The sequence below is a fragment of the Neomonachus schauinslandi genome, chromosome 11 (assembly GCF_002201575.2).
Source record: "Neomonachus schauinslandi chromosome 11, ASM220157v2, whole genome shotgun sequence".
NCBI lineage: Eukaryota > Metazoa > Chordata > Mammalia > Carnivora > Phocidae > Neomonachus > Neomonachus schauinslandi.
The window spans coordinates 81,987,423-82,057,496 of NC_058413.1; the positions used below are offsets into that span (position 1 = coordinate 81,987,423).

The 70,074-nt window shown below is 51.9% G+C and overlaps 1 protein-coding gene across 1 annotated transcript; it reads left to right on the top strand.

The window, feature by feature from the left end:
- The first annotated feature begins 21,706 nt into the window (after positions 1-21,706).
- On the top strand, positions 21,707-59,798 carry IGSF9B (immunoglobulin superfamily member 9B). Its single transcript, XM_021696236.1, has 22 exons — positions 21,707-21,711; positions 21,793-21,845; positions 23,283-23,342; positions 24,560-24,757; positions 26,501-26,647; positions 31,566-31,717; positions 31,990-32,107; positions 33,412-33,553; positions 33,873-34,018; positions 36,575-36,717; positions 37,035-37,175; positions 37,259-37,375; positions 37,656-37,806; positions 38,911-39,022; positions 41,397-41,572; positions 42,837-43,063; positions 43,872-43,956; positions 46,104-46,265; positions 46,639-46,684; positions 47,124-48,773; positions 56,536-56,657; positions 59,590-59,798. Exons 1-22 carry the CDS (start codon positions 21,707-21,709, stop codon positions 59,796-59,798), a joined length of 4,362 nt encoding a protein of 1,453 aa, XP_021551911.1.
- The last annotated feature ends 10,276 nt before the right edge of the window (positions 59,799-70,074 follow it).

Sequence of the window (70,074 nt, forward strand, 5' to 3'; positions counted from 1 at the left end):
TTATTTGGTTGGAAGGCCTGGCGCCAGAGTGTGTGAAAAGTAATTAGAGGGAGAGGAACTGATGCCAAGGGCTGGGCCCACTGCCCTTGACAGAGCTGCTGGCCTAGGAGCAGACTGGGGCCCTAGTTGGTAGATCATGGTGGAGAGGAGACTTGCTTAAGGGGATGCATGGCATTCTTCCTTGCACCCATGATGCCAACTCAGCCTTCCTCTTTCTACCGGGCTCAGGACAAGCTCTGAGAAAATCGCCTATGGAGTGGTGGAGACTGGAGGACAAACTTGTTTTTCTGCCCTTGCTGATCTGCAGCATGGGAACAGGATCTCTTGACAAATACTATATCTTTCACTCCCATGCATCTCTTACATAATAATAAAACATATGTCATTTATTCAAGTCTTCTAGCTTTTCAGCAAGCTTTCACTTTTCTTTTCTCATCTGAACCTTACAACATAATTATGAGGTGAAAACACAAGTATCACACTCCATTTTTTGACAGGCACATGTGCAAAGTGACTTGCCTAAGCTCCCATAGGGAGTTAGGTATAGAGGTGGGATCACAGTCCAGACCCAGCTGTGGGCTGTAATAGGGGTTCTTCTATGCCAATGATTCTCAAATAAGGCACAGACATGCATGTGTATGACCTTAACTCATCTGGGGTGAAGGTTGATGAGAAAATAAGTAACCCAGATGGCTTTGGAGGATGGTTCTTGCTACATTAAGGCAGTAGTTCCTCAAACTGTAGCATGTCTGAGCCACAGGAAACATTGTAGGGTGCAGGTTCTCAGTCTCTACCCCCAGAGGTTCGGATTCAGTAGGTCTGAGGTGGAGCTGAGATGGGGCCCAGAATCTGAGGCTTTTTAATCACATGCTCTAGGTGATCCTACTGCAGGTGGTCCAGGAGCCATGTTTGGAGAAACACAGCTCTAGGGAGTGGAAGGAGGAGGGTGGATGACAGGAAGCAGCTAGTTCCAGCTCAGGTCAAGGAAGAGCTAAGAGGAAATATAAATGGTGGGGCATCTTGTCTGCCTGTGGCAGTTGGAAGAAGGAAGGGAAGCTGCTAGAGAGAGTGGGATCTCTAAACCATGAATAATGAGGGAAGGGTGCAATAACAATTCTTTAAAACTCAGGCTATTCTGAGGTTCAGTGGGACTTCCTCACAGTGTTTCCAGCTGAACTTAGAGGAGAAGCTATAGCAGCCTTCTCAGGTAGTAGTGGGGGGCAGTCCAGATTAAGTTGTGTGGAAACATGTTAGGAAATGGAAAAGGAGCAAGAACCAAATAGAGAGCCAGGAGTCCTTGTGTGCCCTCACTGCACTGCTAATGGCGTCAGGCTCACAGCCATTCCTGTTAAACACCTGGATTCACTTTGCCAGCTTGAGGGGCACAAGGAAAGAACTCTATAATGGATTCATCAGCCAGGAGAAGAAGGGAGGGAGAACTAGGTTAGGGGAGATTCTGGGAAGAACAGGAGGATTGGGAAAAAGTAAGAGATGGGATAATATAAGGATTTTGAAGGATCCTCCTTCCCTGGACAGTGACTATTCTATCTTATATGGTAGTCATCCAAGGATCAGGGAAATGGGACTTCTAAAAAGATGTACATGAGATTTCCTCATTGTACATGGGATGATTCTTTTCTGAGAACTAGAAGATCTTCTTCAGAAAGCAGTAGGTCATATCAGGATGAGTCAGGTAAGGAATCAAAGAGAGTGTCCAGAGGTCTCTTTTTTCAGAAGTAAGTTGCAAACACAGTTCCTGGTCTCCATATCCTACTCTTGGAGACAACAGAGGGATCTGCTCTGATCCATAGGGGGCCATTTGACTTGATTGCACTACCCTAGGATCCTCTGGGCAATAACAACAGTTCTTCCATAACCATGATCCTCAAATACATCATGGAGTAGGTGACATGTTTTACACTAGGGACTGTGGTTGAGGAGTGGTAATAAAAGGTGCAGAGGGGGAAAGGAGCTGGTGAGACCATGGTTAGAATTAAGAGGAACATTTCAGGGTGACTTGAAAATGATCTTCTTGATGTTCTACAAAGTAATTTCACCTCCAAGCTAGTAATCGGTTAAGAGTGAAAAGCCATGCAAGGATGCTCATGGCTGCTTGTCACTTTTGGCCTATCCTCTACCCGTTTCTCTCTTCTTGGTGTGATGTGCCAGTCCCAGATGGCACCTATCCCCATCCTGTTTCCTGTATTCATCTTGCTTCTCACTCCTTGTGCAATTACTCATAGCCTGAGCTGGGCTGAGATGCATAACAATATACCTTTACTTTTGTATAATGCTTTGCCATCTTCAAACTACTTTTATACCCATGATGTCATTTGATGCACACAACTCACCATGAAGGAGGCAGTGCAGTGTCATGGTTAGGAACACGGATTCTGGAGGCAGGCTATCTGTGTTCCAATCCTATCTCTGCTCCTACTATTGGTGTGATGTTAGGCAAGCACTTTCATTTCTTCTTCTATAAAATGAGGATAATAACCAATTTTTAATGTCATTAGAATTCAATGATTTAATCTTTGTAAGGTATTTATAACAAGGACTAGAGTGTGAAGCACAATTAGTATTACCATCATTATTGTTATTATTCCAGGTTAACGAAAGAATAAACTATGATTTAGATAGGGTAAGTGATCTGCCTAAGTTTTAGAGCTAAAATTTGGCAAGGTTTGAACCCAGATCAGTCGCCTCATTGTCCCACAACACAGCAATGCCGTATTACCAAGCCAATCAATATTCTCTGCACAGACTGTTCACCTTCTGGGCTGGAAGTTCCTGAGGGATGGAACCCAGAACAGGTGTGATTTCTGAAGTTTCCTCGGGTGCATACCAGGCACGGTTCTGGGAGTGTAATGGTCTTCAAGTCATTTGATCCTCACAAGAGCCTGGAGAGGCATGGATTTTATCTCCTGATTATAAGATTTCAAAGTCAAAGGAGTTGGGACTTCAATGTATCTGACTTCACTTGCCCTTCTGGATGCAGATAAGGGAGTTCCAGGTTCCAGGGATGCAGGACCCTGCTAGCTGAGGCGCTGTCCACAGTGCTGAGGGATCTCAGCAGGACCCGTGGGCCAGGGAGTTACCGCTGCTGCTCAGGACTCCAGCAGAGGGTGTGTAGAGTGGTTGTTCCGTGTGTTCCCACAATCCTCAGACAAGGGAGTTCTCAGATTTCACCCATCTCTCTTTAATTCCTAGAGGCTCAGAAATTAGGGTGCTGTACAGGCTCAGAGAGTTATCCTTAACCTCCCTCTCCTTTTCCTGTGAGTGGGGTGGAGCACTGAGGATTTGGAGGTACAGCACAGAACGTGCAAGCGGCATACATGTGCATGTGCATGCAGAGCCAGTGTGTGCCTGGGTGTCTCTGTGCGTGTTGGCTGCATCTATATGTATCCCTGTGGTTCTGCATATGGCCTGTATATATGTGTGAAAGTGTGTGGGTGGGCAGGTCTGTACGTGGCGGCATAGCACCTGTCTGTGTGGGTGGTGTGAGTGTGTGTGTGTGTCCCTGGAGTGTGTGTGTGTGTGGAAAGTGTGTGGGAGGGGGCTAACAACTGTGGTGCATGTGGTGCTGGTGGCACTGTAGTTGTGAGGAGTCTGGTCTGCTCAGCTTCATCTTTATCCCTCCCTGAGCCACACCACACACAGCAGCACCCACAGATGCACACACACACACACCTGCACGCTCAAGCCTATTCATACCTACTTCTTCCATATTCACTGACACACAAGTAACCCATCAGCGTTATAATAGCGCACTCAAATATGCATGAAAACACTAACACATGTGCACACAAACAGGAGAACACATGTCCAAACCTCTGACAGAGCACAGAAATGCTCTCTGCTTCCCCCTTCCTCCTTACTAGCCCTGATCTTCAATTTCCCATCCTCCCTGTAACTCTGCATCTTTTGTCTTCTTCCTCCCCTTCCTTGGGAGTGGCTTTCCTTGGCCTGGTGCTTTTAGTAGATCCATTTACTGGACTCAGCCCTGGATGTAGTAAGGAAGGTTACACACTGGCATGACCACTTTTTTCTCCCAGAAATGTGGATTTGTTCTCATTAATGTAAATCTTGGTTACATGAGGTTCCTGCTGGTGCCACCTGCTGGTAGCTGCTACCCAGTGTCTGTAACAGGTTGGGGGTGGGAGCTGGGTACCCTGGAGACAAAAATTAGACTGAAGCCTAGGGCAACCTGGACACTGGGCCCACAACGAGTTTGAGGAAGGTGGATTTCATGTGGACAAGTCTCCTTGGGACCTGGTTTGGCCAGAAGGAAGAGAAGAACGTTCTAGGGACATCCATGCTGGGAGTTCTGGTATGGGAAGGCAGGAGACCTATATACATATAAACTATGGATCAGTGTGTGTCTTGTGATGCATGAGGATATGGCATGGCATCCACTTGCTCATATGAGCAGCTTAAGAGGATGTGGACTTTGAAAATATGTACAGATGTAGATATGACATATATGTGGTTATATGAAGAGATTCTGCCTGGAATATATGCACAAGAGCATCCTGCATTTATGTGTGTGATTTTGCATATGTGTGTGTGAGTCCTGACAGCAGGTGTGAGTGCAATGTGTTGTGCATGTGTGTGTGTGTGTACACATGGATTTTAGTTGTACTAACCTACCATATGGCAAAAGCCTTGGCATTTTATGCCAAATCTTTCAATCTGGACACAGGGCCCTGAGCTTGGGAAGTGTCAACATCTCCTACTCTGTGAACTCCTGATCCCCCTTCCGTCTAGGGGTACTGCTTAGTTTTCAGTTAACACTTTCTCTCTTTCTGCCCTTCTCTAAATACCTATAGTTCATGGGGCACAGTTAGATTCTGGAATTCCATGCATAGAAATTTCTCAGCTACCATCATCCCAGGGTCCAAAGGCAGCTGAACTAGTCTCTGACCCCTTCTTGTCTGCCAGGAGTACACCATTTGCCTGGATGATGAATGGTAAAGCACCCACTCTGCCCCCACCCCATGTGTTTTTGCAGGGCTCATGCCTCAAAGAACCTCCACAAAGGAACAGCAGCCTAGGACAGAGAAAGGCCCCTTCTCCCCACAGCAAATGCTCTTTTCAGACCAGCCTCTCTCTTGTTGGAATGTCGCAGAGGCTTCTTGGTGCCCCTCCATTAACCTTGGGAAGTTGCCAGGAGAGCAGCCTTCATGGCAGCCTGCCCCTTCATCCCCCTTCTCTCCACATTCCTCCTTCTATCAGCTCATTGTCCGGGATTCCCTATGAGACTTTCTTTTCAGTGCCTCAACTGGCCTTCTCCCACAAAACCCTCCTGCCCTGGGCTTCCCTGGCAGCTGTGACTACCCCCAAGTCCATGAGCTTTTCCAAGTTAGTTTCCTAGAAAGGGAGTGGGGAGGGAGCTTAGCTTCTAAACCCTCAGAAGTCAGGGTTCTGGATGAATTCTTCTCCTTTCCCAAATATCTATTTATATTTGCATAAATACATCACTATTTATTTATTTCTCCCATCCTACACCCAGGAATACACGCTTCTCAAGCATATCCACCAGAATCTCCCACATATCTGGGCCTTCCCAGGTTGGACAGTCCTGTCTCCCATGTAGATAAATCTTCACTATCTTATGTTGTTCCCTAGTTTCCAACTACCTAGAAACAGACACTGGGCTGCAAACAAGGTTAGAGGTTCAGCACCATCTTGTAATTTTAAATAAGTGTTGTAGCAGCTGCTACATGTATATAGCAGCTCATAACTGGGGGCTATGGGGCCAGACCACTCTCCTCACTGGGCTTCTGAAACACCTCCTGTGTACAGTGCCTCTTCAACACCTACTGTGGGCTGGCCACCGTGTTAACCCTTTAGCTCATTCTATTCTTCTGAACAACCCTCTTGGCTATTAACTGCAAGTTCTGTGAAGGGAAGAACCATGTCTGCATTGCTCATCCTGCACCTAGTACAGTGCTTGGCTCACAATAGGTACTCAATACCTACTTGTGAATGACAGCTGCTGCTTAAATGGTTGGACATCTGTGGAATTCCCAGTGAGGCTTAGGGAAGTTACACAAGTTGCTTAAGGATACACTGTTGGTGAGATAAGGCACACATGGAACTCTGGTATTCTGACTCTGAGTCCAGTAATTGCTCCTTTATAGCATATTTACCTTGTGTCCAAGCACCATGGAAACTTGTTGCTGTGGTACCCTCTGCCATGGATGTTTTTTCCAAGAATAAATCCAGTTCTGTCTCTAGGCTCTCCACACCACTCTGAAGCCCAACAAGGGGAGGAACAGGGAGAAAGAGGAGAGAGGGTTGAGAAGTGAGGTCTTGTGATAAAGGGGGCAGTGAAGGAAGGATGGGGATAGGGACAAAGGGAGGGGGTGAGATGGGGGTGCGGCTGATGGGGAGTCAGAGAGGAGCCAGCAGAGAGTAAAGGGGACTGGAGACAGGGAAGTCAGGGCTGACATTTCCATCTGACCTCTGGCTCACGTCTGGTCCCCAGCCCCTCTCTTCCTGTTTCCTGCACCTGGCAGAGCAATGCTTGAGCCAAGGCTCTGGGAAAGGGGTGGAGGGGGAGGCAAGGGAATAAAGATGCATTTGGCATCTCTTAGCACTCCTACACAAGGCCCTTTTGTGTGGGGGTTGAGAACTAAGTGTGGAGGGGTCCAAGAATGAGAGGTCTGGGGGTAGAATGTGTGCCAGAAATAGACCCCCTAAAGCCCTCCAGCTGTGGCTCCAGAGCCTGTTCTCCTCCCCCATCCCCAGTCCATCCATCTGTGGGTCCAAGGCAGAAGCACAGGCCTTCCCACACCATTGCCTGGGATCCTTGTCACTCCCCATCCCCCACCTCTTTGCCCCTTTGTTTTATTTGAGCGAAGAGAGATGCTTTCTCCTCAGCTTTTTCTTGGGCCCAGACTTGTTTCTCACTGCCTCCCTCCTTACCTCTCTAATTAACCCCACACTCACTTGTGTTACTCCTATTTGCCTACTCCTCCTCTCACCTTTCTTAGCTGACCTATTTCCTCATTTCCCCTAAAATAGTCTCTGCTCTAAACATGGAAGCTTTTTTTTGGAGGAGGGGACATGCCAGCCATGTCACTTTATTATCATTTCTCTACGTTCATTTCCCACAAATCTCTATTGAACTCCCACTACGTGGCAGATGCTAGGGATACTAGACAGCAGTAAACTAGATAGACCAGCTCTTTTCTCTCAGGGGGTTAAAGACCAGCAGTTTCCCTTGACTGCAGGGCCTTGTTTCATCCATTCTGTCTCTCGTTGTCCTTCATCTGAGATTTGGCTCACACCTCACTTCCTCCACTCAGCTCTTATTTCTACTGTCTCCACCTTCTTGAGGTTCTACGGCAATTCCAGCCTGGGCCACCATCTCTCTCCAGGTTCCATGTTGACAGAGTTTATTAAGTGTTGCTCAGGTGGTCATCTTTATCTTTCTAACCAGATACTAAGGTCCTGAGTGATAGGGATCCTGGTCTGTCACTGTTGCGTCCTCCTCAATACCTAGCACAGTGCTGACTGTGAATTGGTGTTCAGTGGCCACTTGTTAATTGGAGAATTCCTTCTTCTAGTGTTTCTTGAGCCTAGGCCCTTGATCTCTCCATTCATTTCTTGGCTGATTTCCCGTATCTTCCTGATCTTCTGCTCACATCAATCTTTTGCCAATTTCAATGATACCAGCTGCTCTAATCCATGATTCCCTGTACCTCTGTGGAAGCTCCTATACTGTACTAGAATCCCTGACCATTCAAGAGTCTTGGGGGTAAAGTCAGGTCTAATTTTCCTCCTATATAATATAACAGAGTCATGGAATTGGGCTATGGCTTGAGACTATTAGAGACCAAGACAGAGCAACAACACGTAAAAGCCTTTAGATCCCTCTTCTGCAGAACTTCATTCCTATTTCTGATCTACTGTCCTTTCTGTAGATGGAGAAACTATAACTCAGACAAAAGAATGACCCAGACCCCCCCAACTTGCTAGAGCCAGAGCTGGGATGGTTCATCAGAGTCCTGATTACTAGCTGTCTTTTAGACTCCTGAATGCCAGAGTGTGTAAGTGGGGACCACTGCTGCCTATCTGCTCTAGCACCTCACTGCTGGGCCTTTGGCTTTGTGTAGGCAAGAGCATACTCAGGTGGGCCAGAGTTGCCTAGGAGTCCTACAAATCACATTTTCTATGATGCAGACCTTGACAAGGTGAGGGGTTGGTGAAGATTAATGGTAGCATATTCTTGTGGGGCACTTCATAAGGAGGGCTATCATTAGGGTACTGAATTCTGTGGACAAATTGGATGCAAAACAGAGAGCCTCCTTTCTTCATTCTTAAATTAAGGCACAGAATCATAAAACATGCCTTATTTGAGATTGTTCAGAGCTGTTCTGGAAAGCAAAGAATAAAGAGGAAAGGAGTTGGTATGGCTAAGGGGGCTATCTATCTGGTTTTCAGATAAACTTATCTTAAATTGTGGACCTACTTTCTTCCTTGGGCAAGAACTTGTTCCCTTGTCAGCCAGACAAGAAATGAATATAGTGTGGCTAAAATTCCAGGAACTGGTAACTGTGCACACATATATGACAGGGTCGTGGGAGAGTGTCATCTCCTACCCTCACTGGTGTGTTGTATCTACCATATGCACATGATGGCCAGGGCACAGTTAAGGAACGTCATACTGCACCTCTGTAATGGGTGGGGTTCTGATAGCCTCTCTTCCCCGTGCTTGGGGATTCATCTGGATGAAATATCATAAGGTAATCCTATGGTGATCAGAACAAGTCTGTTAAGCCAGAAAGGACTAGATGTGTCTATGGGCCGGTCACCGCCCCCTAACCAAGATATGGCCCTTAGGGGAAATTGGAACAGAATAGGGAAAGTCTGGATCCTCTGAAGATTTTGAATCACAATTCAGTTTGAGTTTTATTAAGATAAAGTCTTCAGGAATTTATTTTTGGAGAGGGCAAAGTAGATTGTTAGAATAGCTACTTGTGTCTGGAAAAACAATTTATGACCAGAGGTCACCTGCCCAAGAGACAAGCAGGGATCTGGGAGAGAAGTAAGCCAAGCAAGGTGCCTGTAAAATTCTGTGAGCATTTTGAGCCTAGATGGAAAATTCTTAGGATAAGAAGGTTTGAGAATCCTGTAAATCTTTTCTCCACTTTTCCTGTTTCAGATCTTAAGATTAGATATTTATATTTTGGAAATCCAATTTCCTTTGTTTATTTTCTTCTCTCCTTCCAAGTTCTTTTAAAACATGCTGACTGGCCCCTGGTGTATTAACAGAAAACGAGGTGAGAGGATTTGCTTCACACATGGGCTAGAATTTTATAAGGGTCAAGCTTATATCCCTTTGTGCCTGGGACTGGTGGCAGCAGCTTGAATTGAAGTGAAAAAATTCTAAGATCTAGATAATGTTTGCAAACGCTTTCTTTTTAGGGATTTTCTCTAAAGTTCATTTTTGTCTTAATTTTGGAGATTGTTTTTATGGTAGAGTGTATCATCCCCAATTGGCTGCAATATTACCTCCCATCCCATGAGCTCTCCTTACAATGGGATGTGGACACTGCTGCTGTAGGGACCTACATTCTCTGCCTTGAAATTGGGGCAGAGTCTTGACTCTTGCAGAAGTGATGCTATGCATCTTCTAAAGCTAGGACATAAGGGTAATACATCTTCCGCTTGGTTCTATTGGGATGCCAGCTCTTGGAACCCCGCCTCCATGCTGTGAGGAAGCCCAAGCAGCCTGTGGAGAAGCCTGTATGGAAAAGAACTACAGCTTTGCCTACAGCTTTGGCTAACAACGAGCATCAACTTGCTAGCCATGTGAGTGAGCCATCTTGAAATATAATCTCCATCTCCTAGTTGGTCAGATACCATATGAAGTAAACAAGAGATGCCCCCACCAAGCTCTGTCCAAATTGCAGATTTTTAGCAAATAAATGACTCTTGTTGTTTTAAGTCTCTACATTTTGGTATGATTTTTTATATGGCAAGATAACTGATACAGTTCCTTAATTATATAAACACTAAACATGGTTTCTGGTGCTTATTTTGGGTAAATTATTTTGATTTAGAGCTGCCTCTCTTCCTCACAAGCAGCTGTCCCAACAACTGTTCTAACCTAGATTCTACAGAGATGTCTAGAACTGCTGAAGAAGCTAAGTGGTGACAGATGAGTGGACTACTGTTTTTGAGTCCTACTTGCTCAGTGGATATGAGGAGGGAGTAAGGATGTCCTCTTCTCCTAGGTTTGAAGCTTCTGTCAGCTCCAAGGGCCTATGGAGATGTGCAGGTAGGTAGCCAGATGTGGTTTTTCATGGAGTAACTGATAAGACTAGCATTTTGTATTTCCAAAAAGAAGAAGGGATGCCATCTACTCCCATACATGATATACATACACTGCGTTTATTAGTGTCATTGATGATTAATCAGGTACACTCCCATGAGAAGCTCCTATTCTTCCCTAATGTCCCTCTTGGACAGCTGGGGTCCATGCTCATCTTGAATATTCCACTGGATGTGTCCATGCCAGGGAGGGTCTTCTATCCTTCCTGGATACAGAAATTAGCCATATGCCATGAGGGGAAGGTTTAATCGGATCTATTCTTCACTGTGACCTGAAACAGTATAGCTCTTTTGAGCTCATGTGAAACCAAACTAAGACATGTCTGATGATGATGATGATGATGCTAACTTTTCCCTTTTGTATCTCAATTTTCTTCCCTTTTCTCTCTGCCTTCACTTTCTTGTTCCACTTCATCTCCAGTAGTCTTATTGAAAAGAAATTTAGTCTTGGGCTGTCTGGGTGGCTCAGTTGGTTGAGCATCTGACTCCTGGTTTCAGCTCAGGTCATGATACCGCGGTTGTGGGAGGGAGTCCCACATCCGCCTCTGCGCTCAGTGTGGAGTCTGCTTCAGATTCTTTCTCCCTCTCCTCTGCCCCTCCCTGTTTGTATTCTCTCTCTCTCTCTCTCTCAAATGAATAAATAAAATCTTTAAAAAATAAAAAAAAAGAAATGTAGTCTATTTTTTAGATAGTTCCTTTGTACGCCTTCCCAACCCAGCTCATGCTTTTAAGCTCTTTATGTGTGTGTGTGTGTTTTTTTTTCCTGCTGCCAACCTGACAGTTTTAATTCCCTAGCAGAAACCACCACACTGAGTAGGACAAAGTAGATGACCAAGCAGATACAATCAAGATGGATGTAGAGAGTGGCTCCATCTTTTTCCTTAACTCTGCAAGTCATTGGAAGAATGTTTCCCTGAACACAGACGCCTTCCTACTCCTCTGCCTTCTTTATGGAACTGGGACCAGCCCTTGAGAATCCAGCATTTCTCTCTACTCCAGTTAGTTGCTTAGAGGTTTTGGAAGGGAAAGAATTCTGTTATCACTACTTTTGCAAATGGATCCCCATAAAGCGTTACAGCCCTGAATCCCTGGGAAAGTATGTGTATGTCTGTTTATGCATATGTTGGAGTGAAGTTGTCATTCTTGGGCATGCTAGCTGGAAATTAGCACATCAGTGGGGGCTCAGAGCTTCTAATCCACTTCATATTCCCAAGAAAGGCATTGAAGCAGACAAAGAGAGACAAAGCAAAGGCTCATGGAGAGATGTCCTCAGTGTTATGCTCTTGAGTGTGCTTGCATGACTGGAGGGGGTGGGTGGGTAGGATGTTCTGGTTCCCCAGGTTATATGCAGGTGCTAAAACTTTACCAGTGGGTCTGCTACTCTGCTGGGGGTCCCAATTTTCCATCTCCTCGCTGGCTGTGAGCTGAAAAGACTCAGGTTTCAGGGAAGGGTGTTCCTCCAGCAATCAAGGCCAGTTTTGATGCATGTTGTGTGTGGATGTGTTTTCCCAGAAGCAAGTCTCCTTCTTGTTCTTTTAGGAGCTTCATGTCCTAGAGCCAGTGCTTTGTGGCCAGTGAGTGCTTTGAGAAGGTGAAATTCCTGAACTCTCCTTTGCTGCCCCTATGTCTTCCTTCCTTGGCTCATAGCCCATCCTAGGGAACTGTGCCTCTCTCACATTGCTTTCACTCCTTGAAAGAACAAACATCTTCACTGCAGCCTCAGAATACTGGTGTGAGGTGATTGTTTATAGTAGATGTTTCCATGACACTCGTTTATTTCTTCTGCAGATACAACTGTGTTGGGGGAGGGGATGAGAGGTTAGAGTAGGGAGACTGAGAAATATGGAGACCTTCCAGTTGCCTCATATATCTTCCTCTGTAGGAATAAGTCCACCTGCCCTTTTCCCTGGGTCCTTCCATTTCAAACCCCTAAACTGTTCCACAAATCCATCTTGGCTTTCTGATGCTGAGATGCGGCTAGGTTCCCAGATAGGTGGGAAGGGGAGGAATTTTGTGCATGAAGAGGCAGCCTTTTTTAAGAGAAGGAAAAAAAAAACTTTTATTGCTCAAAGTAGAGATTTAGTAATGATGAGCAACGATGACCTGCACTGGGGGTGGCAGGATGTATGTGTGTACGTGTGTTCTAGAGGGGGGGGGTATCTGACACTCCCTCAGCTGAGCCAATGATTCATTCTAAATTGGAGCGACTTTTGGAGGTCATTTTAGTCATCCCCCTGCCTTCAGGCCGGATGGAGTTTGACTTAACAACATCACGTTTGGGTGGAAGGGGGTGCACTGCAGAGGGAAGAATGTCCGTGTGTGGAAAGGAGTGGGGGAGGGTATCGTGTGACCTCTTTGAAAAGATCTCCAGCGAAGGACGTTCCCTAGCTTTCCCAGGCTGCCCGTTCCTGGGTTTCCCCATCATTGAATCAGCATCGTTCTCCAGGGAACAGCTTTTTGCTGGTTGAAAACCGGATGTTGGGTTTCCTGGGTGGGCGGGGGCGACGTCCCCTCGGACCTGTCTGGGGTAATTGAGATTCCCGGGGTCCCGTTAGCAAGCCCGAGAAGCTACCATTTCCTTCACCAGAAACTTGCCATGCAGTGTGAGCAGAGAACGGAACAGAGCAGAGACGCTACAACGCCTTCTCCCTGGCAATGCGCATGATTCTGCGGCTCTGTGCTCGCCACACTTCAACGCACCTTGAAATGGGCTCGCCTCCTTCGCACCGCGACGGACAGACGTTCGAGCCAATCGGCCCCCAGGTTTGCGAGCAGTGTCCAATGGGCGGGCTGCGGGGGCAGTCCCGGAGGCCCGGCCCGGCTAGGCTTCACCGTGGAGCTGGCTGCGCTCTGCCTGGGCTAGTAGTGCAGGTGCCGCTGCGCCGGGGGTCGGGGAGGCTGCGCGCCGAGCAGAGCGGAGCCGGGGAGGGATGGAGAGCGGGCCGCCAGGGCTGCAGGAGCACCGGCGCGGGGCGTAGGCGGGCGCGAGCGGGCGTGAGCGGGCGCTCGGGCGCGAGAAGTGTTCGGGCGCAGGAGCACTTTGCGATAGGATGAGGCTCTTGGCTGGCGCGCGGTAGTACTATGATTTGGTATGTGGCCACTTTGATAGCAAGTGTGATCAGCACCCGAGGTCTTGCGGCTCAAGGTGAGTTGAAGTGCAGCGCCCCTCCTCTGGCCCTCCCTGGCGCTTTCAGCCCCTTCTTCTCCGCTTCGGGCTCCCCGGCCCGGCCGAGCGCTGCGCCTTTCCGCGGGCGAGGCTCGGGTTCCAGCGAGGCGCGCTCTGGGGCACTGCCGGGAAGGGCTGGGGGCCGCGGGCCGGAGGGGCCGGGCGGGAAGGGGCCCGAGTCCATGGGCTGCTAGGCACTCGGGAAAAGATCTTGGGCTCCGGGTCGACTTCGCCCACCTTCGGCTCCGGGGCTTCATACCAGCGTGCGGAGACAGGTGCTCTTTGCCGGAGCAGCTGCCTCTTCTAACGTTGGGGAGTCGGCGGCTTTCCTAACTCTGGCTGCCGGGGAGTTTGCGGGTCTTTGGGCAGGCTGCAGCACGCTCTAGCCCCGCGCAGCGCCACCGCTCCGCAGACGAGCCCTTGCAGGGAGGCGCGACCCAGAGCCTTGGGACTCTTGGCATCCACGGCTCGCTAAAGGGACAGGTTTTTCAGCGCCGCGGGCGTCCCCCGCTCCAGCTCACACCCCTTCTGATTACACATCCTGGCAGCTGGGGGTCGGATCCCCCTCGCGGGGCAGGGGGCGCACGGAGCCGGGAGAGAGGAGAAGAGCTGGTTAAGCGCTTGAGTCCCTCCGCCCCCTCCGAGGAGTGTCCGCTTTTGCCTAGCCCTGCCAGATGCCCGCGCCTGTCTTAGCTGCACCTGGGCCTCGACCAGACAAAAGTTCCCTGGGAGCCGGCCGCAGCCTGGCCGACCCCACGCCGCCCTCCCCTGCTGTGAGGCAGAACTGGCTGGGGGTGCGAGCGGCGGGGTGGGGGTCCCCTCTGCTGCATCTCCTAGCGGAGGGAGGTTTTTCTTTTTCTGATTTTACCTGTCTGAGCTGGGGATAAGACAAGGGGGGAAGCCAGCGAGTTGGATGATGCGTGCGTGAGCGCGCGCGCTTTTGCTTTGGAGACGGGCAAAGCGACCTACAAGCCTCTGGGTGGCACCCCAGGCTCTCGGCCCTTGTATGGAAGTAGGAGCGGAGCCTGGAGGGTGCTAGGACTCTGAGCTCACTGTTTTCAGCACGCAGACACGACCCAGCTGCGGGCAAGTTCACAAAGCCGGAGGAGAGGAGAGCAGGGAGAGAACCGGTCGGTGGGTGGAAGTCAGCAGGGAGGACCCGGCGAAAAGAGAACCCGCTCCCAGCCGCGCTAGGGCAGAGGGGGTCGCAGGAGGCGCCTTTTACAGCCAGGGTCCTCTACTGTCTGGGGCTGTGTAGGGGGAGAGGGGAGTGATTTGAGAAAGTTTCTAGAATGGAATGTCTTCCAAGCTATTTGAGGAAGGGAGTGAGTCTGAAAACGGAACCAGAGGAGGGCGAAGGAAGGGTGATTTTGTTAAATGGTATGTTGACTTGGGTGGTTTAAAAAATCCATTTGTCAGGTGGGAAAACTGAGGCCTGGGAGACTGAGAAGCTCTCAGCTTCTGGGTGATGGGTGTGAGGTGGGTTGAGCTGTGTGTGAGAATTTGTCCTTAGCCTCAGCCTCTTCCTTTCCCCTATATTCTTGTAGTCTTCCAATGCCCTCGTCCTCCTCCCCTCCAGTTTTTGGTACGTTCCTGCTATGGGACTGTCGCTGAAAGCACAAAAGGAGCTGCTGGGATCTTTGAATAAAAAAGAGACACTGAAAGAAGGCTCTGAAATAGCCTCCACCCTGAGAAGTCAGGGTGAGGGAAATGGACTTTGTGCAAGTTTAGACACAGAATAAAGGCAAATGGGTTTATATTGCAGCAACACACAGAATGGCCAGACAGAAGCAAGGACTTCCCAACATTGAAGGTTGTTGGGCATGAAGGTTATACCCTCTTTCTGGGTGTGGAGAGGTCCTTCTATCTGGGATGGCTTGACATGCAACTTGAGCCTGCCACCCCTATTGGTCTTGGGGTCCTTTTAGCTTAAAAAGACTATTTGTATGTTAGTTAAGGACCTAGGTATAGAGTCCCATGATCTGGTTTCAAGTCCTGGCTCTGCCACTTGCTGTGACCTTGGACAAATTGCTCAACCTTTTAAATGTCACTTGCCTCAATGGAACATAGGACTAACAGAATGAGCTTGTAGGTTTTTTTGGTGAACTTCAGTGCTGTAAAGAAATGACTCCCTGATATATAGTAAGTGCTCAATAAATGTTAACATTATTATTATTATTATATTCAGTATCTCTGGGGTTCCAGGCCCCTTCTCAATTTCTTTACCTTCGACTGTTCAGGGCATTGGGAGCTGGAAGTGTCTTGAGGGAAGCTCAGAAGGCTGCCTGTGTCAGGAACCAATACCCTTTCATAGGCTGACCTTGTCTGGGGAGAACCTCTTGTTCCTCTGAATCCCAGGGAGGTGTGCAGAGGGTGTGCAGACCTCAGGACTGCTTGGAAAGATCTGCAGAACTGGGAGTTCTGTCAGTGGCCAGAGGCTTGTGGGAAGGATGCAGGGAACCCAGGAGGCAAGCAGGTCATAGCATCACAGCCTCTGGAGGGAGCGTGAGGGGACCTGTGTGGCAGGTCTTTGCTCACATGGGAAATACCGGCCACTGTTCAAATGCTGGCTCTGTGTGAGAGCTCAGCTGTTCTCTGACTGGCAGAGGCGACTTCTGGGGAAATGCCTGCGAGGTAGGGACTGGGTTTGGCTGAAGCAGGGGTTGCTGTAGCAGAGGGGTAGAAGGGAATGGGCCCCTTAGGCAGTGTCAGGTTGGGACAGAGTTAGGGATGGGCTCCCCTTTTGACTCTGATCATGTGTGTCTGGATGGTGATTAAGGTCAGTAGAGAGGTTGGGGAAGGTACGGAGAAGATAGGTATCTGGAGTCTGGGAGATGGTGATTGGAGACTCAGCATCCCAGACTGAGCAAGCTTGGGGGAGGACCCCGGGCCATGCCTGGATGACTCTGGACCTGCCATAGAGGAGAAGTCCGGGCCTTTATTCCCAAGGCTGCCTCCTCCTGTCCACCACAGATTCTGTGGTTGGATTAGCCCTGACTACAGTGTCCCCAAACCAAGAGGGGTTTTGACTCAGATCCTGCTGGTAGAGTGCCCTCTACTCTCTGCCTGGCCTTGACTCTCCTTTCTTCCCTTTGCCGATGAAGATGGGAGGGAGGAGGTGTAGACCAGGAGGCTGCTAACAAGACCCCATGGGCAGTCCATCAGCAAAGAAGGACTTTGCTCAGCAAAAGGCCAAGTGGTATGTGTGTGCGTGTGTGCCTGTGTGTGTGTGTCCCCAGCACACACGCCAGAGGCAGGGGTGTGTCTGGTAGCATGCATCCTAGGAGAAGCTGAGGACAGGATGTGTCAGAAAGGGCATGGCAGAGGGGCAGTGGGAAGAATCAGCTTTCAGCTCCTGGCCTGAGGCCCAACATGCACCAGACTTGGAGTAGGCAGGTCCCAGAGCCGGTGGTTTCATGTCTGTGGCTCTGAGACAGAAAGATAGGATCTGGTTACCTAAGGAGCGGAGGCTGCCTAGCTGGGGAGATGCTGAAACTCAGCATCTCTCTGCTCCTCCCTCTTTCCTGGCTCCTGGCACAGCTCTCCTGATGCCTGCATTTTCTCTCCCCTCTGCCTACCCCAGCCAGGGTGGCCTGGCCTGCTGCTCTGTCTTCTCCCCTGGCCCTGTCTTTTTCAGGCCTGCTGGCTGCTTGCTTCTCTCTCCCAGCCTTCCTGTGTGCTGAGGGTGGGTGGCGGGGGTGCTGGTGTGAGGGTGGGGAGATAAAGGGGGCTAGGCCTGAGACTTAATGCACTTCTCTTCCTCTTGAAAGTCTCCTCCCTCCCCAGACACATCCTGTGACCTTCTCAGGCTGGGACCCAGGGTCTCGGGGGGGCAGTTTTCTTCTGTCTGTTGCCTAGGATGGGTTAAGCAGCTTGTGTGAAGAGTGGCTCTGAATTATGAAAAGAGCTGTAACTGGTGTGAGCTGTCTGCGGATGTGTGCCACATCCCTGTATAAGTGTGCATGTTTGTGTGTATACATGCCTGTGCTTATATGTGTGTGCATGCATGTGTGTGCACATACCCGTATGTGTGTGCTCACGCACTTGTGTGTTTGCATGCACGTGTATAGCATGCAGCAGGACAGGGGGACAGTTAGGCTCCAGGCATGACGTGGGGAGTGAGACTAAGAGCAGATACCTTACTTTCCTCATCCCCTGCTCTGCACCAGAGTCTAGGAAGCCCAGAAGTTTTCGAAGTTGGAGGCTCAGCCCCAGGGCTGGATTGAAAGATGCCGGAGGTCCCTGAGAGGAAGCCTAGATGGAGGGAGGGACAAAGCCAGGCAGAGCTCCAGGGGACACAGAAAATGGGCCTGTCTTGCTACAGGGGGCTCTGGTATCAGTTTCCTGTTAACACAGTGCTCTCTAGAATAGAGAAGGGGCTGGGTCCCGGGGAGATGGGAGAGGGAGCTGGAGCTGCAGAGGCAGCTGGTAGCCTGGCCCCCTCAGGGGCACTGCCCACGGGTGCCAGCTTGGTCTGCCCAAGGCAGCTGACCTATTTTTCTTAGGAATCTTTCTGCTTTTCTGTTCTCTCTTGCGTGAATAAGCAGGAGACTGGTGAGCAGAGACAGGGCCTCCATAAGGGTTTTGGAGAACAATTCCACGTGAGCCAAAGCTTTGAGGGAGGTGCCAGCCAGCCTAACGGTCCTTCTGAGAAGAGAGGGGACCGGGACAGTCCCCTCAGCCTGTCATCGTATCCCCAGTGCCCTTACTTCCCTCCTGGTCACGGTCACCCACCGAGAAGGTCTGAGGCAGATAGCTTGCACCCAGGCTCGCCTTCACAAATTATATGAGGTGAGCCACTGTCCTCATTTTCTGGCTTCAGAGTAGGGAATGCTGGTGCTTCACTGTGAGTAAATATGGGGCTTCGATTTCCTACTTCCTTATCTTGTCTTACCCTAGGAGAGGAGGGTGGCCTGGTGCAGGCAGAGCCCACGGTGCCCTCACCTGGCTGGGCCTGCCTGCCTGCCGGCTCTGGAGGACCCGCGTGCAATTGGCCACGCGTGAGTGTGCAGGGTGCAGGCCTCCACCATGTGGCGGGGCTGTGGGGGTGGGGTGTAGCTTTGCCTTTCTGCTGAGGAGCCATTAAAGGAGCAGAGCGGAGCTTGAATTACTGACTGCTTCCTGTCAGTGGCTCGTGGGGAAAAGGCTCTTGGAAATACAATCTAGCTGAGAGCAAATTAAGGTTGCTAATAGCATCGCTGCCTCGGGGGCCGCTGAGGGGAGCCCAGCCAAGAGGGTTAGGAAGGAGAGGCACCCACAGGAGGAAGGAGGCCTGCAGTTCCTGCCCCTCCCCCCCAGTGCCTTGCTGTTTGGAAGATGGAGGCTTTCCTGGCTAGGGCCTGTCTGGGCTCACCTGACCTCTGACTTTCCACCCTGAGAGGTTTGATGGGGAATGGGGGCCGGAAGGGCTGTGAGGACACTGATGGGGAGACCATGGAAGGTGGGGACTTTTCTGTGAGCCTGCCTAGGCTGGGTGTGGGGGCCCTTGCTGAAGGCAGAATGATGGCCAGGTGACCGATAGCCACCTGCCTTCAGGAAAGAACAAGGACATGACCAGATGTTTTGGTCCTGTGTCCATCTCACACTTGTAGAGTGTTCTTTGCTCGGGGCAGTAGGGAGTCTGTCCTCTGCCTTCCTCAGGCCATCCCTCTGGGTGCGTACTGCTGAGGGAGGCTCCCTGGGAGCCCGAGTCCCCGGCTTCCTGGAATCTCCTGGAGCCTCCTGGCTTGTTGGGGAGGAGTGATCAGGGGACTATTGGGGGCTGTGCCTTTTTTGGACTCAGCAGGGATTATTTTTAGGCTAGCAGATGGAGGTGGCGGTGGCTGTCGCTGGTATTATTAGACAACAGGCCTGTGGTTTGGGAGTCTGGTGCCCAGAGGAGGAGGGGGCGGGGGACAAGGAGGAGGAGGAGGAGGAAGAACAAGAACAGGAGGCTCCAGTAAGGACTTGTACTCATGAATGATGGAGGCTGGTGCTCACCCCGTGGTCTTTCCTTACCGCAACCACTGCCAGACCTACCCAGAGGCTGCAGAGTGATGCTGAACCCAGAGTCAGTCACAGACCACCAGCTGCATCCCGCCGCAGGCCCACCGTGTCTTCCTTCTCTGTGGAGGCCTGAGCAGAGCATGCAATGGGGAGGGACTGCCCTCTGACTCAGGGAGGAAAGGGCAGGGTGCTGAGTCTGGGGTGCCGAACAGGAGGGGTCTTCGTGCCTGGGCCTGTGGCCTGGCAGGATGCTGTCTGTGAGTGTGGGCAAAGATGAGACATGGCAGCTGGAGCCTGACTACCCCACCTGTCCCTGAGTCACTGCTGAGCCAGGTCGCCTCCCAGTTTGCTCATTTGTGAAAATGAGCCGGTAGTACTTCCGTCAGGTGGGCACTGTGAGCATTAGAGGAAATTTGTGTTACATGCCCGCCCGGCCCAGAGCCTGCTATGTGGTAGGTACTCAGAGGAAGTTATGTTGCCTGACAGCCAAAGTGCCCCCTGGTCTGGCTCTTAGACTTCTCAGGCATTTAGAGTGTCTCTCATTATCAGGGACCCTCCCTCCTCCAGCCCTGCCCTGCTGGAAGAGCCCCCGGCTGTGAGTGTCGGGCACAGGGTTTGTGCCAGGGCCTGCCTCCTCATGGTTCTATGCCCACAAGGGATCCAGCGGCAGTCTGGACTTGGCTGCCCACTGGGCACCACCTGGCATAGAGAACAGGGGATTTGTACTCTGTGGGCTTCCCAAAATGTCAGCCAGACAGCAGGGGCTACCTCGTCCTCTGTCCTTCTTTGCTCTCCTGCTTTCTCTTCCCTATCCCAATAAAACAACTCCAGAGTGGGCTGGGCAGAGCCCCAAAATGCAGATTCACTCTGCTCAGGGGACTGCTGTTTCCTGCCTCCTCTAAAACGGGTATGTGGAATCCAGGGCACCTCAGGCCTCCTACCGCCCTCACCCCTGCAGATGCTAGTTTCCCCTTTGAGGTTGGAGCCTCATCTCTTGGGGCTGCTGTAGGCTTGTTTGGTGGGGAAGGGGCCTGGGGGTGTCACCCCCTCTTGCAGCCCCTCCTCACCCAGGTCACTATCCGTGCTTCCCTTCCCCTCCCTCCCTGCCCTGTTTTCCCTCACTCTCCCTCCCTCCTTCTTGCTCCCTTCAGAACCAGTGGGCAGTTGACCCAGTCAGCCCTGCTGGGGAGAAGCCCACTCGCTCCCCGAAGGAATCGCTTCCATTCTGTCCCCCTCCTGGTTCTAGGGTCCTTTGAAGGCCTGTGTCTCTGTGTCCCCTGTGCCCCAGAGTTCTCTCTCCTACCCTGGACTGGGCTCTGCCTGTGTCTGGTGCGCACTGTGCCCGTCCCTGCCTCTCTCTCCTTCCTGGTTTCTTAAGTTTCTTTCACTCTTTGATTTGGGTTTGGTGTCCTCTTGGGTTAGAGTTTATCTCTCTCTCCTCCATCAAGCCCCTCTTCCCTTTTTACTGCCAGCTTGTTTACTTTTTCTTTCTTGCTTCGAGCTTTTCTGGGCAAAGTGTTTCATTAGATGTGCTTTGGCTCAGAAAGGATCAGGCTTAGGAAGAAGTGCGTATAGGTGACGAGTGAGAGTGCTGTGTGTGTGTGTGTGTGTGTGTGTTGAGGAGTTGAGGAAGCTGATAAATATTTTAGGGTTCAGGGATGCCTGGGTGGCTCAGTCCGTTAAGCATCTGCCTTCGGCTCAGGTCATGATCCCAGGGTCCTGGGGTCCTGGGGTCCTGGGGTCGATCATCGAGGGCTCTCTGCTCAGCGGGGAGCCTGCTTCCCCCCTCCCTCTGCTGCTCCTCTTGCTTGTGCTCTCACTCTTGCTCTTTCTCTCTCTCTCAAATAAATAAATAAAATCTTAAAAAAATATTTTAGGGTTCAGAAAACCAGGAGGGTTGGACCGAGTGCAGAGGCGGGGGCAGGAGCTCCCACCCCTCTGCTTTCTTCTTGGGAAACACCATCTCTTTTTGCCTTGCTTAGAATCCTTGGGATGCTTCTCTCACTGAGTCCCCTCTCCTTCTGCTTGTCCTTGGTTGAAAGGGTCCTTATGCTGAGAGGAGGGGTGGGGCCTAACTGGCTGGGGTTGGGGGGGGGCTGGCCTTGGGTTGCGTGCTCAGTCCTGAGCCCAGGGGCCAGCTAGGGGGTGGGGCTGGGAACCTGGAGCCAGCGCCAGTGCCGGGGGAGGTGTGAAAGAGACTGCCTCATTGCCATGCGGTGAGAATGAGGCAGCCCTGAGCAGCAGGCACTGTGGGGACCCATTTCAGAGCCGACCCACCCCCTGGCATTGCCCCCCAGAGCCCTCAACCCTGGTAGGCGGGGAGCTACAGAGCCGAGCTTCACTGCCAAAGGTGGGCAACCGCCTGCTCAGCAGTGCTGGCCATTTCCTCAGACCCTCTTCCTCTTGCCTTAGGCTTTAGGGTAAAGCCCTGGGAAGGAGCCCCCTTCTGTGGACAGCCTCTGTCCCCCACACCTGGTAACCAGGCCCTGGAATAACTCCTTCCTCTTCCCCTAGGCTCCTGTATTTCTCTTTTCACCTCCCGGAAAGTCTGTGCAATGCACACTCACATATACACGCACACAGTCACATACACACATATACACACTCACACAGGCACACACACATTCCCCCATGAACACACACCCATGTCCTTCTGCTAAGAGCTACACATATGCACACATGCACATACACTCATACACACTCATACATCCTTTTGCCATGAGCTGCTCTCATGCACACAGACTCTCACATGCATACACATGTTGCTCCCCCTGCTCACTCCTGGTGCCCGCTGTTTGCCCATTCTTTCTGGGTCCAGGATCAGCCTTTGTGCTCCTGGAGGCTGGGAGGCAGGCTCTTTGCCTATCTGGGTGCCCCTGGGGTTGTGGGGGAGGGGCCTGCTGCAGCTAAGCCCTCTCCTTGCTTTCCCTGAGGGGTCGGAATTCAAACCTAGCCTGAAGCAAGGTTGGGGGTGGGGGGATTGGGAAACCTGCTGGGGCCTCAAGCAGGTGAGTGCAACACTCTGCTCTGCTCCAAAAATACTCTGTGATCTTAGCTCTTTCTCTAGAAAACAGTGATGTCACCAGTAGCCAATCAGCTTCTAGAAGAGCTTGCCTCCTCCTCCTTCCGCAACTTAGGGAGGAGAGGGAGAGGGGGATGGGGAGGGAGAGAAGGAGAGACACAGAGATGAGCAGACAACGTGTAGGCAGACATGGAGAGAGATGCAAACACAGAAACGTAAGCACACAGAGGTCCCTCCACACAGAAAAGCAGGGAGAACCTCTTCCTGGTGTATAGGCGAAAGGAAATCCACACATATCCCCCAATACACACACAAAGACATACATACTGATAGAGACATGAAACTGAGAAAGACAAGTAGAAGCATTCATATAGAGTGGGAGCTAAAGAGGAAAAGACAGAGACACAGAGACTTGAAGAGAGACAGAGCGGCACAGAGAGACATGGAGAAGGAGTAGGAGAGGGAGACTTCTGTCTCAGAGCCAGAGAGACAGAGGAAGAGTCAGAGAGACCGACATAAGAGTCTAGAGACCTCTAGAAGGAGCCAGAGATGCAGAGACATGAAGGAAAGACAGAGACGAGAGAAGGAGACAGGCAGGAGCACACAGGGGTCAGAGGTGCAGTAAGAGTCAGATGCAGAGGTACCATGACAGTAGGCAGACAGACAGATGTACAGAGGGACAGATGGACAGACGGATGCCATTCTTCTGGGTATCCTTTCTGTGGGGGGAGGGCCCATCAGCTCTTGGCTTTGTGCCTCTCACAGAGCAGCTGCTGTCCTTGGTGCTGCCTGGAGGGGCCCAGCCGGGACTGCGAAAGGAGGCGAGTTTGGATGGGGCGAGCTGTGGTCTAGTCCGGAGTCCTGTTGGGTAGTGTGGGGGAAGGCAGGAGGGAGAGGCTTCTCCAGGCTGTCCCTTTCACTGGGAAACAAGCTGGACAAGGTGACTTTGTGGGCACGGAGTCGTCGTGTGGGAGGGAGCAGTTTCAGGCTGAAGGTGGGGGCAGCATGCCTCCTGTAGGGGCTTGGGAGCAGGCTGCCAGGCGAGAGAAGCAGTGCCTGAGTTAACCTGTCCTCTGTGTCCTCCAGCTTGGGGGTGGGGGTGGGTCTCTCTCCACTTTGCCTTCCCAGTGCCAAGAGGATGCGTGCACCCTATCCAGATGTGTGTTTTATCATCTGCCAAAGTTGGGGTGATTTCCCCAGTCCCAGGGGTCCGACTCTGTCCCCAGCATCCTGCTTTCCTAATGGTGATGTCTGGGGCTTGGAAATTGGAGGGCTGGAGACCCCTCCTGCTCCCCTCTCTGCAGCAGGCGCAGTGGGCAAGGGAGGAGGGGCCTGGAGAGGCCGGTCAGGCCTGTGGGGTTTTCCCTCTAGTGTTGCCATGAGCAGCCTCTGCTCAGCTTGTTAGGGATTCCCCTGCTCCTGTATGGAGTACTCTTGTTTTGTGCTGCGAACATCAGGCTGAGCTAGGGGTGGGGCGTAGGAGGAGGCTGTCTCTGCGGCTCCTACCAGGCTCTGGTGGGAAGCATCCTGCACAGGAAGAGATTCCATATTTATACTCTCAGCTACAGCAGGCCCCTGTAGCCCAGGCTGCAGGTCTCCACAGTGAGGCTGAGGCCCCTCTACTTTCTCAGTAGCCAGACCCCTTGTAACTGTTTGGGGGGGGTACAGTGGGGGCGGACATGATCATGGCTGTGCTTTTTGGATTGGGGAGGGAAGGTTTGGCTTGCAGGACTGGAAAGAACTGCTTCCCTCTCTTCTTCCCCGCTTCTTCCCCGTCTCAGGTTCATGGATACCTGGGACCCCCAGGGCCGTGGGAGGTATGAACAGGGAGGGGGAGAAGGGGGTTCAGGGTGCATTGGGGACCCTCTGGGGAGTGACTGAGCTTTTCAGGAGGAGGGCTGGGGTGGGCAGCTGGCCTTGGGGAGGGGGGTGGGGGATGGAGGTCCTTGGACACGGATGGGCAGGGGGCTGCCTCTTGGGCTGAAAGGGCAAGATCTCCTTGTCACCCCCCTTTGTGCATCCCAACTTTGCTGACCCACTAGCTGCCCACGGCCTGAGAGAGGAGCCCGAGTTTGTGACCGCAAGAGCCGGTGAGGCTGTGGTCCTGCGATGCGACGTGATTCATCCGGTGACGGGACAGCCCCCGCCCTATGTCGTGGAGTGGTTCAAGTTTGGGGTACCCATCCCTATCTTCATCAAGTTTGGCTACTATCCACCCCATGTGGACCCTGAGTATGCAGGTAAGGTCTGGGCTGCAGGGGGCTCCCCCCACCCCACCCTGCCATTTCCTCTCCTGGTTTTGGCATGGCTGGCCTTTTCCTCTCTCAGTGGTCATGGTCACTGTTCCTCCAGCCTTTCTCTCTATTGCTGCTTATCTTTTTCTGACTGGTCTGTTATCTGTTCTCCATAGTCTCTGCCTCTTTCCTCCCATCCTTTGGACTTTGGTAGGTTTTAATTAAGTGGTGGGGAGGAGAGGGATGAGGTGGCGCCGACACAGAGCATCATGGCACAGCTGGGGATGTGCAGGGGCAGAGGCAGAGTAAGGACAAGGAAGCCTAGAGAGCCCACTGTGCAGGACAGCAGGGCTGCACTGGAGGGCAGCTCTGTGCAGGAAGAAGCTGAGTCAGAGCCCTGCTGCCCTTGGCCCGGCGTGTGCTCGTGGCCGCTGTGGAGTCGGCTCTGTCTGCCTTGGCCCACTCCCTCCCTCTGGCTCTGAAGTTGGGGCCTCATCCCATCCCTGAGCGGAGGCAGACGTCTGGGGCTAGTTCATTCCATGGCGGTGGGCACCTGCTTTCTGCCTCCTCTGCCACTCCGGCCTCCCTTCCCTGGGCCCCCGGGTGTCTTGCTTTGCAGTTGCTCCTGTCAGCAGGGGCCTCGCTGTGTGTCACTGCCATGCCTACCCGCCAGCCGGCCAGGGAGGAGAGCGTGGGGCGTGCATCAGGGTGCATATGTGAATGGGAGTGTGAGTGTGTGTGTGTGCATGAGTGCATGTGTGTGCTGGGGTTTTAAAGGAAGACAGGAAGCTGGCAGACCTTGCTTTTATCTTTACTTCTGACTCCTGAGGTCTGAATTGCATTTCTCCCAGAAAGCTTCCATTTCTCTCTCTCTCCCTCTTGGGCCTATCTCTCACTCTCTTTTTGGCCGTGGTTGGTTTTGACATTCTGGTTTTTAGGCAGATTGTCAGTGTTGAGACAAGGATGAAAACAGACACTGGAGAAGTGGTGGGCTGAGGTGGTGGGTGAGGGAAGGGTGGGCCCTGAGGGCTGCTCCTTATCCTGGACTCCCATTCTGCTTGCCTCCTGCTGCATCTCTTACCTTCTCATTTCCATGAGTGAGACAAAGATGGCCTCCTAAAGGGGAAGAGGATGGAATTAAGGAGGGTAGCTGGGGGGTCTCTGCTCTGCCTGCCAGCCCTATCCTCATTCTTGGGCTTACAGGACCTGGTGTCTCCCACCACTCTGGTCCCTGCGTGCCCTCCCTCTGCTTTACCATAGGGAAGCCAGGCAGAGAGGTGCTAGGGGTGCGGACCCAGGTGGGAGAGGGATGTCACTCAGCCTGAACTGAGGTTCAGGGGCCTGCCCTAGAGTCCCCTACCTCACCTTCTTCTGTTTGCACCTTTTTCCCTCCCTTGCTACCTCCCACTCTCTTTATTCAACTCTGCATCCCCCGTGCCCTTCCTTTGTCCCAAGAGACCTGCAAAAGGACAGGAGTATTCCGAGGGACTGCAGCTCTTCCCAGTGCCAAACCCGGAATTACAGTTGCAGCTGGGTGGGGCCAACTGAGGCTGGGAGAATGTCTCTGTGGCCAGGCTGCGTGCCTTTCCCTTTGCCACCTGCTGCCTGGGGTTGGTGCCAAATGTAATTTTGAGGCCCTGACATGGGAAATGGTTGGAATGTTACAATGGGTCCTCTGCCTTTGGCGGTCGTGTGCTGCTAGCCTCGCCCTGATGGCCTCCTGGGCTTTTGTCCACTCTCTTCCTGCAGGCCGGGCAAGTCTTCATGATAAAGCATCCCTGCGGCTGGAGCAGGTTCGCTCTGAGGATCAGGGCTGGTATGAGTGCAAAGTGCTCATGCTGGACCAGCAGTATGACACCTTTCACAATGGCAGCTGGGTCCATCTTACCATCAACGGTGCGTATGGGCCTCATTCCTGGGGATGGGTGGGTGGGGGGCGACCTGGAAGTCTACACTCTGAGGACCTGCTTTAGGGGAAGCCTCTTTCCTGACTGTACCCTATCCGTGCGCCAAATCTCTGCTGCAAGGACGAGTCAGCAGGGCTGGGCCCCATTGAGTTAGCAGCTCCCACCTCCTGCTTGCCCTCAGCTGTCTCCCTAGAGCCTCTGGGGTCAGTGGAGGTGCATGGGAGAAGCAGCACGAGGTGGGGTTTGCTGTGGGTGTTGGCGTCAGAGTTCCTTAGAGGGTGGTCGGAATCTGGTTCTTGAAACCAGAGGGTTAAGGCTTTGTGGAAGCCAAATTTGTAACTGCTGACACCATTTCTCAACCTTGGGAAGACCCTGCTAGCCCAGGAAATGCCTTCCTACACTAGTGGGATTCCTGGAGTCCCACCATGACAGTTTTCCTTTTTAGGTTAATATTTTGGTTCCTTGTTAAATATGTTCATTTGAGTGACATGCAGTGAGGGTCTGTTGTGTGCTTTGCCTGCACCAGGTGATAGGAAAACAGTGGTGACGAAGTCCAGACACTGTCCCTGCTTGTACTGGGTTTACTGTCCAAGGAAATGTAAGAATCCTGTGAAGAGTAACCATTTTAATGGCTGTCAGGTGTTTATAGCTCTCATGAAGTGAATTGTGCTGTGTGTTGATGCTTTTCAAGTGTTTGCAGAGGCCACATGTGAGCTGGCCCAGTTCCCAGTGCTGGTGTAGGCTGGGGGCCTGGGTCTGAGGCTGTGACCACACCAGGCACTGGGCCTTCTGTGTGTCCGCAGATGGAGAGTCTCTCTTGTGTCCCTGGGAGTCCTTACTTGGGAGGAGATACTCTGGAGGAGCCAGGAGAAGCTGGAACCGTGGAGAAAAATCTGGAGAAGTGGCATATATGCTTTGGATGTGCCACACACAGCTTGGGTCCTTATGGTTTTGATGTCTGTGACTATAGATGCTGTGGGTGGGAGAGAGAAATTGATGTTCCTGGCTTGGAAGCTTCTGATGGTATTGATCTGCTCTGAAGGATGGCTCTGTCTGCCATGCCTTGTGGGGTTGGGTCATTCCTCCCACTGGGGTCAGGCCATGCTCTGTGGCTTGAGACCTCTCCAGGGTCCTGAAAGAACAGGCTATTTTAGCCAGGGCACTGATATCTTAGCCATTGTGGTCCTAGAACCGTGTTGGTCCACACTGCCCAACCCATTCGATGCAGTTGGCTCCTGTCAGTCAGCCCCAAGAGACTGATTGGAGGCTTATTTTAAGTCTTGGGTGGGCTGTCCCCACCACACAGCAAGCTTTTGAGTCACCTCCTTTTGATGACAGCTGTTGTGTGTGCCCAGAACGAAAACTCGTCTTAATATTAGCCCAAGCAAAACATAATTAGGAAGGTAAATTGGCTGCTAAAAGCTTCACTGACTGAACACTGAGCCAAGAGTCCCCATGTTGCTTTCTGTGTCTCCTTTGCCCTTCCAAAGCCGGGCTGAAATCTCCACCCACTTTTCTTTCATGTCATCCTGGCAGTGTCCATTTGGCTACCTGAGACATCGGGTGCTCAGTAGGTGCTCACATGACAGGAAAGTAGAATTTAGTTAAGAATTGTGTGTTCTGTTACGTCCCTGTGTGCATGAGTGGGAGTTGATTCTTTGAGAATTCCTAATTGCTCAGAGTGGAATGAGCGTGGGACAAGACCTGAGAAGGTTTGGTTTATTTCACGAACCCACTGCATTCATTTCATGAATCCGATAGCTGTAGGATCCCGGGTAAGTCTCTGAGCATCAACTTCCAGTGCCTGTTTGCAGAGGTGTTGTGAGGATCAGATGAAATGCTGTGTGAGAAAGCGTCTTGCATAGTGTCTGGAACGTTAATTACATGTGGGTCAGCTGCTGGCCATCCTCTTTCTCAAGAGAGAAGAAAGATGAAATCAGATGAGCATGTAGTGGGAGGGAGGCAGTGACACAGGAAGGTCCTCAGACTGGAAGATGCAGAGGACCGTGGTAGTTTGAAAGTCCTTGTCAATTCACAACACATCTCGAATCCTGGCCTTTAGTATTTATATGAGTAACCTGTATACCCTGGGCCTGGAGATCAGGCTGGAGTGCTCCTTGTAAATCTTATAAGTAAAGGGAAGTAACACACACATACACACACACGCACACACATTTTGAATGTTTTCTCTGTGGCAGGCTCTGGAGACATAGCAGTGGACCCAACCCAGACCTGGCTCTTAAGGAGACTTCCAGAGGCAGTAAGCCCAGGGACAATTGCAGTATGGGCTTTGGGAGAACAAAGGAGGGAGAGCTTCTCTGAGGGAGTGACTCCTGTGCAGAGACCTGACTAGGGAGTTAGCCAGGTGCAGGGGTGGGAGGTGCGGAAGGGTATTCCAGGCAGAGGGAACAGCATGCCTGGAAGCCTAGAGGAAGGAGAGTCAGTGCGTTCAGGGAGGGTGGGCAGGTTGCTCATAGGGAGGTGTTGGGCAGGAAAAGCTAAGAATTGCTTCCCTCTCTGCCCCAGGCTTCAGAACCAGGGTTTACCATAGAATACTTTGCCCTTACCAAGGAGCCTTCCTCCCAAATGGGGAGAAAAGAACAGACACCTTTCAAGGTGAGAGAGCTCTCTCCCTTTATTCCCCTCCTCCCTTCATCCCGAGTTCTGAGGTTCCTTCCAGCATAAATATTTCCATTATGGAAGGAAAGAGTCTAGAGAGAGTGCCAACATTCCATTGCTTCCAAACTAGAATGTTTAGTGTCAGGCATTTTCTGACAGATTTCACCTTTGGAAAATGAAAGGCCAGTGAAAAATTAGAATTACAAATGGTCTCATTCTCCTGCTGTGTTTTCCTGAGACCAGTTGGGTGGAAACAAACCCAATTATTCCTTTATCACATATAAAAGACCCAAAAAACCCAAGCCAAGTCTTGCTTTAGGTTAGTGAATTATTTGGAGGAGAGGCCAGCCTATTTCTAACCTGCACTATTAATTATAGGGCACTTGTAAAAAAGAATTAAGCCTGGAAATGTAGCTGGCAAGCTAACACCTAATTCTGTAAATAATCGAAAGGCAAACCATTATTTTCCTGAAAACTAGAGATTGTTCAAAGTACTTTCCTGATTAGCACCTAAATAATAAAGTAATTATGTAATTAGTAATTAATTTGTCACTTCAGCACGTAATTTAATTTATTATCTTTTCTTTTAAGCTTGACACCAGAGGTAATAGAGGCTGAGGTTGTATTAGCTGCGTTTCAAGGGGCAGGTTTGGCAAGATGGGCTCTGTTGGAGATGAACACACATTCCATTTCAGAAGCTGGGATTTCAGAATCCCTGTATAAGGATTTGGGATGGTTTTTGCCATCACTTTTATTGCATTAGATGTTGGATGAGGATTGACATGCTTGAAGGTGTCCATTGTGTGTGTTTCATGTGTGATGAAGTATGCTTCTTAATTCACTCGGTATTCACCCTTCCAGTGCCCCCTGTGTGCCCACGCTGGGCTAAGGGCATTGGAAATGATTGAGGAAAGTGGTCTTGTCATGATCTTGCTCCTAGGAGGTTTTGTGTGTTTGAATTTGTGTTGGTCTGTAGGTGTGTGTATGTGTGTATACTAAATGCGTTTGTCCATTCGACAGATGTTTGTTGTGTGCTCTGTTACATGCCAGGAACTGTGCAAAAAGCTGGGCATGCAGTGGGATTTGCAGAAAAGATCTTTGTTCTCAGGGAGAGTCAGTGACTGTTGCTTTAAAGAAAATAAAGTGGGCGCCTGGGTGGCTCAGTTGGTTAAACGACTGCCTTCGGCTCAGGTCATGATCCTGGAGTCCCCGGATCGAGTCCCGCATCGGGCTCCCTGCTCGGCAGGGAGTCTGCTTCTCCCTCTGACCCTCCCCCCTCTCATGTGCTCTCTCTCTCTCTCATTCTCTCTGGCTCAAATAAATAAATAAAATCTTTAAAAAAATAAAAAAAAAAAAATAAAAAAATAAAAAAATAAAGAAAATAAAGTGGTCCAAGGGGTTAGAGAATGCTGGAAGTGTTATCTTAGATGGGTTGACCACTTAAGGCAGAGATGGCATTTTAGCAAAGGTTTGCATGAATCAAGGGAGTGAGGTCTGGGTACAGAGAAGACAGCATATGCAAAGGCCCTGGGGTTGGGCGTTCTTGGCCCATTCGAGGAAGACAAAGACGGCCAGGGTGGCTAGAGTACAGTGAAGGGGGTATGTGGTAGCAGATGAGGTTGGCAGAATGAGGGGCAGGCAGGACCAAATCTCAAAGCATTCTGACTGGTTCTCAGGGCAGCGCTGTCTGGAGAGGTGACACCCATCTCAGAGCTTCTCATGGATGCCTCAGAGGTTTCTGGGGAGATGATTATGATAAGAGTAATGGCAAAATAACCAACATTTCGCACATATTTATCTTACAAGATCCCTTTCACAAACGTTATCTCACTTACTCCTCACCTCAATCCTGGAGGGCGCCAGATTTAGATAAAGCCCAGAGAGGCTGAGTGAGAGACCGGGGGATGACGGAGCAGATTGGAGCTGGGGGCAAGTGTGCGCATGCTGTGAGAGAGCCTGCTTGTTTATTGCTCTGTCCTTAGTGCTGAGCATAGTGGCCTCCTTATAGATGCTCAGCAAACGTTTGTTTATTGGGAATTAGCCGAGTATGGTGGGAGAAGTGGAGCATTTGCACCCAGCCAGACTGACTTTGAATTTCAGGTCTCTCCTGCCCCTGTACGACTCATGGGCAGAGGATTTTACCTGTCTGCCCCTTCCTTCGTTTATCCGAGCACCGCGCAGAGGGTTATGTATGAGCACAGCGGGCGTGGTGCCTGGTGCGGGTGGGTGCTGCATGCAGGGCAGCAGACTGGCTAACCCTCCCACCCCCGCCCCGGGTCTCTCTGCAGCTCCTCCCACCTTTACAGAAACACCCCCCCAGTACATTGAGGCCAAGGAGGGTGGCAGTGTTACCATGACCTGCACAGCTTTTGGGAACCCCAAGCCCATTGTCACCTGGCTCAAGGAGGGGACACTCCTAGGTGCTAGTGGGAAATACCAGGTAAGTTTGATTCTCCATTGGAACTGTTGCACTTCTTCCTCCTTGCTCCCCTTCCTTTGCCTCCTCCCTCTCCTCGGTGGCCTCCCACTTCGTATGACTGGTAACACTCTGCTCAGCACGCAGCCTGGCTGGTGTCTGGTTGGAGGGAGATGAAACAGGGAGTGCCTGGCTCCATATTCCCCTAGTGTATGAGCCCCAAGTCCCTCTCCACCTGGGGGTGGCGTTGGTGGGACCCCCGGTGGGTGCTGAGCTCTGTCTCTCCTTGGCCCCAGGTGAGTGATGGCAGCCTGACGGTGACATCGGTCAGTAGGGAGGACAGAGGCGCCTACACCTGTCGTGCATACAGCATCCAGGGAGAGGCTGTCCATACCACTCACCTGCTTGTCCAAGGTAAGAGCAGTTCCTCTCCTTTTCATGCCCTGGACCTTTTGCAGGGACTTCCAGCCCATCTGAGCTGCAGAGGGGTTTGCCCGGGGCATAGTTGGCACAGCTGGGGTGGCTGGAGAGATGGGCAGCCCGTGAGGAGTGGGGTCGGGCTCCTCCCGAGTATTGTGTAGCTCACAGCCAGAGCTCCCATGGTGGCCTGCTGTGGCCATCACGTGGGATGGCGGGAGGCACCATGTTGAGTGGGTTTTGGGTTTCTCTCTCTGTCCAAATAGTGTTCTGCCATGCCTCCATCTTCCCCAGGGGAGGGGACCTCTCTCAGGTTCCCACCCCATTAGTGATGGCGTCAGGAATTCAGTCCAAACCTCAGACGTTTAAACAACACTGAGGGCATTTGGCAGAGCTGGGGTCTGCCTGGTCAGCACTGGGAAATGCCAGTCCGCCCTGCCTGGGACCCCAGAATGCTCCAGAGGGGGCAGCATCTGGGTGGTGGGGTCTCTTTGTGCTGAGCCCAGCCACCTTCTTTGCCTGCCCCCCACTACCGGAGGAACAGCGAGGGCTAGGGGTGGCTGTCTGGGCTGCCAGGGCTGCTGAGACACATGTTCTTTCTGCCTCCTTCTGACTTGGAGTGTTGAGTGGCGGCGGGGGCCAGAGATCCCTCTGCAGCTTGGAGAAGAGCTGCCCTCTCAGCAGAGAGCTGTCTGGAAAGCCAGCGCCAGGGAGGGTTGGGATTTCACGCCCTGGTGACTCTGCTTGCCCCCTGCCTCCTTGCCCCCAATCTGCCCTCTGGACCTCTGGCTGATAAGCAGCACAAGCCCCTTAACTCCTTCAGAGGCCAGATTATTCCTTGCTCTGGATTGAAGAGAGTGGCCTTTGTCCCTCCTGCATGCCCCCTGCTTGGATGGGCAGGAAGGGGTGTGTGTGTGGGGGGGGGCATCAGAAGGCTGGTTTGGGGAGCCAGGATTTATAGAGGCCATGTGTGCATGGACGTGGGGTGCAGGTATACACCAAGAAGGGTGTCTGCAGCGGGCTCCAGGGGCTGGGGCACTGTGGCCACATCCCAGGACCTTTTGCATCTCTGGGACCTGTAAGGAGAGTAAGAAGCTGAGCACTGGCAGCAGCTAGAAGCATCTCTGTGACAGGTGCCCAGGGTATGCTGCTCCCTCGTGGGCCAGTGCTGCCCCCCAGCTCCCTCCCAGAGTTCTGGACACCCCTTCCCGAGGTGTCTCAGACCTTCCTGGGAGGCCCCCCGAGCTGTTGCTCTCCCCTTCCGCACCAGGTAAGGTCATGTTTATTTCCTCTTTCCCCAGGGCCTCCTTTCATAGTTTCCCCTCCTGAGAACATCACTGTCAACATATCCCAGGATGCTCTGCTCACCTGCCGGGCAGAGGCGTATCCCGGCAACCTCACCTACACCTGGTATTGGCAGGATGAGAACGTCTACTTCCAGAAGTGAGCATGCTGTCCTGCCCTCTCAGGGGGATCTCCAGCCACCAGGCCTCCCAGGGGCAAGGCTTTGAGCAGGGGCTGCCACAGGCCGCCCTTGGCCTCTGGGAGCTTGCAAGAGGGGTGGTCTAGCCTGTCCCCTGTGCAAGGCCAGGGTCTGCACGGAGCAGCCTTGAGAGGGGCCAGGAAGGTGAGGAAGTCCGGCTCTCCTTGCCTCATTCGCAGGGTGAGGGGACTCCTTGCTGCCTTGCTCTGCTGTCTCATGGAAGACCCTCTTCCCTACATGCCAACCCCCGCCCCTCCTTGTCTCCTTGTGTGTTTGCAGCGACCTGAAGTTGAGAGTGCGGATCTTGATTGATGGGACCCTGATCATCTTCCGGGTGAAGCCTGAGGATGCGGGGAAGTACACCTGCGTCCCGAGCAACAGCCTGGGGCGCTCCCCCTCTGCCTCAGCGTATTTAACTGTGCAGTGTGAGTAGGGGCGAGGGAGATCCACACATGGTGGGGGTTCCAGAAGACGCAGGCCTTGTTAGCCGGACCGGAGGTTGGAGGACAGCAAGAGACTGAGGGTCATTTGAGGGAATGTGGGCAGAGGAATGACAGGAAGCAGGGACAGCCCAACAGGAGGCCAAGACCTGGACTGGCCAGTCGAAGTGAAGCTAGCACTTGCTGGGCGTCTCCTATGGGCCAAGCATCGCTCCACGTGTTAGCTGATTCATTCCCTCAGCCAAGCTTAGATTGGATTCAAGGATCGGCAGACCTTCTGAGCAGTTGTCCTTGCAGTGAATGCTAGCCAGCACCTCTCTCTGGACCATGAACAAGATGCTCTCTGGTGCTTTATTTCCCTCAGGTATACGAGGGAAGGCAGGTGAAACTGATGCAGGGTTAGATTTCCTGCCAGCTCTATGCCTTCCCCCACTGTGGACGGTTGTGTGGGGTGAGGGGGACAGAGCCCTCTTCTGGGGTGACTTGATCTAGTTCTGCCAACACCTGGCTCCCTCCTGGCTTTCTCCTTGCTCTTCTCTCGGGCTGCCAGAGATCCAAATGGATGAGCCGCTCCTCATGGCAGAACAGCCGAGGGCTTTTGTGCAAGCACAATAATTCAGTTTGCTAATCTTGAATCCGTCAGCATAGTCAATGCTTTCCCACCCCCTGGCAAGCTGATCATTGTGAGAAAGAGAGAGAAGGATGAGTAATGAGGATTAATTTTTTCCTTTTGATTTGTGGATGGCCCTGTCACTCAGACAACAAAGGTGCTGCTTTGTTGCCGTAGGTGACAGGCTCTCCATCACTTGAGGGCTGGTGTGGGAGAGCCTTCTAAGAACAAGCAGAAGAACAGTCGGTGACCCCGGGAGGTGGGGCTGGTCTCCGAAGCCACTCTGCAGAGCTGGGTGTTTGCACTTGTCTCCTGTTGAATGGGCCTCGGGGTGTCAGAGCCAGGCTGGACCTTTGAGCCCTGCTCAGCTGCTAACCTCACATTCTCATCGTTTTCTTCTCGATGCAGTGACTTTGCCAGCAGGGACAAAGGTGACACTTCACCATTTCCACTGTCATCAACTTTAAAGGGCTTTCAGCACGCTACATTAGGAGTCCCGAGTTTTTAAGGGCTCTGAGGCCCAAGAAAAGCGATGTGATGTGACCCAGGACATCAGGCCTGTCCCACCCAGACCTGCAGTAGGAAAAAGCCAGCCAAGAAGCTATTTGCACATGACTTAGCTTGTGCCCCAACCTGTGCTGGATGTGAAGGGGCCGGGGGAAGGGAAAAGTCCACTTGGAGTAGCATCTTGTCTGGCTAGGTCACTTGGGCAAAAAGGTGGCAGTGGCAGAGGGAGAGAGCCAACAGGGGTGGTCTTCAGAAGGATGATGAATCTAATCAGGAGTAAGCCCCCCATCCATGAAGCCGTGGGCCATTTTTCTGCTGAGAGGGGTGTGTGGTTTCCCCGTCTCTCCCCAGTGCCATCACCCACTCCCGCTTGTCCTTTTTTACCTCCTTCTTGCCTTCAAAGAGAATCCGGGGGGTGAGATTTCCAGGTGGGTGAGACAAGGATCTTTATTTCTGCTAAAAAGCAGTGTTCAGAGTATTTCCCATTCATAAACCCTTTGAAAATCTTGGAGGAAAAAAAAAAAAAAACTCTACATACAAAAGTAGGAAGCTATGTCTAAATATATAACTCGGCCTGGTATTTATGTAATGCTGTTCTCTGAAGAGCTCCAAATGCTTAAAAGATACCAGCTCATTCATCCTCACTGCCTCACTGGAAGTTCTGGATCTTTCTCCTTGGTAGCCCTCAGGGGAAATTGGGGGAATCGAAAGTTGATGAGTCACCCACATCACAGGATGTGCCGCTCTTGGTGTTCTCCTGAGAACCTTTCATCCGTTCTGTGGCCAAGGTTCATTCTGCATTCCAACTGCACAGAGGGGAAACTGAGGCTCGGGGTGCCTTGGCAACTAGCACAATAGAGAGGAGAGAAAAGAACCACCGGTGGTCATGCCTCTGAACACCTTATGCATAGAACTGACGTTCTTCTTCTGGCTTAGGATGTGGACCGAGAGCTGCTTGGTGTCCGAGAGAGATTTGGGATAAGGAGCAATTGGTGGAGGGTGTGGTCAAACGTTGACTTCGAGTTGGGAGTCCGGGGGCTGGAGATATGCACGTCGAGAGTCCTTGTTCTGCAGTTCAGTCCATGCGTGGAAGCATTTGAGGAGTGTTATGGGTCGGAGCAGGCTAGAACATGCCTTAGTTCTGGACAGGCAAAAGCCACCTGCAGCCTGCACTGCATTGGGGTGGCCTGGTGTGGCCTCTGGGCTTTGTCCGTCTTGCTCCTCGTGGTGGTCCCGGCACCTGGCACTGTTGTGAGCACTGAGGACACATGGGTGGGTGGGTGTGAATGGCAGTTCCTCGGAGATGGGGTATCTGTATGAGACCCCGGGGGTGTGTGAGGAGTCTTGGCCCCCTGCCCAGATTTCTCACTCCTTGACTTCCCTCATGCCCTTCTTCTCTCTCACCCCACACGACCCCTCTGCAGACCCAGCCCGTGTCCTCAACATGCCCCCTGTCATCTACGTGCCCGTGGGAATTCACGGCTATATCCGATGCCCTGTGGATGCAGAGCCACCGGCCACCGTGGTCAAATGGAACAAGGATGGCCGCCCCCTGCAGGTCGAGAAGGTGCTAGAGAGATGCATGTGGGGGTCACAGTGAGACACACTCTCCTGCCACTGAGGTACTGCCTCTGAGGGTCTGGTTCTCTGCCAGGACTCCTCCACTCCCCATCAGAAAACTCTAGGAACACAGAACTGCTTCCTGTGGGGGTCTGCCGTCTGGTAGAGCTTGCACCATTCTCCCAGGACACTTAGACAGCCCCTGCCCCAGGCTAGCTGGGGCTCTGCCCGGGCCTGCCAGCTCAGGGCTGGCCTGGCGGGGGCCGGGACCGAGCTTCTGCCCCCTGACCATTGCTCCCTGCTCTGCTCTCTGTGCTCTGGCAGAACCTGGGTTGGACCCTGATGGAGGATGGCTCCATTCGGATTGAGGAGGCCACAGAGGAGGCTCTTGGCACTTACACCTGTGTGCCTTACAACACCTTGGGGACCATGGGCCAGTCTGCTCCCGCACGGCTTGTCCTGAAGGTGAGGCCTGGGGCTGAGAGTGGCCCCCGCGGGAGTGGGTACCTGAAACGCTCGACGTCATGGCCTTGCTGTGCTCTCCCTAGGACCCCCCGTATTTTACGGTGCTACCAGGCTGGGAATATAGGCAGGAGGCCGGCCGGGAGCTGCTCATTCCCTGCGCTGCTGCAGGGGACCCTTTCCCTGTCATCACGTGGAAAAAGGTACCTCTGGGTTCTGGAGCTCCTGGGAAGTGTGGCGGATGGGCAAGACCTATAGTGGCTCTGTTCTAACAGGGCCAGGTGCTGAGTAACGGGGCTGACTTCTAGAGTGATGGGTCCTCTGGAAGAGGGGCGGCGGGGGTGCAGGCTGAGTGTGCGGGTTCTGCTCTCTTCCTGTTCTCGGACTTCTGACGTGTTGGTGGCTTCTCTTCTTCCCTGTCGACCTGGTTCCTCCCCTGCCACCCCACTCCTGCCTTCCTCTTTGCCCCCTTGTTTGGCCAAGGTAGGGAAGCCCAGCAGAAGCAAGCACAATGCCCTGCCCAGCGGGAGTCTCCAGTTTCGAGCCCTGAGTAAGGAGGACCACGGGGAGTGGGAGTGCATCGCCACCAACGTGGTCACCAGCATCACTGCCAGTACCCACCTGACCGTCATCGGTACGGGGGCTGTGGGCAGGAGGGCTGTGGTCTGGGTGCTGGGCACTGTCCACCCTTTCTGGGCGTCTTTCCTGAATCAGCCCACCCCTGATCCTGGAGCCTGCCGCGTGTAGCCTTAGCCCTCTATAGACTCTGGGTAAGGGAAGGTGACACGGGGCCTGTCCCGGGGAGATCTTTTTCTGGCAGAATGTACCCAGCAACACTGCCATATAGAAATGGGGCAGGTGCGTGGGCAGGGGCAACTGCTCAGAGGTCTGTGTCTAGGACCTACCAGGGGAGCTGGAAGAACGGAATGAGGGGGACCTGGGAGGGGACCCGGGCACTGAGCTCCATAGGCTGGGCTTGGCATGGAGATTCCTGGCGTTCCCATTTCCTGGGGTGCCAGGCGTTATGTTTCCACTTCTTCTGCCTGAGGTGTGTGTCCCTAAGACCTCAGCTTGTACCTTTGGAGCCTGCCCCTCTGGGGACTGACAGCCAGTCGTAACGTGGCCAGCACTTTGAGCATTTACCACCAGTTTTAGGCTCTGTACCAAGTGGTGCCCCATCATTTATAACCTGTGAGGCGAGAGCTGGTAAGTCCCCAGTGTACATCCATTTGAATCCAAGGCTGGCGTGGATCGCACACCTCACCGAGCATCGCATCGCTAATGAGTGCTGGGTCCAGGACCCGAACCCAAGCTGAAGTTCTTAACAGTTGTGTTGTGCTGCCTCTCACTTTGATGTTCGGGTGGAATATGGCTGTCTCATGAGGCCAGAGAACTTGACAGGACGGGGGCTTTTTGGCTTTGCCTGTGACCTTAAGGGAGAGTGTCTGTTTGCCAGGTGAGCACAGAACTTTAGCCTGGGGTGACGAAGGTTCTGGTTTCCCTTTGGCCATATTCCTGTTGCTCATGCCATGTCTTACTAGAAGGACTGGATGGCACAGGGGGACAGGTTTCCTTCTGCAGCCCTACTGCTCAGGGTGTCCGCCCCTCAGAGCATCCCTGGCCCCTGAGCGCTGCGCTTGGGGCACTGCATTTTGCTACTGTGCAGTGTGCCCCTGTGGGTGTCCAGCTCACTGGACCCAGTTCATTTCAGTCTGAGAGGACTTCACTTGGTCTCCAGGCACCAGCCCCCATGCCCCGGGCAGTGTCCGGGTCCAGGTCTCCATGACAACTGCCAACGTGTCCTGGGAGCCAGGCTATGATGGAGGATTCGAGCAGACATTCTCAGTTTGGTACGGACCTCTGTGAGTCACCCCCGCATGCTTTGCTCTCTGCTTCTCCCTCCCCCAACCCCCGACTTCAGTCAGTCCCTGGGGTGGGTAGACGTTATGAGAAGGATATGGTTCTTCGCCTGCTAGACCTCTAGGCAGTGAGGTGTGTTGATGCAGTGACTAGGTCTTGTGGGGGAGGGGTGTGTCTGTCTGAGGGATTCCGGGCATTCTGCATTCCCAGCCTGGAAGGTTTGGGATGCCAGTTTAGGTTGTTTCCTGAAGTGACCATCACCCTCTGCTGCTCTTGCCCCAGCTTATCTCATGACCCCTTTTTGTGTCCTTGGTTCCTGCTTCTTTTAGGTCCCTCTGTCCTCTGGAGTCTGGAAGAGACTCCTAATCTTCAAGGGCATTGTGAAACAGCCCAGCTGGAAGTGTAGAATCTAATTTCTATTCTATCACCTCCCCAGTGGTTCCAGAAACCGATTTGAAGTGGTGCTTGCCTTCTGGCCTTGTCTTCAGCATCTCTATTTTCTCTAGGACCCTGTGTCTCTATTGTGTTTATATCTCTGCTGTCAATTCGGCCAGATGTAGTGATTTGAGATCTTTGCCTAAGCTTTGGGGTAGGTGAGGGATCTCAAAGATGCACAAATCAGGCTGAGGTCAGGAGGCACAGAAAAGATGGAGAGAGGAGCCATAGCTGACCTCCTTCCCATTCCCCAAAGATTTCTCTTCCCACACATTCCTATCCTGAGCCAGGAACTGGCCACCTGCAGCGTGGGACATCCTTGAGCAGGAAGGATGAGTCCTCCCACTTCCTCCTTTTCAGACCTGCCTCATCTGAGTGTATGCCCGATCAGGCTCAGCCAGAGCCTGGGAAGGAGGAAACATCCCTGCAGAGGACAACTCATGGAGATTCAGGGAGAGCCCTTGATAGACTTCTCAACAGCAAGGGAGGTTGAGAGGAAGCTACCCTCTTTCCCATCATGGTGATTTGTGGATATGTCCTGAATATCCTAGGGGTTTTGAGTTCTGGATAGGCACTGGACCTAGATGGTGAGCGTGGGGAGCTCTCTGAGTTGCAACCAGAACATCCTCCAATCCTTATCTCTGGTCCTCCGGAGGTTGGGGAGGGGGCCTGGAGTAAGGGGGAGGGGGTTGCTCCTGACAACTCTGTCAGGTGGCCACTGCAAGAATCATGGTGCTGCCGGGTGGCTGTGTGTCCAGGGAAGGGCGTTTGGCATGGCCAAGCCATCTTTGGGGACATCCAAGTGGCAGGTCTGGGCGTAGATTGGGGTTTCCCTCACTGCTTGCGGTCCTGCTCCACGCTGCTGCTCATTTGCACCGCTTTATTACACTTTGCTCACTTGCTTTGGTGCCCGGGGCCGGGATGGGGGGTATGGGTGGTTGCAAAGTTTGGGGAGTTCTCCTTCCCTCCTCTCGTTCTGATTGCCTCTGACTCTCCCAGTACTGACTCAGACATTTGGCACTAGCTTCTTTTTTGCTGTGCTTTCTGCTGCCACAGCTCAAACTCCTAAGCATTCATGGTAGTGAGCCTTTAAACATAGAGGGAACCCGGTGGGCGGGCGTCCGCTAAGTTGTAGCTCAGAGCCGCAAGAAGAAAGCTGCCCAGGGTCTCAATCCCATAGGATGATGTCTCCTCCCCGTGGTGATGCTGGGGCACTGCACCTGTAGACAGCTGGCTTCATTGCCAGTGGAGAGTTAGGTGGGCGGTATAGAACAAGGCCTAACCTTCACTCCTAGTTCCAGTGTTCTCCACGCGCAGCGTGACCTTCCCCTTGATGGTGAGTTCTAACCGTTAAGGCCTTAAGGATCCTGGTCCTCACTGTGGGGAAACCCCTGGTTATTTTTGTCATATACCCTAGACTTCCTCAGATGACTCAAAGCTGGTTGGACTGAGTGAGCCCTCTGGGTTACTTGACGTCCCACTTTTGGCTGTCCCTGGGAGGGTGCGCAGCTGAGGTCACCTGGGTTCTTTCCCTAGTCTGCCATTGCTGAGCTGCTCATCCTCACTTTCCCATGATGGTACCTGCCTTGTTCCTCGTGTCCTGACTTTTCTCAAGGCAGAGCCACTCTCAGCGTTGTGACTAGGGTGAGATTCTCCCAAAATGCACTTGGTAGTTTGACCAGGATCTTGAGTGTCACTTATACTTAAGGGCTCCTCTTAGCAGAGGAGGTACAAGGCAGTGGCCGGCGACCTGGCACAGCCAAATTTGGGTATTTCCCACCTTTGGTCATTACCTCTTTCTGTCCCAAAGCCTGGGAAGGCCAGGTCTGCCCACCGCCACCTCCTTGAGGACCTTGCATGCACTCTCCTGTCTCCAGTGTAACCCACCCCACCCCCTTGTCCCCGATCCTCTCTCTTTCTTTTGGCCAGGATGAAGCGGGCACAGTTTGGGCCCCACGACTGGCTGTCTTTGCCAGTGCCACCGGGACCCAGCTGGTTGCTAGTGGACGCCCTGGAGCCTGAGACAGCATACCAGTTCAGCGTCCTGGCCCAGAACAAGCTGGGAACGAGCGCCTTCAGTGAGGTGGTCACTGTGAACACTTTAGGTGAGGGCCTCAGGCTGGGGTGTCTTGAGGATATTTCCTGGAGGAGCTGAGTAAAGACGATAATGGTGGTGCTGATGGTCCTTGCAACTCACTTCACTGCTTACTATGTGCCAGGCACCTTCCTACGTGCCTTACATAATCATGTCATTTGCTCTCCCAGGGAGGACTTGTCATGCTGTTCTGTGGGGTTGGCCTGGACCATAGTGCCTTGTCCCACGTCAGAGCACTTTGGGCTAGATTCCTGTTAAGGAAGAGGCTTAGCATTTATCCTTCCTTGCTAAGCCACATGTTTGCATCTTCCTGTGGCTTCACAGGGCAGGCTGGGAATCCTGCCTCCTTCTGTGCTCTTACCGATTCTTTCCTCTGGCCCATGGCCTCGTTTGGTGGTGGGCGTGTGGCCAGTGCTCCCCGTCGAATCTTCTAGTCATGCCAACTCTTCCTTCCTGGACCCGGTGGCTCACTCCATCCCACCCCAAGAGCAGCTGTGAACAAGTGGCACCCCTCCGGCCTGTTCCTGGATCCTTTACTGCCACCAAGGAGTGCAGCAGTGATGGGATGCTTACCCCTGCTCTAGAACTTTCCTCCCTGGTCCTTGTTTTCCCACCTGGGCCAAGAAGGCAATTGAGAGCAGAAGTGAGCTATGGGAAGACATTCCTACTTCCTTAGAAGAGAACATAAGATATGTTTTGTAATATCTTTTTAAAGATACGATCTTATTTAAAAGATTACATTCAATTCTTCCATCTTCCTCACTTGGTTCCCCTTTGTTAGCTTGTCTTTTTTTTCCCTTTCCTTTTGAGCGACTCCATTCTCTCATCTATGTTTTTATTTTTTATTTTTTTTTAAGATTTTTTATTTATTTTTTGACAGAGAGAGAGAGACAGCAAGAGAGGGAACACAAGCAGGGGGAGTGGGAGAGGGAGAAGCAGGCTTCCTGCGGAACAGGGAGCCCGATGTGGGGCTCGATCCCAGGACCCCGGGATCATGACCTGAGCCGAAGGCAGACGCTTAACGACTGAGCCACCCAGGCGCCCCGCATCTATGTTTTTAGAAGTGCTCAGAAAGTAGGATCATGTGGGCCACTTCCCTTGGGTGAGGAGGGCTCTTTTATGTGACAGTCTTGTCCCTGAAATGACTCATGCAAGGGAATGTGACACATTCTGAGGGACACATGATGAGCCAGAAGACAGCATGTAGGGAGGTGAAGGAGCAGTGACCTCAGCACCACCATGCCCCTTCTCTCTCTCTTCCCTCTGTGCTGCAGCATTCCCTATCACAACTCCAGAACCCCTGGTGCTGGTTACCCCACCAAGGTGCCTCACAGCCAACCGGACCCAGCAGGGTGTACTCCTGTCTTGGCTCCCCCCTGCCAATCACAGCTTTCCCATTGACCGCTACATCATGGAATACCGTGTCGGGGAACACTGGGAGATCTTAGATAGTGCCATCCCAGGCACTGATGGAGAGTTCTTTGCCAAGGATCTGTCACAGGTGAGGTGCCCAGCTTTTCCCTGCTGCTGTTCCCAAATTCTGAAAGTGACACGACTCGCTGGAGTTACCGGAAGCTTTGAGTGACCCAAGTCAGGTGTACGAGGCCCAGCCATGTACTGTCCCCCCCACACCAATTCCTTTATTCTCAGATCTGCTACCAAAGTCTGGGATCCTCAGGTCATGGCAACTGAGGGCAGGTGAGGAGCCCCGAATGTGTAACTAGAGAGTGACCTCAGCTCCCTGCTAGGAGTCTAACTTCGGCTGGGCAGAGGATTTCCCAGAAGGATAGTCTTCAAGCTTTGCCCAGGGAAGGACCCCTGCTTTAACAATTTAGACTCCCTGGAGGAAGATACATTATTTTTTTTTTCCCAGCTGACCCCCTTTAAACTTTGATGTCTCTCTAGCTGGAGAGAGGAAGCAGCTTATTTCATGGATACAGACAATCCCATCTATCTTTCTGTCTTCCTTCCCTGGACACTCATTTAGTGGTAGAACTGGCTCATGGGGGCTCCTAAGAGAGAGCCCATATTGTGTGCATCTCTTTCCAACTCTGCTTTCAGTGACCTCACAGTTGTAGATTGAAATCTGCCACGGTGGGAGTATTTTTACCATGGAAATTGGCAAATGCTACAAATCAGGACTTTTTTTTTTTAAACTGAGAGCTGGTTGTTCATCACTTCCAGTATGCCACTGCTTTGGGTACCCTGTTCCATGAGAGATCATTGCAGGGTGGGTGGGGGAGGTCAGTAGTGGGTCAGTGGCTGTCTCAGGTCCGTAGGCTGACAGGGTCTTGTCCTGGGGGCTGTAGGACACCTGGTACGAATTCCGGGTTCTGGCCGTCATGCAGGATCTGATCAGTGAGCCCAGCAACATCGCCGGCGTCTCCAGCACAGGTACTTGGCCTGGGGGGTTGGGAGGGGGTGGGGTGGGGGGTGGGGGGTCTGTTACAGCTGTAGGATACAAGAGCCATGTGGTGTCCTTTGCAAGATAGCTAATATGGGGAGGGAGGATGAAATGGAAACGAGAGCTCTGGTGGAAACTGAGTCACTGCATTTCTTAAGGTCACCGCATTTCTCCAACCCATCCTTCTGCTTCCATGATGGACAGGATTTCTCCAACTAAAGAGCTGCATTTATGACACTTTCTATAAGATAGCCACAGGGAGAAATGTAGCTCATCTTCTCATGATAGTAGTCAAAAAGAACTTGGTTTATGTTCTTTTGCTATAAAATCCCTGTTTCCTCCAGTGCTGTCCTCTGTAATGGACTGGGGTGGTGAATTGGAGAGACAGCAGGTCAGCACATATTTGCTGAAGGCCTATTATAAGACTGCTTTATAATTATGGTGGTTTTGTTTGGAAAATTGCTGTTTGGTGTTGTTTCCTCCACTCCTTCGTCTCCCTAGATTTTATTCAGGCTAAATAAAGCCAACTCCCTAGCATTTTCCCCACTTATCTTTCTTTCTCTTGGCCCTGGTCCCATTTCTACACATCTTTCTCTAGCTACAGTTCCTGAGACAGCAGAGCCCCTCCCTTGCCCAGTGAAGTGGCTAAGGCCCTTGGTATGGGAAGAGGCTTTTGCTTAGTGATTAAGCAATGGCACCATTTCCATGGGCACTGCTCACACAAGGACCTGCGGGACCAGCTGGCAAGGAGCTTGGCCAAGAAGCTCATGCAGCAGGACTCACAGAGCTACAGAAGCACCAGGGCAGGCAGACTTGGGGAGGGACGGGGAGGACCCAAGTGGCACCAGAGCACTGGGGGCCGTGGGGTGTGACTTTTGCCTCATGTTAGACACGATGGCACCATGGACCTTTTTTTCTTTTCTTCCTTCCTTCTTTCCTTTCTTTCTTTCTTTCTTTTTTTTTTTTTTTACTACAAAAGTACCCTGTCTTGGCTTCCTTCCAGGGAGGGGACTCAGAGAGAAGAAGGAGCAGGGAACAGAGCTTAAAGCCAAGGCCAGAATAGAAGACTTGAGGGTTTTCATCAGTGAACTGTTCTGTGTTCAGTGGCTTTATGTCTGGCACCTGAAAGGAAGCCCAAATACCGGGAAGACTCCCCATGGGTGAATGAAGGCACAGCGCCCTCAGCCGCCCGTCTCTGAGCCCCCCATTCCCAAAGGCTATAGCATTCCATTTGCCCACTCATCAGCGTGATTTGGGTTATTTTCATCCATTGTTCTTTTCAGCAGAACGATGGGCTCTGGCCAAATATATCAGAATCCACAGAATCTAAAGAGTGGCACTTTCTATTATAACTGACTTTGAAGTGGGGTACAGTAGATGGGGGTCTAGTTCTGGCTCCGTCACTAACAAGCAGTATGGATTTGGGCACAAAGTGAAACTCACTTCTTTACCTGTAAAATGAAATTGGACCTGCGTTGAATGTCCCTGCTGGCTCCAGCATTCTGAACCCGAAACAACCAGGACGTGCTCACCCTCCCTGTAGAAATTGCTCAGCTGTGCTGTAATGACTTAGAGATGGATGGATCTGAATTCTGTAGTCACAACCTCTTCTCCCTGCTGTAGTATTTTACCCTCAAGGTGCCTCCACAGTAAGTTCTCATTTTGTCGAGATGGCATGGCAGAAGGCAGCAAATCCTAACAGGAGGCCAGAGGTATGGTGTCGTGGTGCAGACACTGATAGGCAATATTTATGTCCGCAAGTCGCTCAAACTCTGCCAGCGACACTTTCTTTACCTTAGAAAATGAGAGCGATGGCATGTGGTCTGTTGGCCTCATGTGAGGGTGTGTGGTAGTATGCATGAGAACCCTTTGCAAAAAGCACTAGCCAGGTAGACATTATTACCGAATTATCACCGCTATGAGGTAAGGCATAGATGTGATTCCTTCTTTCTAAGCTCTGTAGCGATCACTTGACTTCCGTAAACTAGTCTCTCTTCAAGTGCTAGAGTTGAGCATGGAGCCTGAGCCTGTTCTGCAGAGGTAGGGAACAGTGCTGGGGGGCTAGGTGTCAGAGTAGGTGGGGGCTTTTACAGGAGCGAGGGGAGGAATCATGCATGCTCCTTGCACCGCCCTGCAGACATCTTCCCACAGCCGGACCTGACTGATGAGGGGCTAGCTCGGCCTGTGTTGGCTGGAATCGTAGCTACCATCTGCTTCCTGGCAGCTGCCGTCCTGTTTAGCACCCTGGCCGCCTGCTTTGTCAACAAGCAGCGCAAGCGTAAGCTCAAGCGCAAAAAAGGTGGGTGTCTGCCCCCACTGCCCTGCTCTACCTGGCCCAGTTTCAAATGCTCCCCATTGGAAGAGATGGCCCACTTTTAGCACGGGCCCCTTGAAAATAGGGAAATAGGGTCTTATGGGTAGGACTGTCAGCGGGCCTTGGTCTGGAAGAGGGAGTAAGGAAGAAGGATGCTGGGGAGGGTGTGATGGGGCCAGAATGTGAGAGAGGGCAGGTCTGTGGTGCTGGGCACGGGACTCGGGACTGGGCCCAAAGATACCTAACCGTGGAAGGAGCTGTTCCCCTCTGTGGCTTTGCTCTGGGCCCTGTGGACACGCGAGACGAGTTTTGTGTCCCTGGCCTCAGTAGGCTCTCCTCCCCTTCTTCTTCCTTCCAGATCCTCCACTCTCCATCACTCACTGCAGAAAGAGCCTAGAGTCTCCGTAAGTGCCTCCGCTGTTGTGCTGTGTGGACAGAGGGTGGAGGGTGGACACAGGCAGGTGGTGTGCCCCGCTCGGCCCCCAGACCAGTGTCTCTAAAGTGTTGGCTGTCCACTGATCTGCACGGTATTTTTAAGTTGCACAGAGGGGGCAGTACTGTAGACAGTGAAATTAGAGGTGTAGCTGGACAGAGCGGGGCAGACAGGAAAGGCAGGGCAGGATGAAAGGTGGAAATGTGGGTGTTCATTCAAAAAACGGCCAGCACACATCTAGACAGTGGAGCGTTGGCCAAAGTATTTCATGCCAAAATATGCAGCCCATCTGCACCTCTTTTTTTGAGTATTATCTTAGGTGTTTGTGGTTATTCGTTAAGAGGAAAAAAAGAAGAGGAGGAGCAAATGTCCCCCACCTCACACTCCTGCTCCCCCACTCACCCCCACAGCTTGTCATCTGGCAAGGTGAGCCCCGAGAGCATCCGCACGCTCCGGGCCCCTTCGGAGTCCTCCGATGACCAAGGCCAGCCAGCGGCCAAGAGGATGCTGAGTCCCACCCGGGAGAAGGAGCTGTCATTGTACAAGAAGACCAAGAGGGCCATCAGTAGCAAGAAGTACAGCGTGGCCAAGGCCGAGGCCGAGGCCGAGGCCACGACGCCCATTGAGCTCATCAGCAGAGGCCCCGATGGCCGCTTTGTGATGGATCCCTCTGAGATGGAGCCCTCGATGAAGAGCAGGCGCATTGAGGGCTTCCCCTTTGCCGAGGAGACGGACATGTACCCCGAGTTCCGCCAGTCGGACGAGGAGAATGAGGACCCGCTGGTGCCCACATCTGTGGCTGCCCTGAAGTCCCAGCTGACCCCTCTGTCATCTAGCCAGGAGTCCTACCTGCCACCACCAGCATATAGCCCTCGGTTCCAGCCCCGTGGGCTGGAGGGCCCCGGCGGCCTGGAAGGTCGGCTCCAGGCCACAGGCCAGGCCAGACCTCCCGCCCCCCGGCCCTTCCACCATGGCCAGTATTATGGGTACCTCAGCAGCAGCAGCCCTGGGGAAGTGGAGCCGCCACCCTTCTACATGCCAGAAGTGGGCAGCCCCTTGAGCTCGGTCATGTCCTCCCCACCCTTGCACACTGAGGGGCCCTTCGGCCACCCCACCATTCCTGAGGAAAACGGAGAGAACGCTTCCAACAGCACGCTGCCCTTGACTCAGACACCCACAGGAGGGCGCTCCCCTGAGCCCTGGGGCCGGCCAGAATTCCCCTTTGGGGGACTGGAAACCCCGGCCATGATGTTTCCCCACCAGCTGCACCCCTGTGATGTAGCCGAGAGTCTGCAGCCCAAGGCCTGCCTCCCCCGAGGACTGCCCCCCACCTCCCTGCAGGTGCCCGCGGCTTACCCGGGCATCCTGTCTCTGGAGGCGCCAAAGGGCTGGGCAGGCAAGTCTCCGGGCAGAGGCCCCGTCCCAGTGCCCACCTCCGCTAAGTGGCAGGACAGACCTATGCAACCTCTGGTGAGCCAAGGGCAGCTAAGACATACCAGCCAAGGTATGGGCATACCCGTGTTGCCTTACCCCGAGCCGGCCGAGCCCGGGGGGCACAGTGGCCCCAGCACATTTGGCCTGGACACCCGGTGGTATGAGCCCCAGCCCCGGCCCCGGCCCAGCCCCCGGCAGGCCAGGCGCGCCGAGCCCAGTTTACATCAAGTGGTGCTACAGCCCTCCCGGCTCTCGCCTCTGACCCAAAGCCCCCTCAGCTCCCGCACCGGCTCCCCTGAGCTTGCCGCCCGGGCCCGGCCTCGCCCGGGCCTCCTGCAGCAAGCAGAGATGTCGGAGATCACCCTGCAGCCACCGGCCGCTGTCAGCTTCTCTCGCAAGTCCACGCCATCCACGGGCTCCCCTTCCCAGAGCAGCCGCAGCGGGAGCCCCAGCTACCGGCCCACCATGGGCTTCACCACGCTGGCCACAGGCTACCCCTCCCCTCCGCCGGGCCCTGCAGGGCCTGCGGACAACCTGGATGTGTTTGGACAGACGCCTTCCCCTCGAAGGATGGGGGAGGAACTGCTCAGACCAGAGCCCCCCCCACCGCCATTACCTACTTCAGGGTGAGTGTGAGCTGGTTTCTCCCGCCCACCTCCACCTGGTCATCTTCCACCCCCCATTCCTTACCCACCCTCCGCCCCTTCCATCAACCCAAATGACAGGGCTTGTCTGGACATGCTGCAGCATCCCTTCGGGAGAGTTCTGGTCTTGGCATCAGCAGGGTGTGGTCATGGGGTTGAGGGTGGGGCTTACCTGCCCAGGTACCCTGCCAAGAGCATGAGGGAGCTTCTCCACACAGCCCAGAGCTCTCAGGAAGACCCCAGGGTGATGGGGAGTGGACACACATGGGCAAGCGGGGGGTGGGGGCCGGGTACGTGGTGTGTCCGAGTGAGTGGTCACCTCAGTTACTCTTAGAGTGGAGAGCTCTCCACATCCCTGTGATCCTGGCTTTGGGGGTGGTTCCAGGGTTTACCCAGAGACCTCGTATCCAGCCTCCTTTCCTCCCCTGACCCATCCTCCCTGCTAAGCAGGACCCTGAAGCCTGATTTTCCTGGGCCACCAGGTCTGGGGCTCCTCTTCCCAATCTCCTGCCCTTAGCAGCCTAGGGAGTGTGGGGGGGGGAGCCCCCTCCCACAAGCTCTCCAGGGGGCACATCCTGGAGGCTGGGAGCAAAATCTCAGGCCTGTGAACTGTGTGCCTGGAGCCACATACCCTATCCCAACCTGTGTGCCTCGCAGGAAGCTGCAGACAGACAGACAGACAGACAAGCTCCTGCGGTCAGCCTGCCTGAGAGAGCACACTCTAAACTGTAGCAGCTGGTATTCCAGGTACCAGAGTCGGCCTGGACGCCCGTCTGTGCCTCTTTTTCTCTCGTCTTTTTTCCCCTGCCCCCCCTTCCCTCCTCCTCCCCCTCTCCCTTCCTTCCTCCTCAAGTCTGGCTTTCTTTCTGTCTGTCTTTCTTCCTTCTCCATCTTCTTTGGGTTGGCCCGACTTGCTCTGAAGGGCTTGCAACGTCTCTGGAGTGCCCCCCTCCCCGCCCCCGGTCCCTGCTGCCCTCCCTCCCTCTCTCTCTTTCTCTCTGGTTCCGTCCTTTGGTCTCTCTTCTTGATGTGGCCGCCTGTGCAGGGGAGCAGAGTGTTCCAGAGGAGGCTGGCCCGGTGGTAGGCAGGATGGGAGGTGGTTGGAGAGGAGGGAGCCCAGCGCCCTTCCCCCGCCCCGTGCACTCCCACCCTCTCTGGTACCTGGAAGTACAGCTTCTCCTCCCACTGGCCCCTGGTCCTGGTGGGCGGAGAAGGTGGAGGAGAGCTCTAGCTAGGACGCCGGGCGTGGCGTGCCCACGGGACCCCGTGCCTCTGTCTGTGCAGGAGATGCTGTCGCCGCAGCCCTGTCGTCTGTGCTTTGTGCAGCGCTCATCTGCCTCGTCCATCGTGCCGTTGGTTCTCTGTCTCTCTCCTCTCCTTCCCCTCACCCCATTCTCTGGCCTCGCTTGTGGTTCTCTGGCCCCTGTGCTCCTCCCCTCCTCCCCTCTGGGTGTGCGTGGGTGGTTTGCCCACGGCCCATGTTGATAACTGCTTTGTTTCTGATTGATCTCAGCTATCTGGGCAGTGTTGTCGAGACAAGCCTCTCCTCAGCTCAATAGGTAAGGGAGCTCCGCGGCCGGGGCGGGGCGGGGGGTGGACAGGCGGACGGGGCTTCGGCAGGGCCATCGCTTCCTTTACAGGGGAATCCAAACCATGTCCCCTCACCCCCTCTGTGGGCAGCAGCCTTCGCTGCTCCATACGCCACGGCTTCTGGGTTCCCCACATCATGCTGCTCTAACAGCCTCACCAGGCCACGCTCGGGCACCGCCTAGCTGAAGCTTCCGACCCCCACCCCACATGCCAAGCCTCTCCCAGAGCCTCCCTGCAGTTTTCCTCACTCAGACCCCTGCTGTCAACACACCCAGGGCCTCCCACAGAAGCCCCCTGGGACCCTGCATGCACCCCAAGGGGCCTAGAATGCCTACGATCCGCTTTGCATCTCTGCACCTCTGGAAACATCAGGGCCACACTCAGATCCAGAATCCCCCCTCCCCCCGCCCTTTGCCGTATTTTCCCAGCAGCCTCAGGCATAGTGCCCCCTCCACTTCCATCCTAGCCCCCCAGAGACTCAGATCTTCCTCTGGGGTTGCTGGTCCCTCACAGTCTTCTTGGGATCTTTCTAATATTCTCAAGGAGCACAGGGTTGGGGTGTGGCCCATCTCCTCCCCTCACCAGCTGGGACCAGGTCACCTGTAGTCCTGTGAGGGCAAGGGCAGGGGAATGTCCCCACTTCCCGTGTCCCTTGCCTTCGGTAGCCCGTTCTTGGTTGTAACAGGACTGAGATGTGGACCTCGCCCTCAGGTTCAAATTGCTTTCAAGATCCCTGTAGTAGCCATTCCTGATCTCCTTGGGTCACAGCTCTAGGGTCTTGGGAGGGGTTCCCCAGGGGGAGAGGACAGACTTCCCCCGGGTGGGAGGAAGTTGAGCGGGGAAGCACTGTCTCCTTCCTCTGCTCTCCGCCGAGGTTGGTCCTCTTCTGGCATTCTTCCAGGTGGAGGTCTTGGGAACTTGGCTATTTCAGAGGCGTAGCAAGTCTCTTATAGAGGCTTAGGGTCACCTGAGACTCACTGTCTCTCATGGCAACTAAGATGCTTCTTTTTGCCATGGACCTATTGCCTGCACCTCTGAGAACAAGTAGTGTGGGAGCAGGAAAGCTTCCTGGTTTCTCTAGGTGAGAAACAGCTGCATCCCTCGCCCACCTAGAAATGTCAAGGGGGGCTGATGATCCTAACTCAGGACTTTAAGTCTTCAGTCCGAAGAGTGGCCTCCCATAAGGAGGACTGGACTGCTTTGCCATTTCTTTATGATCTGCAGCTATAAACTTGTTAACAGTCAAGAGGCCCTGGGATTGTCTCTGAGGCTGGTTGGGTGCCACACTGTGGCCATTAACACTGGAGAGAGCAGGGAGGGTGTCAGGAAGGAGTTATGAGCCTACCTTCATGAGGGGCCTCCTGTGGCCTGCTGGATGGATGCCCCAGAGTGACAACGACCGGACCATCCTCCACCTTCCCTGCTCTCCTTCCCTGAACCCCAATTATGACCACTCTGTCACCCCCAGAGAGGTGATAGCTGCAGGACCAGCTGTCACTGCACTCCTGGAAAGTGCCTGGACCCCATTCCCCGTTGTTACCACCACTTCCCTCACCCAGTTGTTGACCCCTCTCTCCACCACATCCCCACTGCTCCAGATCTGAGAGCTGAGCTGTCATACTGTCCCTGCTGTGGCAAACCCAGAAACCAAGGGCAGCGCTGAGGGTGAATTGGTTCCTTGGGGGCCTGGCAAGCATCCCCAGCCTAGGAGAATAACGTGCTCCCCGCAGCCTTGGAGTTAGATCTTGATGGTGCTGGGCAGCAAGAGCCACCGCTCACTCCTGCTTGCTGAGAGCCTCCCCCCGGGCGCGGTAGCTGCTGGGGCCATTGGGAGGCGTCAGGCTCCTCTTCAGACGCTGTCTTCATGCTGCGCCTTTGCATGTTTCTCCAGTCGGTCTTGCTTGGAGAAGATGTGACACGTCTTGTCTACGTTCGTTCTTGCTCTGTTCCTGTTTCCTTCAGTCTCTCTCCTGTTCCTTCTCCCCCCCTGTCCCTGCAGTGGTCTTCCCCCCCCCCCCTTCTCTCTCTCCTTTTTCTCCTCTTCCCACCTCCCATCTTGGAGCGGGGAGTTGTATTTCGTGGACCTGCCCTTTCTGGGGCCGGCTGGGAGGCCGGCAGTTTTCTCGGCTTCCTGTCTCATACCAGTTAACAGCTCTCTTCTCACCTCCCCCTCGAGCCCCCCTGCTGTTAGTGCCGACTTTGGCCTCTCTGATCAGGTGGGTCTGGGAGGGTGGATGGCCCCCCCTTTTTACTGGTGGACCGTAGGAAGGAGCTCCCATTTGGAAACAAGTTTCTCCCGAGCCCTGAGGCCAAACACTGGGTTTGTCCCCTGACCCCACTGGAGAAAGTTGTCATCTGTCGTTACAGCTGTGTGGGAGCTGACCTCCGCAGTCCTGGCTTTCTGTTTTATAAGTGGAGAATGGCGGGGCGGGGACCTTTTTCCCGGCCGTGCCCTGTACACAAGTGGATTTCCTCGTCCCCCTTCCACGGTCTAAGGTCAGATGAGCAGAGTCTACTGTCAGGCGGTTAGGAAAAGGAGGAAAACACTCCTTAAATCACAGGGGCAGCCGCCAACTGTTGAAGTGGTCAGCCCTTAGGGCAGTAAGGGCAGGAACTGTCCAGTGGATTCTGACTTTTCTGACCTGTGGTTTGCCGACTTTTTAGACCTTTTTGTCTGTGTCTTTTCTCCACTATTCTGGGAAAGCACAGAGCTAAGCAGCCAAGGCCCCGGGCTAAATGGTTGTGATTTGGGTTTTGTATGGATTTTATGAAAACAGAGAGGGAGAGAGAGAGTAAATTCCAGGCAGTTTTTGGTAGTTGTAAACCACAGAGAAACATCACTGGGACAGAGAACTGGGGTTTAGGGGGAACTCCATATGACATGGAAGATCCAGAAAAACCTCTAGGCTTTTAGGCCTCATACTCTTACTTTCTGTGAGGAGGAGAGCCCCAGAGTTTGCTGGATTCCTGTATGTTTTAGAAGAATTGGATTGGATTGGGAAGAGAACGGTGACCTCCATTTCTTAGAGAGCCCAGGGTTGGATGCTGTTCTAACAGAGTAACCTACTGGTCAACCTCAGATTCACTTACCAGCTTTATTCCAGGGATAGGATGAGGTTGCTTAACCCAAGCTTTCCACTGTCTGACAGAGAGCAGCACCAAAAGCTTCATTATCTGATAGGTCCCCTGTGGGCTTGATATTGACTGGGGACATGGTCACGCGTCCTAGAAAAGAGAGACAATTTGATTCCAAAGGGCTTTACATGCTACAGGTAAAGTCTGTTGGGCCGCATTTCACATATGTCTTTTCTGTATAATTTGTTAAAAACAAAGATCCATTTTTGCCCCCTCTTCCCCCCCTTCATCCCATCCTCCCAGACACTTGCTTTTATTTTTCCCTCCTGCATCGGTAGAGTGTCTTGGTGCCCCCAGGAGCCTTCTGTCATGTTTCTGTGTTTGAGCACTGAGCTCAAAGAGAAAACAGGTGGACAGCAGGTGGCCTGGAAGGGCTGGAGCTTGGCTCTTTCACAAGGGAAAATTGGCTTATCCTCCACAGTGGTTCATTACTGTTTGGGAATTTTTGCCTGAAGATATAACTTCAGCCAGCTTTTCCCCATCCCTGGCCTGTCTTACCCTGGCCATGCCACTGAAGCAGAGAATGTCAGGGACTACCGCAGCAGGGTGAAGCGACTACCGCTCAGGTGAAGTATGGGAGCGCTGTTTTCTTCTAGATAGCTTCTGGGCCTGTTTCCTTTAGGAGGAAGTTGGAAGAGCAGTTTAGCCTAATGTTGAGAGTCTTGGCTCTATCACATAATAACTGGATTAGTAGACAAGCTGCTTAACCCTATGCATTCAGTATTTCCCTCTGAGAAACAGGATCAGTCTAGTATTTACTTCTTAGGGTTGTTGTAAGGATGAATGCAAACTATTGTAGGGACCATAGACCATTGCTTGGTATGGTAAGTGGTAAATCAGTGCTGTGTGACAGAAATGATAAAGGTAATGATATGTTAATTTTAGTAATAATATTCTTGGAAGTTTCACCTTGCTTCGAGAAACCCTAGGAATGTTTTGGGGCGCCCTGAGCCAGTTCTCTCATGCCTTCCTGGATCACCCTGGGTTTTGTGGTTTAAACACTGCTCCCTGGGGCCACTTGCTTGTCATATGCCTCCTCGGACCATGCGTCGCTCACCTTGTGTGGTCTTTTTGAAGAGGCTGGCCAGGACCAGGAGACAGGTAAACTGAACGGCTGATTCATACCTCTGATTTTCCTTTTAGGTAGCTGAAGAAGCCCTAGTCAAGGATGAGAAGGGGGTGAGGACATTCCGCCAGCATGGCAGAGTCATGCTCCCTCATACCCTAGCCATCTCCACCCTTCGTCCACCTTCCAGATTCCTTTGCAGCCACCGCCGCTGCTGTGTAGGATCTCTGTGGGTAGAGTCTGAAGGAGGAGGGGACGGGAAATTTGCAGGTTGCATCTTTGGGGGTGGAAGACCTGACTTCTCACGATGTGTTGGACTTCTATCTGAGACCATGTGTTGCCTGTGTGTGTGTGTAGGTGGGGCCCTTGAGCTCCATGCTGTCAGGGGGATGTGGAAAATCTAGCAGCTGTCTCTGACCTGAACTTTGGAGGAGCTTCTTGATACTTTATTTACTGAGAGGCTATGGAATGATGGCATTCATTAAAGAAGATGGAGGTTGCTTCATTGCCAGTTAATGCAGGAAACCCCAGAGACCAGAGGCTTATCAACAATTAGTCTGTAAGTTTTTTCTTCCTTCATCCCCACAAGCATGACCAGTACTGGGGAGATGGGGCTGCAGACCCCCATCACTCTGTCATTGTTGTGCTGCTTCGGATTGCTTGCTCACTACTGGGCACTTCTTTTCCCCTCACAGGGTTGGCTGTCCTCCTTTTAATCAGGAGTTACCCAAAACCAGTGTGATGGAGTTGGAAGAGGGAGATGTGGGGACTGAGGAAGAGTGTGATTCACCTCAGTGCACTATGGCCCTAGAATGTCCCTACTCCCCTGATGGTATGCAAATGCCAGTCCTGGCGGGAAGGAAAGAGCAACTCCTCTCTCTCTGCCTTTATTCCTCGGGCTCCAAGTTTGGCTTACTTTGAGAAGAAATGACATTGATAACATGTCTTCTAGATTTTCTTTTATGACTCTCGAAAAATTCTCTCCAGCATGCACCGGTTGTCACAGCCAGTTCATCCTCTCGGCTCCCTCTGGTCCCCTTTGTCACAGGGGCTGCTTAGGCTCCAGGGGAACTGTGGGCTCTGTTCTAACCTCATGGTTGATCCATCAGGCACATGACAGCATCCGCCCCGAAGCTGGGGGAGAAGGAGAGACCGACATACGTGGCGTCTCTCCCAACCCCAGTTTCTCTACTGAATATCAAAATGTAGAGATTCACTTGGGCACTTGCTACCAAAGGCAAGGGCTTTGCAAGGCTGCCAGATTTGGACACTAACCGTCGTAATCTACTTTCACCTTCTTTTATTCTCGTGCGTGACTGATGACATCTGAGCCTAGTCTGCAGAGGTCCAGGGAGACCCACCCTGCTGAAATGTGGGTAGATGACAAGTATTTGTTGCTGTTAGCTGCTGGGGTTCTGCCTCACTCTGGTGGACGGAGGGAAAGAAGCCCAGTGAAGCTGGGTTTTATGTACCCTCCCCCTCACTGGATATTGGGTTTCTCATTTGGCCCTGGCCTTCTCTTTTCTGGAGGAGGACAGTTCACTGGGATGGGGTTCCTCACCTCCTGCTTTGGCCCACCCTTTTACTTTTCACTTAAAGGTCGTGATGATTTCTAACAACTTTGGGCAGTGAAGCTGCTTTCTTCTCTGACCTTCCTCCTCCCCGTTTGAGTGGCATGTGATGAGGCTCACTATTAAAGTCTCTCTCTCCCTTTCTTAGGTCTTCTGGTTGCTCTACAGATTGGTTTCCATCTGAGGCAGGCCTCCCACTGCTGGAGCTTTCTACTGGCCTTTCTCCTTTCCAGGAGCAATCAAGAGGCAGGTGTCAAGGAACCACTGTGGACACCTGGGACTCTGTCCTCCTGTGGGTCGGCTGTATGGTTTTCTTCCAGCCCCTCTTCAGAAGCTCCCTCTTCTGGGAGCTGACCTGTGCCTCTCTAATTGTCCCTTCCAGAACACATCCACCTGCACCCGAGAATGCTGCTGTACCTGAGAGGCTGGAGGCTCTGAAATACCAACGGATAAAGAAGCCCAAAAAGTCATCCAAGGGCTCTTCGAAGTCAAAGAAACGATCCGGTAAATGGCGGATCCTCTCTTTTCCCCCTCTCTCCGCCGTTATTATGGGATTGTTTGGCTCAGGATCCCATCCTTGGGTTTTCTCTAGAATTAAATCCACTGGCTTATGTTATTGTCTCTTTTTAATATTAATTACCAAATAATACATAAATATAATTTTCATGTAAAAATTAGGAAGATAAAGTCTCTGATTGTCCTCCCAGTTGTTTCCTCTCTCCTGGGAGCCATCCTTCTTGGTAGTATGCATGCTTTCAGAGCCTTTCTTGGCATACACCTCTCGAAAATACATTGTATTGTTTTAATGCATTTTTAAATAACATAAGTAGTATCTTATTTTTTTCCATTCTGCCATATGCCTTTTGGAACTATCCCTATTTCCTTATATATTTCTTCTCTATTATTTCAGACCTTCTAGTTGGATGTGGGAATTATGGGGTCCTACTCGTGCTTAGGGGACATCATGGCATGGACCCAGCCTCTGCAGGATGACCAAACTTTTCTCAGTGAGATAGAATGAAATCTCCTTATCATAGAAAGGATGTTTCTATTGAAATATATCTGATGTTTATATCCAGCAGTGATCAGTAGCTGCTAAGATAGTGCAAAAATGATTCAGCCCTTTTTCACACTTAGAAAATTCTTTAGTATTTATCATGTACTCTTTTTTTTTTTTTTTACCAATGGTTTTTAGGAATCTTGTCACAGGCTATCAAAAAAAGACAGCTGAACAGTTTCCTTGCAGATCTTTAATAACCACTGGAGAGTAACTTTCTTTAGAGACTGGGTTATGGAAAAGTGTTCTACAGAGGTCCCTGGAATCTTCAGAAGACAGTGAGCACTGTTTCTCACTTAGCCTTTGGGTGGTGCTATTATCCTATTTGTTTATAGATGGGAGTACTGAGGCAGAAAAGAGGAAGATGATTTTTTTAGGGTTTGGTTGAGAAATTGGAGCCCAAAGCTGAACGTTCAACCCACTGAAGCCCATTGCAGTTGAAGAACCAATATACCGACCTACCTACATATCTATGTTTTGTTTTGTTTTAACAAAAAGAGCCACCTCAGATGCCTGTACCCCCTCTTATTCTGTCACACCATCCTGTTCCTTGTAATATGTTGATGGCTCTCCAATGTCTGTTTTTAGCCCCGGTCTCTTCCATGAGCTCGAGTCTCATATTTCCAGTTGCCTGCTGAACACGCACTTAGATGTTTTGTAAGCCTTTGAAATATCCAAAATAGAGTTATTGATTATCCTCTCCAAATCTGCGTCTCCTCACTTCCTCCCCAGCTTCTTAAATAGCACTACTAACTACCTCGCTTCTCGGGCTACTTCAGCCTTGCTTCTTCTCTTGCTCTCACACGTCCCTTCCAATCCATTTGGTAAGGTCCTTGGGCCCAACTTTTACAGCAGATCCTAAATCTGACCACTCTTTTTTTATTTTATTTTTTTTAAAAAGATTTTATTTATTTATTTATTTGACAGAGAGACACACAGTGAGAGAGGGAACACAAGCAGGGGGAGTGGGAGAGGGAGAAGCAGGCCTCCCGCCGACCAGGGAGCCCGATGAGGGGCTCGATCCCAGGACCCTGGGATCATGACCTGAGCCGAAGGCAGACGCTTAACGACTGAGCCACCCAGGCTCCCCAAATCTGACCACTCTTTCCCACCTCAATTGCTAAAACTAAATTCTGAGTTACTGTGATTCCCACCCTGATTATTGCAGTCGCCTCCTAGCTGGTTGTCCTGCTCCATCCTTGCTCCTTCTACAGTATATTCTACACTCAGCAACTCGAGTGATCTTCATAAAATGTAACAGCATGGTCTTTCAGTCATGGCAATGTGCACACACACGCACATACACATATCTGATGAAAACCTTCCAGAAGCTTCCCACTGCAACCAGAGCAGATTTCAAACTCCTTATGATACCCTTCTCCGTCTTTCCTGCCTCGCTGTCCTCTGCTCACTCTGCTTCAGCTATGGTAGCCTTCCTTCTTTCTCTGAAACATTTTACGTTGGCTCTTAAGCCATGGATTTCACTTTTGCCCCTCCTTCTGTTGGGAACACTTCTCCCCCAAAGCTTCAGAAGTCTCGTTGTCGTTCAAGACTCACACGTGAAAATAGAACCGTGCTTTAGTCCTTTGCTCTCACATGGCCCTGTTTTCATCTTTCTTTGTAGGGCTTTCAGTATCTGGAAATTTCATTTCTGTATTTTTTAAGTCCTTAATGTTTGTCTCTTCCTCCTCACCCCACACTAAAGCATAGTTTCTAGAAACCCAGCACTTTACTGCCGTATCTGCCGAAGAGCCGTGAGACAGAGGAGTGGCCCTGGCAGTGTAGAAAGGGCCACACCTGGCTCTATGGCAAGGATGGAAATCTTGGGTAAAGTCCGTCACTGCTGGGGGAGAACGGGGGTGAAGAAAACGTACTGAGTTCCAACCCATTCTTTGAAGCCCTGATCCCCAACACCTAGAATGATGCTTGGTGCCCGGGAGGCATTAAAAAGGAAATACTGATATTACTCTAATAAAAATTAAAATTCTAGAAACACTAGGTAACAGATTTAAATAAAAATATTTAATATTAAATAAAAGATAAAAAAGAAATGCCGATGGACTAGACCCATCCTGCTTTCTCGGCTCTTGGTACGAGCAGGGGAGCAGACGCGGGTCATCGGTGCTCAGCACAGCTGGCTCCAGAACGGGAGGCCCTTTGGCCACAGGGCTCCCAGCCCCGGCTGGGCCAAAGGGACTGATGGGTCACTGGTGTGGTGAAGACGGGGGTTCTCTGCTGCAGTTGCCTCATTTTCATGCTAGAGAGCCAGGATATATGTCTCAGCAGATGAAAAAGGTGAGCGTGTGAGGTTACCACCTTCGCTTTCACCCACTTTATTTTCTTCCCATTTGTTTGGTGCGCCTGTTCCCTTCTCCCTAGATGGTTCTGCCTCCCAGGCTCAGCAGCTTCCAGACTCCCAGGTTCTGTGGCCTGATGAAGCCGTCTGCCTCCGAAAGAAGAAGAGACATTCTCGGCCTGACCCCTTTGCCCGCCTCTCAGACCTGTGCCACCGCCAGCTTCCGGAAGACCAGACGGCGATTCTCAACAGCGTGGATCACGACGACCCCAGCCACGCCACCTTGCTGTGATGCGGCGCAACTCTAAGTGGTCCCAGAGCAGCAGCTCTGGGCTGAGGGGTGGGGAGGGAGGATGAGGGTGTGCCAGCAGAGGGGCAGTTTCGGGGGCTGCTCCGACCTTTGTTCTGCTCATTCTCTCTCCAGCGAGAGTGCAGCCCTCCGAATCCTGGCCAGCGTGTCTCGCTTTGGGGACAGCGGGTCAGGGGCAGACCTGTAGGTAGAGATCAGGAAGTGAACTGGGGACAGGGATCTGCCTCCTCCCCACCTCTCCCCTCTTCACTGGCTTGATTTTTCTGACCTCTTCAAATACCTTTGGAAGTGAAGAAGGAGAAAACAATGGCTTTTATTGCTCTCTGCTTCTGTTTCAGTTTTTCAAGTCCTGGAAGAGGGCTAGACTGCCCATCCCATCTTCCAAATCTACATATATATAGATATAGATACAAATGCATATGTATGTAGTTTGTGGGTTTCTCTATGTATATATATATGTACATTGAAGCAAAGTGCTGTTTATTTTTGTGGTCAGTGAAGGAAGGAGGATGAGGGCAGCAGACTTGAGGGGTTTGTAAGGAGGACCGGCAGAGAGCCGGCTGGGCGTCCTGATGTCTGTCCTGGGTGTTATTCCTCCTGAAACAGGATTCATGCCTTCTCAGCTGAACTCACTTCGTCTCTCTACCCTCTCCCGTCCAGAAATGGGGCTTGCCATGATTGCCGGCTGCCTGCTTTGGGGGGTTCAGTAATGAGTTACCACAGAACTAAACACAAGCCTTTATTTCTTGGTTCCTGGGTGAAGAGAGGGTGGCCAGCAAAGGGCCAGACTGGTATCTTTCTTTCTTCCACAGTTTGGCTCATGCTACGGCAGTCGAAGCTGCTTAGCAGTGGGGCCTAGAGGCAGGTCCTGATGCACAAACTCGAGCTCATCCGTCAGTAGTCCCTCTTAGTCCAGCCAGGGCCAGGAGCCCTGCGGCCAAAGGGCCTCCCATTCTGGAGCCATCTGTGCTGAGCACCAAGCTGCCGCGGCTCTATTTATATCCTGCCTCTGGCTCGGCACCCTCCAGAGGACTGTTCCAAAGGCGCTGATTGGATTCCTCCTTTCCTTTTGTGGGAGCTAATTCCCCAGATTGATTAATTGCCACTTGTGGGGAGCCTGCCTGCGGCTGGCTCCTTTCCATCTCTCCACGTGTTGCCTGCAGACTCTTCTTTGCCCTGGGCCCTCCTCCATCCCGTGGACTCAAGCTCTAACAGGATGGGATCAGAGGAAGCGAGGGTGCCCCTGGTTTCCAGGCTCTGGGGGCACTCTGGATCCCCTCTGTCCTCCCCAGTTTTACTTATGTGAAACTGGCTGAGGTGAGGGGGGTGGTGAAGATAGAAGGGGTGGTAGGTGGGGGCCTGGGCTCTGATCCTTTTTCTGCCAAAATCTTGTCCTAATTCGAACTCTTAGCACCCAGAAGCTTCTGTGAGGTTGTCTTTAAGTGACTAAAGATGCATCTCTCTCTTCCAGTGAGATAATGATGCTGCCCAAAAGCAGGGCAGAAGGTCCTGAAGACGGATGGGGGTGCCCCTGCTCTTTCCCCTCTTCTTCTGCAGGAGCCTACCCTCTGGCTGCCTGGGAAGAAAGGTGGCTATCAGGTTCCTTGAAGTATTTCCTTCTCGGTGCTGTTGTCTTGGCGGGTTTGGGGACATCTACCTCCCCCCAGTTGCATGCTTGGAAGTTGTCCAAGTCAAAGCACTAGAGGCTTCTGCTGGTCTCACTGCAGTTGCTAGTGGCTTAGCCCTGATGACCTCAGCAAGGGGAGGCTCTGAGAGCTGGGGAGCTGCTTCTTGCTGGGAACTTCCGTCTTAGGGAGTGGATTCTTCTCTGCCACACAAGCCCTGTGCTTCCTTTCTCTCGCCTAACGAGGGGGGACTGATTCTGCTGTTGGGGTTCTGCCACATGTCGCACAACCAGAGTTCATTTCTGAGGGCGATGAGTCATTGTGACCGAGGGGGGAAGGGGCAGTTTCTGGCCCTCATTTTGCTGACTGCTCCATTCTTCTGGGCTGGGCCTGCGCCCTTGGGGTGGAGCCTGGACCTTTGGGCTAACGCCCTTCTCTGGGCATCTAAGACCCCCCACTTTACCATCAGGCGGCAGCTCCAGCGAAATGGAAAAGCAGAGGTTGGGCGACTCCATCTGGTTTCCGAGGCAGCACCACCTCTGCCACCATGTCCGACAAGTGACTCACTGAGTGCCTCTCCTGGGGCGTGTGGGGTCTCACACCAGCTCAGTCTGTAGCCTCTCTGGGTGTGTGGTTTGCCGAGCAGGGAGGATCCTGGCTGAAATGTGAATGTGGGGTGCCAGGGCTGTAGGACTTCAGGGTGAATTGGGCCAATCTTTCTGAGCCCTGTGCTGGGAGTTCCAGGTGCTGAGCTTAGCAAAGAAGAGGAGAAGGTGAGGTGGAAGGCTGTGCCTCCTTAGGATGTCCTACAAGGCCGAGAGCCAACCTCTGGGCTGAGGTGCCTCAGACTATGGCTGTGCTTTCCCGAGGGGCCCACCAGCAAGCTCTCTCCAGGGCTAACAAAGGTGCTGACTCCTGTCTTCTCTTCCTCTGGCAGTGCCCCTTACCTCAGCACATCAGACCAAATGGTGGGAGCTGTGCTTTCTGCTGGCCACTGAGTGGCAGCTGTGCTGGGGCATCCCCAAGGCTAGGGAAAGGACACACAGCCGAAGTATCTCTCAACGGCCTCACACTCACCTCTCCTCCCAAGGTGGCCTCCTTCTTGCGACAGTGTCCTTGAAGGCCGGCAGCCTTTCTGCATCCCCGGCAGCTATTTAAGTCCTTCCTTGAAGGGCTGTGGTGGAAATTGGCAGAATACAGTCCCCTCTGTCCATGCGATGGAGGGTAAAGATGTGGGAACACGCTTCCGTGCTGGGTGCGTGCACATGTGTGAGGGTGTGGTTGTGCACGTGTGCGTAATGGGGGTGTAGCCATTTCTAGGGACCAAATGTCCTTTGTACTCTGCCCTTGAACAATTGCAATGTGCACTCTTGAGCTTCCTACGACTTTTGCGCTCCACTCTGTGGGCGATCAAATGTCTTCCAGACTTCCTCTTTTATGGTCTGGTACCTTTGCAGTAGAAGCAGCTCAGATAAAAACCTATTCCTGTGTCTCAGACTTTTGCCTGCCCCTTCATTCTGCACCCTGACCAGAAACTGTGACTGTTTCAGGGTTAGGCGATTTGCAGACTGGGACAAGGGTAACATGATTCTCGAAGGAGCCTGAAGCTGAAAGTATGTAGGAGGGTCTGAGACTGCAATTGTTTGGGGAGTAAATGAGCAATAAGGAGAAGGCGAATCCTGTTTCTTGATTGCTGGCTGACCACACCGAGTGGGTTTCATGGCTTGCGTGGGGCCATGTGTGTGGATCGTTGTTTGTGGCCAAGTTCAGCATGTGCTGGTGAGCCCCACCACTGTATCTCCCTGCCTGCCTCCCTAGCTTCTTTCTTTGCGAGATGGGGGGCGGAGTAGGAGAGACCTTTGGAGATTCTACTTTCTATATAGGAAGGATGCTTCATCCCACAGGGCTGGTGGGGTCTGTGCCCCACTTTGAGGAGCCTGTGTCCGATGATCATGCTCTTGGGGGCATCTCAAGCAGGGGTGGATTGGGGTGAGTAATTATTAATATTTTTCAATGCTCTCTGTCTTTGTTTTGATTTGGGATCTAAAATATTTAGGGTTGTACTGATTCCAGTTGTTTTCCTGTGTCTTTTTTATGCAGAGGAAACTGGATAGGGTTCAGATGTGGAATTTCCTGACTAGTTTGGTTTTTGTTTTATCTTCTTTTGTTTTTTGCTGAGTTGACAAAACAGTAGCTTCAAGGGAGAAACAGACTTCACAAAGTGTCAGGGCGACTTTGCCACTCCCCGGGATTAGAACCCAGGGCTGAGGTGCGCATGGCTGCAGCTGTTTCTTTCAGTTTTGTTAGGAAAGCCTTCTGGGGGGTTGGGGTGGGCTGGGGGGAGAATTGTACATAAAGTACATTTTATTACTACGTAGAAACATAAGAAAAGAGAAGCTAACGGTTAATCTTGGGCTTGCTTTGCTTGCATGTAAAGGAGCTTTGGGCGCCATCACAGGGATTTCTGGGGAGCAGTAGGAAGGAGTCAAAGGGGAGAGATGGGTGGGAGCAAGGGGCGGCTCCCCTGAGTGCATCCCCATTGCTCCCCCTGGGTAAGAGTGCACATTTTCACCAACCCTTCTGGGCCAGCTCCGCCTTTGTATCTTCTTCAAAATAAAAGGAGGCAGGCTCCGGCAGGCTGGAGGCTTGGAGCCCCATGGGGCTGTGCGTGTTGTTTTGGGGAGAGGGTCCAGATCTAAACTGAATAAGGGAATTGATCGGGTGGGGTGTTTCAGGAAAGGGAGTTAGAGAGTTGGAGCACAGAAAGGAGGTCAGTTTCTTTTGCCTGGTGTCTGTAAGGCTGGAAGGGGAATAGAGGGCTAGGTCAATCACGAAGTAGAAAGAAGGTGGGGATCCTGAGATATGACAGTAAGGCCAAAGCCAGGGGACATCAAGCCTTACCTTTCTCATTGGGGCATGTGATAACTTAATTACCCCTAAGGGTGCAGTGTACATGTTGGGGGGTCATCCCAAGAAAAGAAAGAGGAGCAGTTGCCTGGGGTGGGGCAGGCTGGGGAGTAGTGGCAGTGAAGATCATTTGGGGGACAGGTATGGGAGGGTGATACAGTCATTGAAAAAAGACTGAGGGGTGAGGTCTTGGCACATAGGCCCAGACTGGATCTTGGAAGAGGTTTTGCTTCTTAGCTGGACCTCTTTGCTTCTTCTAGAATTAGCCTACAACACGAAGCGTCCAAACCCAACATGGTCATATTCTCTGTGATGTCCTTCAGCTTCATCTGTTTGTTTTCAGGGGTTCCTCAGGCCCAAAGCTAGGAGACTTGTCTTGAGATCCCCATCGTATTGCCAGCTCTGTGTCAGTAGGGAAGAAAGACTCATTCTCATGAGCTTTGTGTGTTTGTTTTCATAAGCAGAAGTGGCAGATGGCCCTTTCCCTCTCTCCCATGATCTTAAACTGCTCGTAAGACATTGTTGCTGGTGATGGAGAGGAAGGACTGGGGTTTGCTTTTACATTTGTCACCTTTTCTTCTTGAGGCACAGAGACCGCCTTCAGACCATGAAGCCACACAGTGGCTTTATGCCTAGAGGTTTGGGTCTCACTTTCTCCTCCTTTGACGGGGTAAGGCCACCAGTCTGATTGACATAGAAGGACAAAAGAGTTTCACTCTAAAGTCAGAGCAGCCATTCCGCTGTCTTCTTTGATGTCTCCAACCCTGCCTCCTTTCAGATTGAGAGGTAGAATTAAAAATCTCTTCTTTAGAAGAAGTCCATAAAAATCAAGCCCAGATGGGACTTCAGCCCTCCTAGCACCTTAATGTTTGGTTGAGGAGGGGTATCCATTACTACCCCTCCTTCCAACTGGTTGTGAAACCACACTGGTCCAGTGCTTTATTTCTGGGCCCCCGTCTATACTTTCAAATAAGTCTTTTGTGAACAAATATAATATCCTCACCACATGCTCTGTGTTTTGGGTTGCTGAGAGGGTAGACGTGTTTTCATAACCTCATTTTAAGCTGATCAAATAATTTCCAGTAGATTGGGTCTGATTCAAAGGCCCTCCTTCCCCAAAGATTTCTGGGTAGGAAAAATTAAGCATTAGTGCAAATATCATTAATGGCTCGCCACACCTTATAGAAGGAAGAGTTGAAGTATCTTGATTAATAAATACTTTGGTAGGAGAGCAACCAGCAATTAAAATCACTTAGGTATTCTCTTCTGTGATAGTCTATAGTATTAGTTGGGGTTTCTGAAGAGGGCTGAAGAAGTAATTGCCAGCTCTGGACCCCTGGCTGGGAGAGCTAGATTGGGGAGGTAGAGTGTACAGATTCTCAGTTCCTGTCGCTGGTACCTTGGCTGTTTGCCTTTCCCATCTCATGAGAGGGGGACGTGAATGGCTGTCTGGGCCTGTTGTTCTTTTTCGTCTTAAAGACATGTGCTCCACCATCCCCACCTCTCCCTGGCACTGGGTTTCCTGGATTTATTTTAGGAACTAGGGCAAGCTCTCCACCTCCACCCCATATACACACCAGTTAGGCCTTTCCTTCCTTACCCTACTTCTTTATGGCTCCAGGGATCTTGAACTTGTGCATGGTTTACGATGGGGAGATGGTTGGGTGGGGAAGGGAATCTGGGAGGGGAGATGGGTTGGGCTGGGAGGGGGGATTTACATTTTCAGCCTTAGAAATACTGCGAGCATGCTTTTGGGTGATGTGTGGGGTTTTCACATAGTAGGTGGAAGGGGCAAATGCTGACCCCCCTCATGGGTGATGAGGACTTAGAGGCTTTTTGCTTCCTTTTGGCTTAGGGCATCTATGAAGCCTCATTTCTGATGGAGGGGAATAAACTTCCTCATGGTCATCTTGCAATCCTTGGAAGGCAATTGCCAATCATTTCTGTCAATGAATATCTATATTGCCTATGCGAACAATGAGAGGTCTGTCATGAGTAGACAGTGTCCTAGCTGGGTCAGAGAAATGGGGCTGTCTCACATGTCCCTCTGAAGTTGTCAGGTCATCTCCCTGGTCTCCAGCCCCAGCCAGTTGTCTAGTCTGTGTTCCTTTCCTGGGCTCAGGAAGTGAGAGTGTGCATGCTATGTGGGTATGAGGGTGTCTGGTTTGTCTGTGTATGTGAGTATATTGGGTGTGAGTGTGTGGTGTGTGGGTATGAGTGGGAATGGTGTGTATATGGTGTTTTGGGGGCGTGTGGTGTGTGTTGTGGTGTGATATGGTGTTTTTGTTTGGCATGTTTATGGTGTGTGTATGTGAGTGTGTGGTATGTGTGTTTGTGATATGTGGGTGTTTGTGTCTGTCATGTGTGTCGTGTGTTGGTGTGGGGTGTGTTTGTGGTTTGGGGTATATGTGGTGTGTGTGTGTGTGTGTGTGTGTGTGTGTAGAGGTTTATAAGGACACACTAATTTGCCTGAGTAGCATCAGGCCCTAGACGACCCTCTTTTTGGTTGACTCTTTGATAGGCAACTTCTGTTTAGGTAGGAGGGTGAAATTAGTACACCATCTTTAGTGTATTTTTTATGGAGATTGTATATAAAATTATATAAATACATATAATTTGTTCTATTTTAAGGAGAGAGGGGAACTTATGTAAGGGGTGGGTGGGTGCAAGGATCAGATGCAATAGTCAAGAGTGGGAGGCTTCAGGCAAATGGGGCATCTGGGGAGTGGGAAGTGGGAGGACAGGAGACTCAAGCTGGGCAGGAGGAGTGGGGCTCACGCCCTTGGCGCACATATATAAATATACAGAAAACCTATATAAAGTCTAGCTAGCTAGCTTATCTATATATCTATATATCTATATGAAGTCATAGTTTGCTTTATTTTTGTACCTGTGCTTAGAGATGTTTTGAGCAGGACTGCCTTCCCCAGGTGGTCTGGAATACTAGCTCATGCCTTGATGCCCCCACTTCCCCCGTCCTTCCTCCATGCCTTTCTTCCTCTGAGACACTCGCTGTTCAGAGTTGCTTGGGTCTTTCTGATAGAAATGTGTGTATATGAAAATTTAAAAAATAGCAAAACAATAATCCACTTGCAGAAAGGACAAGTGAGCTGAAGATTGTGGGAAGCTGTTGGATTTGATAGCCGCAAGAAACACAGATCCAGTATCTCTTGTCACTAGTAAGGACCCTGAGGCTTGAACACGTTGGCACAGGTGCTTACTACAGTGAGGACGGAGAGTTGAAGACTGTGAATCTATCCTCTTATTGCTGGGGGTTGGTACCCAGTTCCTCTGAAGGAATCTGGCTCAGCAGCATTAGAAAGGAGAAGGTTAGGATTACCTATGGGCTTACAGCAGTACTTGTCCTGGTTGTAGCACCTTGACTCGAGCACTCCTGGAGGGTGTGGCAGTGAGACAGGTGCATCTTGAGAGAGCTTGGCCAGGCTGCCTGCATGGGCTCAGATATGGAGAATACCCTGGTCATTCTTGCTGCAGATTCTTGGAACCAGTGTGAATGTGATATCTAATATAAATATATCATATATGCTTTTTACAGCTATTATTTTAATTGGAAAATAAAGTGTCGTTGGAAATGGGGTGGTCCAGTCCTGGGACACTGAGCGGAAGATGAGGTATGAGAGAAGAACTTTGGGCATGATGGGGAGGATGGGGCTGGGTGGAACCTCCTGCCACCTGGCCTGGGACCTACAGACCCCAACAGTATATTGAAAGAATTTGGCCCAGATTGGAGATTCTAGAGAGTGGGAGCTTACTTGCATTGGAGCAGGAAACTCTGTGTGGCCTGAAGAATACCTCTTTGAGAATTCAAGACCTCACATATACTGCAAGGCTGTGCACCTTGCAGCCTCAACAGTCGTCTCTTGGGTGCTAGCTTTTTCTTCTGACTTGCCAAGAGCTCCGAATGATGTATTTGAAGCTGGTAAAGGGCCAGATGGTACAGGCAGCCAGGAGAGACTTGTGGCTGCAATCTCTCTGCTCTCATCCTGCTCATCAACTACAAAAGGCAATACTAACCCCTCCTCTCCAACCAAAGTGTCATGTTATCCAAGAGCTTTTGTCTTAGGGAGTTTGATCTTTAAAGGGACTCAGATGCCCCAGCCACTGAAAGGGCTCTCTTTACATTTTGGGGGTTTTATGGGAAGAGTAGGTTGAGGTGGAGCTTGAATCTGAATCCTGACCCTACTGCCGTCACAACGTAGACCTTATAGGGCTCTGGCATTCACTCAGGCACTGTCCTAGAGGCCCTGGGATTACTTGCTCAAAACACTTCTCATTTTCCAAGGACACTGAAGGAAAATGGGCTTTGTCCATGCAGTACTAGAAGGGCTCTAATTATGAGTCCAATTGGCCGTGTGTCCATCCTTGACTAACTTTTTCTGCAGTCTTCCAGGAGGCCAAAGGAGGATATAGCCAGATGTTTCTTAGTAAGATTTTTCAGGGAGGTTGGGCAAGAGACAAAGCAGCACATTCTATGTCCCTTCCCAGCTCGCATCCTAACCCATTCCAACCTACCCAAGCCTCCACACCAAGAGGGCTTTCCATTATTGGTTTTTGTTTTGTTTTGGTTTTTTGTTTGGTTGGGTTTTTTGCTCTTAAAGTGGTCATCCTTTCTCTCTCCATGGACCCTGTCCCATTTCTGGTACTCAATGCAACCAGCAAAATAAATCACTTTAGCATCCCAGGCCCCTCAGAGGGTTAGTACCCTCAGTAGATCTACAGTTGCTCTAAAACTCTACTTCTTCCCACATTATACTCAAGGCTTGATCCTTAAGAATCCTCAGCAGCATCAAAGTATACAAGGTCAAAAGTTGTTGACCACATTCCCATTTCATTCTTTAACCTCCAGTTGGACTCTTCATTTATGGAAGGAAAAGTGAAGACAAGGGACATAGCCCCCACCTTGAAATTTTCGAATGTGGAAGGGATGTAATGCTTACTTCTACCCTTTCCATAATCCTGGCCATAAGCCCTCAGAAAGATGGTGAAAAGATAGACATTGAAGAGGGGGGAAGGATAGATAGCCCAATATAGATCTCCAGTTTCTCTGAAGAGCCATCCTTTTGCAAAGGCACATGGAGCAAAATGGTTTGAGATCTGATTATATATGGAGTAAGCAAAATTCCCTGTCTTTGAACCTCTCAGTTAACAGGACAGGTTGGTGGGATGGGTGCTCCGATTAGGCCTATGAGGCCCATAGCCCCTGTTGGGAACATGAGTTGTTCCATATGCTTGTGCCATGCTCCTTGGTCCCCACGTGGTAGAAGGGATATTGAATTTTGGCTTTTCCCTTTTGGTAGCTGGTGGCAGGATGTGTGGAGTTGTTTTACTTTTGCTACCTCTGCTAGATGGAACAAGAGTTTGGAGTAGACTGAGTCACTGGGAATTGCTCACCCAAGGATCCGGGTGGGTCATATCCTTTCCCCCTTTATCATCAACTAGGATCTTGGGGAAGAGGGGTTTGTCTATTGCTCTTTGGCTTTTTGCTCAGCCCTTCCACTCCTCTTTGCTGTAGATGTCCTTGCTGCGCCACTTTGGGCAGTATAAGAAGTGGGAGGTGGGAGAACAGGAGAATCTGCACAGCACTCTTCCTGTCCATAGGGATTGGCCACAATACTGGACTGTGGGGCTATCTTCTGTTGTTTAGTAAGCCACAGTGCAGTGTGCCCAGGGACTGGGAGGGAATGCTTTATGGAATGATCTCGACT

Bases quoted from the DNA above. Each gene is read 5' to 3' on its own strand.
- IGSF9B (XM_021696236.1), top strand. The intron at 34,019-36,574 runs GTGAGTAGGGGC...ACCCCTCTGCAG, and splicing joins AGCGTATTTAACTGTGCAGT to ACCCAGCCCGTGTCCTCAAC. The intron at 56,658-59,589 runs GTAAATGGCGGA...CCTTCTCCCTAG, and splicing joins GAAGTCAAAGAAACGATCCG to ATGGTTCTGCCTCCCAGGCT.